Below are 72,089 nucleotides of genomic sequence, written 5' to 3' on the forward strand. Positions count from 1 at the left end.
TTAGTATTGGAGCAGTTCATGCTGCGATGCTCTCCTTGGCCCTGCGCTGAATCGTGCAGGGCAAAGGCATTTTGTGGAGTCCCGGTGACGTACCGGGCTCTCCTTCGGACTGCCAGGCGGAGGCTTCCGCCCAGCAGTGAGCCCCGTGACATCACCGGCACTGATGGGCGGGCTTTAGCGCTGCCCTAGCCTGTAAAATGGCTAGGGTAGCGTCCAAACCCGCCCATCAGAGCCGTTGACATCACCGAACACTCTGCTGGGCGGAAGCCTCCGCTCGGCAGTGTGTTATAGTAAATAAAAGAGCCCTTGCCCTGCGCGATCCTGCGCAGGGCAAGGGAGAGCATCAGAGCATGAACTGCTCAGATGCTCAAGTCAGGGGGGGATGACTGGGTGAAATTATGGCTATGTCCGGGTTCAGCTCTGAACCCAGACAACCCCTTTAAAGTCAGAGACTGAATACTGTACTGGACTATTATTATTATTATAATGCACTGTATCTCTGTAGGTAAAAGATGGCTGGGGTCAGGACAGGAGAGAGATTTGTGCTGGCTCTGTGCCCCTCTCCAGATCAAAGCCGTATGGACCATGATTATTATAATGCACTGTATCTCTGTAGGTAAGAGCTATCAGGCTGGGATTAGCACAGAAGAGTGGCTCTGTGCCCCTTTAAGACCTTTGGACCTCCAGATCTAAGCTCAGGATTTCCCATTCAGTGATGAGCGGCAAAGGCAATATTCGAATTCGCAATATTTTGCGAATATTCGTCATATATTCGCGAATTCGAGAATTTGTGACCTCCAGTCATTATTTTCTTGATTGCGAAAATCTACAATCCAAATATTCGCAATATAAATTCGCAATAGGAAAATTTGCGATCGACACTTCTCCTAAAGTCAAAGATATTGCAGCCTTCTCATTGGCTCACAAGCAAGAAGCAGTGACTGATTAAAAAAATCTAGAATATTCGCGATTACGAAGATATAGCACTATATTCTAGATATTTGCGAATTCTCGAAGTTCCAATATTCACGATAAATGGTCCAGTAATGCACAGCGTTTAGGGAAGTGCTGGAGTCTGCTCGATATAGAAGGTCACAGATATGATTGTCTGCTTTCCAGAGTCATAGAGGCAACATTTGCATCTCCTAATGGGACCCAGCCAACATGGGGTAGACACTGTTCACTATTAGGTGGAAAGAACCTCTGTTGGACACCCTCCTCCAGAGGAACTACATAGTTAAAAAGTAAGGGGTGGGGAATTGTCCCACCAGTCATGGAAAATGCATGGAGGGTCAAAACAAACACAAGGCCCTTCTGTCCAGGGTGGCAAAACCTGGCACCAACTGGTAACTGGCTCTACTTCATTACTGGATTGACCAATATGAGACAGATTTCTTCCATCTGTAGGAGAGCCAATTTGCAATCATGGGAAGTTTTTTCGGTACCCGGTTTTAAGAAGTGTGCTGGAGTAAGATAGGTCCAGGAATCTAGAATCTCTTCAGGCTAGAAGCCCAGGGGGGGTGTCCTTTCTGCTGCAGCTCCCTCCCTATCACAGCGGGTGTGTGGGGGGGTCCTTTCTGTTGCAGATCTCACCATCACAGCTGAGAAGGTATGTCACTTCTGCTGCAGCTCTCTCCCTATCACAGCTCAAGGGGCATATCCTTCTGCTGCAGCTCTCACCCTATCACATCTCAGAGGGTGTGTGCTTTCCGCAGCAGCTCTCTCTTATTACAGCACAGGGGGCTTGTCCTTTCTGCCACAGCTCTCTCCCTATCACAGCTCAGCAGATGTGTCCTTTCTGCTGCAGCTCTCTCTCTCTCTATGACAACTCAGGGAGCATATAATTTCTGCTGCAGCTCTCTCCCTATCACAGCTTAGGGGACACATCCTGTCTGCTGCAGCTCTCACTCTATCACAGCTCAGGGGGCATGTCCTGTCTGCTGCAGCTCTCCCTCTATCACAGCTCAGGGGGCATGTCCTGTCTGCTGCAGCTCTCACTCTATCACAGCTCAGGGGGCATGTCCTGTCTGCTGCAGCTCTCCCTCTATCACAGCTCAGGGGGCATGTCCTGTCTGCTGCAGCTCTCTCTCTATCACAGCTTAGGGGGCATGTCCTGTCTGCTGCAGCTCTCACTCTATCACAGCTCAGGGGGCATGTCCTGTCTGCTGCAGCTCTCACTCTATCACAGCTCAGGGGGCATGTCCTGTCTGCTGCAGCTCTCTCTCTATCACAGCTTGGGGGGTATTCTTTCTGCTGCAGCTCTCTTGCCATCACAACTCAGGGGGCATTTCCTTTATCATGCATCTTTCTCCTATCACAGTTTAAGGGGTGTGCCCTTTCCACTGCAGCTCTCTCTCTCTATCACAGCTCAGGTGGTGTGTCGTATCTTCTACAGCTCTCTCCCTGTAACTGCCACAGCTTCTAACAGTAGATACAGCTGGTGGCAGTTGAAAGATGGAACTGAGCATGTGCGACCACCTCAGTAGGTGGACCTGCACAGTACTATACAGATTAAACGCCAGGAGGATCCATTATAATGAAATAAAGAGAAAAACTGGAGCATTTTTGTTACAGAAAGCAAATGACGAAAGTAACTAGTTTAATAAACTACCTTTAATAAATATGGCACATCTGCTGGCAGTCCATGCTTCAGAATAGGAGCTAGTGTAGATTTGAGCTATAAATTACACTAGTAAATTTTTCAAAGCAAAACATTTTTTGTGAAATTAAATTTTGTGAAAAATGCTATTTTCTCCCATAATGCCTACAAAGTCTACATTTCCCAATACAAAGTAGTCAAAGTATTCAAAGTGTAACATTAAAGTTAGTATCCATTTAAACCAAAAAATTTCCAAAAATGACCAAATTTCCCAAGAAAGCTTCTCCTAAAGTCATTGACCTGAAATAATGTCTGTGTTTCGTGATTTTTTTTTTGTTGATCTGGATCATGGAACAGAAAGCTTCAGACCCCGGTGATGAAAATATGTCGCCGGCCTGACCTTTGATCATTGAACAAACAGATTCATTTGTAGAGCCTGGTGTCCATGCAAGAGCAATCAGCCCAATGCCAAGGTTCACCAGAAAGTATAAGCAGCTCTCACCCTATCCATTTAGAACGAGAAAGAGTGGAGTGAAGGCACCACTGCGTTCAATGCTTTATCCTCTGACAGTATCCATCTTTCCAAATTGATTTTTGATATCCATAGTGACCTGGAAGAGAGAGACAGCGATAACTCTGAGAAAGTGGAAAACAATGTAATTCTCACAAATATGAATTACTTGCTGGCAGGTTAAATCTACTGTGCAATGAATTATGTGACCCTGGAGCTTCTATAATTCTTTTGTATTTTATAGACTCGTGAATGGGCCCGTGAGCTTTGACAAGCACTTAACAGCCAAAAATCAGTCCTTAAACAACTCTCTTGGACATTAGATTTAGCCGTCCTAAGCATAACGTCTCCAGTCACTTTCACTTGTGAAGCCGAAGATGACGTTCCTTCATTCCAACCGCTGATTTTCCTCCTAATTTTTTATTTATTTATTTTTGGATTCTTTTTTTTTTTCAATTTTTTTCTATAGTGGTTTTAGTTAGGACTAACAACGTGACAGATGTATTTTTCTTTTACTTACTACTATAAATTCAATCCAAAAAACTAAATGTGTTTCCATTTCATGCCTCTTTCGTAAAGCCATTTTCTTCGAGAATCTTATTGAATCAGTTTGTGGATTTTCAATGCCAACGGAGATAAATTGAAGTGACCACTGGGTTTTCTTTTAAAGTCGTCTGCTTTACTCTCCGGTAGGTCATTTACTTTTATGACAAGTAACATAGAGGGAGTTTTAGAATTATTATTTTTTTCTCATTTCAGATATATATCGTGGAGGGAACGAGGACCAGATAATGCATCAAGAAAAGATGTCCAAAACAAGCCCGTCTGTAGGAACAAACCCAAAGTATCGTCCGTATGTTTTCATTTTAAGATCAGGAAACTTTTGAGATCCTAACAGCAGTCAAAAGTAAAGATGACAACTCCCTTCAGTTTAGGATTTTTACGGCAGTTTTTATGATGAAGAAAGACTACAGAAACCTGCTGACACGGCCTTTGGTGTGCGCTGTGACACTTATGCCACGCTTGCTGTTGCCTGTGGCAACGTGTTGCTGTTTCAGCATGCGGGGGCAGTGTCACGGCCTTTGTGGTGTGTGCCGTGACATGGTTGCCTTGCATGTTGTTGCCTGTGGCAACGTGTAGCTTTTTATGCTGGTGTGTGCACTTCCCCTGTCAGTTGTTTCCTCCTCTGTCCGGTGCTGGAGGGGTTACCCACCTTGTTGGGAGTGGTCACTAGGTGCTTCGTCTTACCTGTGGCTGGAGGCCAGGAGTCAGTGCTACTCCAGCCATGGTGTGTGTTGGAGTTATGCTCCTGGTCTTCATGTTCCATCCTAGTGGGACATCAAGGTCTCCGGCGATGTCTTCCCTCCCTTAAAAAAAGAAAAAAAAAGTTGCAGAATCAGTGTCAGTCCAAGCAAGTCTCCCCCAGACTGCTGCCAGCACCCTGGAACCACCAACTAGGAACCAGGAAACCAGCCAACGAACAGCCAGGAGGGACCGCACTGACCACTGCGCCCACACTCAGACACAGTTCAGACACCACAGCAGCCAGCAAACATCCCCGAACCAGCATACACCACAGCCAGTACCACAGGAATGCTGCCAGCCACCACAGAACAAGCGACTGAACCACTGAGAAAAGGACGAGGGGAGATACAAACACAAGTCACACCTACTGCAACCTCAGTTACAGAGAACCGCACTGTTAACAGGGTTCCCCTTTCATCCTCCCTCCGGAGGATAAGCATGTGCGCCAGAAAATGGCAGGTGACACATGCTGTGCCCTCTTCCGAAGGCACCGACAGAGGAAAAGGGCCTAGTGGGACATACTGTCACGGCGGGGAGTGGGGAAAACCCCCCACCGTACGATGACTGGGGGATAGTGAAAGCAACTAGGCCTGAACACAAGGATAAGGGAGCAGGTTAACTCCTAATGCATCCCTATACCTAGCCCTAACTCCTCACCGTATGAGCGGACCTGGATGGTAGGAAGGCTCATACCCTGGATACCTAAGGCCCTGAGTCGCCCTGAGAATCCCTCACAAAGGAGCTGAGGAGAGGCTCCCTGTTTTTCCAGGACACAGAAAAACAGGAGTCTCAAAAGGCCTAGAAGCAGGGAAAGGAAAAGACAATATGCAGCAAGAGAATCGGCAGGTAAGAAAACAAGACAACACACTTACCTGCCGCTGCCACCACGACTGGATCCCGTGAATATGTACCGAAGCCCTAACACCAAACAGGACACCGTACCAGCAACTCACACAGGTATCCAGCACACCAAACTCCGCCAGGACCCCCATGCCTCAAGGTGCATGGCAGACCCAGGTGGCACTGCATACAGGCTAGTGGTTCAATTACAACACACCAAATAATAACCTCACACCAAACATACAACACAAGTAAGGGAGGGAAGACATCGCCGGAGACCTCGATGTCCCACTAGGAGGCCCTCACTCTGGAAGATGGAACATGAAGACCAGGAGCATAACTCCAACACACACCATGGCTGGAGTACCACTGACTCCTGGCCTCCAGCCACAGGTAAGATGAAGCACCTAGTGACCACGCCCAACAAGGTGGTTAACCCCTCCAGCACCGGACAGAGGAGGAAACAACTGACAGGGGAAGTGCACACACCAGCATAAAAAGCTACACGTTGCCGCAGGCAACAACATGCAAGGCAACCATGTCACGGCACACACCACAAAGGCCGTGACACTGCCCCCGCATGCTGAAACAGCAACATGTTGTCACAGGCAACAGCAAGCGTGGCATAATTGTCACAGCGCACATCTAATCTTTTCAGCTGAGAACGAATTAACGTTTAAGTGAATTTTATAAAAATTAAATAAAATCTTTTCATAGGAAACTGCAGGGATGATAAAATCTCATAAGAACATGATACCGGGTATCAAAGTGTAGGCTGTTTAGGAATATAATGGGATGGAACAGGGTGTGAGATCTGGAGATGACCTTGGAAGGTTGACATCTTTGCCCACTGTGGTCAATATGTTAAATTTTTGTGAAATGTTCATGGTTTCTTTTGGACTTTCTGGCAGGTCACGTCTATAATTAGGTGCTAGAAATTGATATGGCATTTATACTGTTTGTAGGGAAGAAGCGGTGGCAGATTGCAAGTGTATTTAGGCGCTCCTCATAAATATGTTCTAACAACCTACCTAGTGTAATTGGTTCCCTTAAAAAGATTTAATCTCATTTAAACTGAAGAATGTCCCTTCTTTGTGTCCTCTGTAAGGAGCAATACAATTTTATTTCCTAATGGAACGGCGCTCTCTCTGGAAGTGATGAACTCGTGGGGAAAGAGAAGATATTTTTGGTGGGGGATTAGATTGGCTCTAGAAGGTGCACAAGGATCCTCACCCACATGCTGTTTTTGCAGCCAGTGATTAAGTAAAACACTTGTAATTCTGTCATAACCTCTGGAGAAGACTCAACATACATCAAGTGATACCGAAATATCTCCTTCATCTCCTACATACTGTACCTCAAATATTCCCATTGCCTACAGGAACCTATACAGTGTCCTACTAGACTTTTTTTTTTACAAGCCTAATGGGTGCTTGCAAATTTTACATTTTACCATTGTGGCATTTTTAGATCCTATTTTATTTCATAATATAACTTGGAGTTAAATATTAAAATCTTACCTGACTGTAGCCACCACCAGAGGGAGCTTAGAAGTTTACTGCATACTTTATTATTGAGTTCAGTAGATAAACAGTATGCATTAAACTCCTGGGCTCCCCCTGGTGGTGGCTCCAGCTAGACAGAATTTATGTGTTTATACCTATGCAAGGGATAACCTTGATGTATTTTAGTGCCCATCTATAAAATGTTTTCCAGAGCGCTGGACTTTATTAGATGGGGAAAAAACGCAAGAACAGTTGGTTAGAGACCCCATTGATGTCACATGGTAGGGTGATTTGAGCGACTGAAAGCTATGCCCTAAGTAAAAGTGCTAATAATGTCATAATGTGGCCTGAGATGTCATTTATGGTTCAATCAATTTTTATTAGACAGTGATACACATGTTTGTATCAATCAAGAAAGAAAGAAAATAGGAGAGGCATATACATTCCAAAGAAACATGCATAGTGTACAAGCAGTGTAATGCTATTCAATTTACCTCTGTATGAAATCGGGGAAACAAACTCACAGAGACAAAAAAAGGGAGGGGGGGACAGACAAGGGAACAATACAGGGATTGCCAGAGGGGGGGGAACATGCCCGAGAACAGTAGATGAGGAAGCTAAAGATGTTCCATACCACCAAGTAACCCAAGTATCACAGTTCAGGAGCTAGGGGACTCGATACTATCAGTAACTAACCAGTTTTCAAAACGGGATGAGTTCCGGAATTGGAACCATGGCTCCCAAGAGCGTGAGAAAATCTGTACCCAATTATGGGATTCTGACCCAAGTTCCTCCATACGAACAAGGATGTCCATGGCTGAGATGCAGGTTATTCTCTGCAAGCTGTCCGTGGATCTCCATCTGCAGGGGATAATTTGCCTCATGGCCTGTATAAAGATTCTAAGCGCTCCTCTTTTTATCTGTTGGGGGCGTCCCGGATAGATGGACAGTAGGGCAATCAATGATGAAGGTGTAACATTAGAATGATATAAAGCATTGTATAGGGCAAAAACGTCTGACCATATAGAAGAAACTCCTGGGCACTCCCACCAAATATGAAGCATGGTGCCCACCGCTGAGTTACATTGCCAGCACGTATCAGGGACCGATGGACAAAATCGGTGGACCTTCACTGGAGTTCTATACCATCTCATAAGTATCTTATAGTTAAATTCCTGTAGTTGACAAGACACAATGGACTTATGCGTGAACAGGAGTGCTCTGTTCCATTGATCATCAGTCAGTGAAGTATTCAATTCCTTCTCCCAATCAGGCGCAAACTTAGCGCTTGCGATTTGAGTCTTGAGTGGTCCATCCCCAATCTCCCCAGTGCCCAACAAGCCGTATACAAGAGAGATAGCATGCCCGGGACAAGAGTCCGCTAGGCAAAGCTTCTCAAAGTCAGTCAAGAGGGCCGATAACTGCAATCCGGGGGTCAGAGAGTGGAGGAAGTTGCGGAGTTGGAAGTAGAGAAACCATTGCCCTGGGATTCTTGGCAGTATGTGTGATAGGTCAGCCACTGGGCGTACACCATGGTCACCAATAAGGTCTCGTACCCTAATCGAGGGTGAGGATGTGGCCTGGAAGGGCGGTAGGCGCCTTATAGCCACTGGCAGATCAGGACAACCGTTAAGGACCGTTAAAAGGTCATAGGCCGTGACCAATTTGAGTTTGGATGCGAACTTACCCCAGGGTTTAGCGAGCATATGAAGAAGGGATGGGTTTTTGGGATCTAGTAATTGTCTCTGACGTGTTTGTGGTAACCAGAAAATACCGGTCGCTAGTGAAGGGTCTAGTTCGTGAAGCATCTCTACCCATAATTTATTTTCCCGTTTGTGGAAAAGATCTAGGACACAGTTTGCTACCGCCGCTCTATAGTAAGAACTAAAATTGGGCAAGCCTGCTCCTCCCATAGATTTGGGCCGAGATAAAATAGCATACCTAAGCCTGGCCTAATCCTCCCAAACCATGAGATATGGAGAGGGGACCACCTCTGCAGACTGGTTGTAATAGAGCTAATGATAGGTTTATAATTGAGTTTGTATAGGTGTGCTGTATTGGCCGGCAGGCAAATCCCTAGGTGTTTGATGGAGAGGGTAGCCCACCGAAATGAAAAGGTATCTCTGATGTGAACGGCCTCCTGCTGTGGCAGAGTAACATTCAGGATTTCAGATTTTTGCACGTTCACCTTGAAATTACTCAGGCGACTGAATGTTTCAAATTCACAAAGGACCGAGGGTAGAACCACTCTCGGGGAAGACAAGTACAGAGGAGGTCATCCATGAACAGAGACAGCCTGTGCTCAGTACGCCCCATATGTATGCCTTTGATGGACTGGTTAGATCGTAGGGAATTAGCCAGGGATTCCATACACAGAATGTACAGAAAGGGGGAGAGAGGGCAGCCCTGACGTGTCCCATTCCGTATCTCGAAGGGACTAGAGAGCATTCCGTTGACCCGTACCTGGGCCGAGGGGGAGGCATAGAGCGCCATAATCCTACCTATCATCTTAGATCCCAATCCTATGTGCTCTAATGTTCTTAAAAGAAACTGCCAAATCACCCTGTCAAATGCCTTCTCGGCATTGACTGAGAGAAGACACAGCAGGGTTTTAGATTGTCTGGCCTTGTAAATAATACCAATCGACTTCAGGGTGTTATCTCGTGCCTTCCTGCCGGGGACGAATCCGACTTGTTCCCTGTGAACACAGCTGGGAATATACGGGTGCAACCTCAGGGCCAGCAACTTTGCATATAGCTTCAGATCCACATTAAGTAGGGATATCGGGTGGTAATTGGCGCATAGGGAGGGGTCTTTTCCTGGCTTAGGGATCACCGTGATGTGGGCACTAAGGGTTTGGCGAGGAAAAGGATTAGAGTCGGAGATATGATTAAATGCCTGTAAAAGAACAGGGGACAGGACTTCACCCAGTATTTTATAAAAACGAGGGGTCAGGCCATCAGGCCCTGGACTTTTCCCTGTTTTGAGATCTTTGATAACACATAAAAGTTCGGAAGCCGCAAAATCATCTTTTAGGCCTGAGACAGCAGTGTCTGGGACACGTGCTGGGCCAAATTGCTGCAGGTACTGCCGCATGTCTGTTAAGCCGGAGTCTGACTCGCAGTCTCTCCCTGTATTCAGATTGTAAAGCTTCTCGTAAAAAGCCCTAAATTCGGAAGTGATATCCGACAGGGCGCGAACCAGGCCTCCGGCAGATGAGTTTATAGAAGACACATGGGTGAGGGGCATGTGGGGATGTAAGGCTCTTGCTAACCATTTTGCACATTTATCGCCATATTCAAAGAAACCGTATTTGATCCGGTCTCGCACACAAAGCGATTTTTGGTCGAGAATCCGCAGGATTTGTTGACGGGTCGAAGAGATATCAGCTTTAAGCTGATCCGAAGGGGACGTTTTGTTTAGTGCCTCTCTACTATCCAACTCCGCAAGAAGGGTGGAAAGTCGTTGCAAGCGCTCTTTTTTTAGTCTGGCTCCATGTGATATGAACACACCCCTAAGAACACACTTTAAGGCCTCCCACTGTATAGGTGGAGAGGTAGTATCTGATTGATGGATTTGAATGAAGTCCGTGATAGCGGAGCGGATGTCCGATAGACAGACCTGGTCGTTAAGCAAATTATCATTCAGTCTCCAGGTAAACGAGCGGCGTCCCAGTGGTGACAGTCTCAGAAGGCCTTACACGGGGGCGTGGTCAGACCACAGGAAGCCATCCATAGAGCAACGGGCCCAGAGTCTAACAACTGGTGTGAAATAAACAGGTAATCTAGCCTGCCGTAGCTATTATGAGCTTGAGAGTGGAAGCTGTAGTCTCTAACCCCCGGATGCAGTACCCTCCACAGATCGACCAAGCAGAGCGATGCCAGGTCAGCCTTAAACCTGTTGTGGGAGACTAGGGAGACTGAAGACTTACCGGTAGAGGAATCCAGGGAAGGGTCCAACACCATGTTAAAGTCACCTCCGAGTATGATAGGAGAGCCATCTGCGAAGCGTGATAAACGTCTGAGTACTGTCGTTCCAAAGGAAACCTGCCCCTGATTAGGAAAATAGACGTTAGCAACCGTATAAACTGAAAGATCCACGAACACATATCGCCCTTTGTGGTCAATATCAGAGGATAATACCACTGGCCGAAAGCTTTTATGAAAAGCAATGGATGCACCCCTGGATTTTTTTGTAGGATGAGGACTATGATACCAGGTGTTGTAGTAACCATGTGCACATTTGGGTATCGATTGGGCCTTAAAATGGGTTTCCTGAAACATTACTAACATGATGCGTTTGCGGTGGAAGCAGTATAGGATTTGATTTCTTTTCTCAGGTTTATTGAGGCCCCTAGCATTGTATGTACAGAAGGGAAGGTGGGACATTACGGGCAACAAAAATATGCCCAGACAACTAGGCGAGGTAGGCAGTAATTCAAAGATACGGGGGGGTCAGGGAGGATAGAAACACTAGGCTAACCAGAGGGAAGGTGAAGACACGAAAACAAGCTCCTATAGGAGCGAGCCTACTAAGGCTCAGTTAAACGAAGGGGTGACAAAGGTCAAAGACGACACTAAGTGCCGCAATCCCTATGTGGGAGGCGAAGAGGCCAAGGGCTAGCAAGCGGCCTTACTTATCTCCGGTCATAAAACAAGAATACATTATAAAAGTAAACAGAGCAAAATAAAGAATGAAGAACAGAAACAAAAAATGAAGCGTTGGAACGCAAAAAACAAGGGACATCAAGTTCAGCAAAGGATCGGTGGCCTCAGTCCGCGGGTTTCTGATGCCGTCTAGATGACCTCTGTGGCTTCGTGTCCGCCACCTGCCAAGCTTCTCGTCTCTGGATGGGAAGCACCGTTGGTGTACGGGGCCAGTCAGGTAAGTCCATCATTGGGAGGTCAAAGGTGGACAGGAACTTCGGTAGATCCGCAGGAGATCTAAAGACCGCTGATTTTCCCTCCTTTTTGGCGATAAGCTGAAACGGGAATCCCCATCTGTAGATGATAGCGTTATCTCGTAGGGTGTTCAGGAGAGGTTTCATGGCCTTCCGCAACATCAGGGTGCGCCGGGCAAGGTCCGGCACAATGATACAGTCAGAAGATGTGGTGGAGGATTTTTCTGCTATCCTGGCAGCTCTGAGAATGGCCTCTTTCTCTTTGTAAAAATGGATCAGACATATAATGTCCCGTGGTCGGGCAGGGTCCGACAGTTTCGGGCCTAGAGCTCTGTGTATGCGGTCTATTTCTATAGGCCTGCCGTCTCCCCTGTTCAGTAGTTTGCTAAAATAACTCTGAGCCCACGACTCTAGATCAGGCACATCAATTGCTTCAGGGACCCCTCTAATACGGAGGTTGTTTCTCCTGTTCCTGTTTTCTATATCTTCCAGGTGTGCTAGTACATCTTGTAACTGGGCTGCTTGGTCATTTATGGCTGTTTGGTGTGCATCCAGTGCTGCAAAGATGCATTCTTGAGTAACCTCGACCTCCTCCACTCTGTGTCCCACATGTTTGATATCCTGGTGAAGTATGGCTAAGTCCCGTTTATGGGAGGCCTCCATTCTGCTCAGGAGGGAATCAATTTCACTTTTGGTTGGAAGGGCCCTCAGGTGAGATTTCCAGTCCCACTCCTCTGTCTGATGGTGGGAGAGAGGCGACCCTCCTTGCTGGGGCGACATGGTGAGAGATGGAGTCTGGCCCGGTGAGGAACTAATGGACGCCCCAGTAGCTCTAGAAAGGGCAGGGGAAGAGGGTGCCACGGATCTGGGACTCACCGCTGCTGCATATGTAGCTGGTAGTTCCTTGTGCTTGCCATCGTACACTGACGTCTGGAGAGGGTGCCTGTTCCCTGCCAGTGTCTGGAGGTGTGCTGGGTTCCCGCTCTGCCGCCGCCATCTTAGGTTCGGCGGTCCCCGCTGCAGCTGCTCCTTGCTGGCTGGAGGAGCTGAAGTATACCGGTCAAGGGCTCCCGGATCACGCTCAGCTTGGGCTTGGGTGGAAGCAGGGCCTTTCTTGCGTCCCATGAGGTGAGCTGTGTTTGCGATTTCGCTCTGTATTGAAGGGAAAGCCGGAGATGTTCAGGAGCTCTGGCGCTGTGCTGCTCACTCCGCCATTGGCAAGCTCCCCCCCCCCGAGATGTCATTTATGACACAAATTTATTACATAGTCCAAACTGTGTACTTTATAAAAAAAAAAATGGGTTCACTAAGTTCAAAATGCGCAGAGGCCCAGCCACCCCACCACCACTTATGAGACCCATAGCTGTCATTAGGGCTGGGTTTCTTTTTTATTTCCAAATCCTTCTCTGACATCAATATACTTTATACCTTTACTCATTTTATTGAGCTGCAACCAATGGAATATCATTTAAATTTATATTCTTGTATAATATAAGACATATACCGGTACATTTTATGGGGTGAGAGGATATCCAAGTAAAAATCAAAATAGAGCCCATTTTTCTGACGCCTGTCATACGGCCATTTTCTTTTGCACTCTATGAGGTTATTCACATGGCCGTTTTTTTTATTGACCAGTGAATACCGGCCATCAAAAAATAGGACATGTCCTATTTTTGGCCATTTTCACGGCCAGATAGACCCCATTAAAATCAATAGGCCCGTTTTTAATGGCCGTGTAGACAGGAGTGCCCCCGTCTAACGGCCATTAAAAACGGGTTAAAATGTCTTTCAGGGGTTGGTTAGATAGATAGATAGATAGATAGATAGATAGATAGATAGATAGATAGATAGATAGATACAGTATATACTTACCTCATCCACTTAAATGCTCTGACACTCGCTCTGCACTGGAAGCACCTGACGCTCCCAGAGTCATGACATCACATATGACATCAAGATGCTGGGAGTGTCAGGTCCTTCCAGTGCAGAGCGAGTGTCAGAGCGTTCTAGTGGATGAGGTATTTTATTTTATTTATTACATTTTTTTGCAACCAGCAAACTTAGTGAATAATTTATACTGGGGGCATTTTCTATACAGGGGGGCACTATTGTTGGAGGGGGTTCATACATAGGGTGGCAATATTGGGGAGTATTTTATACTGGGGAACACTATTGGGGCACTATTGGGTGGATTTTATATACAGGGTGAAACTATACTGTGGCTACTATGGGGGACATTATAAAACCTAGGAACATTACAGGGGACCCATTTTAGATACTGGGGGCACTGTGGGGTGTACTGAGGACACTGCAGGGGTTGGGATGCTAAAAAAATTATACCAATGAAATTCATCCGTTCTTCATGGCAGTTTTTAATGGCCATGAAAAACGGATGCAAAACGGGAATTTAACAAACAGACAGAAAATGAATGCACAAATGGTTGAAAAATGGCCATGAAAAACTGACATGTCTTGTGCATGTAGTCTTATTCATTTTCACCAACTTAGGTGGTCAAACACATAGGACAATACTCAGCTGAACCCACTGATTTTGGTAGGACCCTCTGAACATCTTATTAGGTGTTCGCCCAACATTCACTTGGCATGTCAGGGGGAAAAGGTTCAGGCGTGTTAAATTTCAACATATCCAATTCATTATTCTCAAGAGAGATGTCCGGCAGATTTTCATTCTCACCTTAGCATTGAGAACATATGCACACTCGCCTAAACGTAGTCTACATACGTGCATTTGAGGCGTCCGGAGGAATAGCTTTTGCTTGAACGAACATTCAGCTGACAACTATTGAAGGAATATGGCCACTTTTACCCCTTAAGTGAGAAGTTTGGCACAACCAAGATTTTTTATGTTTGAGCAGCCAATAGAAACTGCAGGTACCACCCACGAGGAACAAGATGAGGCCAACCTGAGCTCAGCCAGGTCACCACTGGATCCACTGGAGCCAATGAGGACCATTGGATGTGCTTTGAGGTACATATGACTTTGATCACCTACAGAAACCAGATTCTAAAAATAATCTTTTTCTTGGCTATAAATTTTGGCGCTGGACACCCCACTAATGATTATGACCATCTTTTATGAGATGCCAGATTGAATATTAAAGCTTCATACATGGAGAGAGTAATGAAACTGTAAGTTGCCCATGGCAAGCAATCAAAGCTCAGCTTTTATTTTCAATTCTGCTATTAAAAATGAAAGCTGGGCAGTGATTGGTTTCAATAGGCAACAAAGACAGTTTTTGTTTTAGACAGTTTTCCAAAATTTTCCCCATAGGTGCTTTTCCTCAGATTTTTCTGTCTGTTCTATACACTGTACCGTTCACTACAAATGTGCAGAAAACTCAATGTAAATGTCACTTGATTTACATGACAAAGTGCAGCCATTATTTAAATATGACAGAATGCCTCCGAGAGCAATTTCCCAAAATTATTAAAACAATGTTGTGAGTTAAATGTCAACGTGCGGTAATTATGTTTGTGTTAATTGTTAATTAGCCCTATAATGGAGGCAGACTCAATTAATAATCGCTCTGTGCATCCTTGTGAGGATTTGCTGCAGATGCGCCACACACAAAAAGCCTCGCTTCGTGCTCTGCACGCTTTGTATATTGTTGGACAGATTGGCTCAATTCTATAAGTCTCCAAATTCACATAATTTCTATTATTTTTGTGAACCATTCTAGTAATTTTTATTTTCCCACAATGTCTGTTAGAGGTCATTTTAGAAAACATTTTAGAAATTTTTGAGTTTTTCATGGAGTGACCATTTTCTGGGGCCAAGAGGAGGTGCTGCTTTACTTCTGCCAGGAGTGGAAGCCAATGGAGCTCACCCATCCTGACCATCTAGAATAGGCGTTAAACTGTTGGACTGTGTATCATATCCTCAGATTGTTAGAGTACCATTTAGGTAAGATAAGCCAACCTTAGGACAACAGTAATATGGAGATATTTTAGGGTCCATATTTCAGCCACAAAACCAAGAGCTTCTAATAAACATAACTTAGATCATCATAGGGTTTGATGGTCATATTGGTTTGATTAAGTAGAAGCATTTGGTTAATATGGACCCTAAGGGTATGTTCAGGTGCTGAAAAATACATGGTGGAAAAATGCAACTTGCATTTGCAACGACTTCCATGGCAGAAATCCAAAGTTGACCCTTGGATTTCTGCCATGGATTTGTAGTGTGGACACAGTTTTGCGGAAAAACCTTGACAAAAAGGGACATGTCCCTCAGGACATGCACTCCACAGATAAGATGGAATTATCTGTCCATAGCACTGCTATAAGCCACACAGTCCACAGAGGAGATGGAAGGATCTGTCCATAGGACCACTATAAGCCATACACTCCACAAAGGAGATGGGAGGATCTGTCCATAGGACCACTATAAATTGTACATTTCCCAAAGATGATGGAAGTATCTGTCCATACGACCACTATAAGCCGTACACTCTACAGAGAAGATGGAAGGATCTGCCCACAGAACAACTATAAGCTGTATACCCCACAGAGAAGATGGAAGTATCTGTCTATAGGATCACTATACCGGACATTCCACAGAGGAGATGGAAGGAAGTGTCCATAAGACCAATACAAGTCGCACATTTCACAGAGCAAATGGGAGTATCCGTCCATAGGACCACTATAAGCCGCACACTTCACAGAGGAGATAGAAGTATCTTTTCAAAGGACCACTTTAAGCTGTACACTCCTCAGCAGAGATGGAAGTATCTGTCCATAGGACCACTATAAGGCTTACACTCCACAGCAGAGATGGAAGTATCTGTCTATAGGACCACTATAAGCTGTATACTTCACATAGGAGATGGAAGTATCTGTCAATAGGACCACTAGAAGGCATACACTCCACAAAGGGGATCTTTATGGAAGAGAGATTAGAAAAAAGCCACTGCTTAAAGAAAAACATGACAAAACATGTGTTCACCAAACACACCTCCCAAACACATCGACGAAGGTTCTCTGGTAAGAGAAGACTAAAAAGTGAACTGTTTGAAAAGAAACACTTCAATGTTTCGGAATGGTCTAGTCCAGGCATGCTCAACCTGCGGCCCTCCAGCTGTTGCAAAACTACAACTCTCAGCATGCCCAAACAGCCTACAGCAGGGAATTGTGGGAGTTGTAGTTTTACAACAGCTGGAGCGTCGCAAGTTGAGCATGCCTGGTCTAGTCAAAGCCTAGAGCTCAATCCAATGAAGAATCTGTGGCATGACCTGAAGTCTGCTGGACACCAACACAACCATCTAACTTAATAGAGTTTTGCCTGGATGAATGGGTAAAAATCCCAGTGTCTAGACATGCTAAGCTAAGTGAGGATTAGTGAGGACAGGGCTACATGTGAGTTTTTAAGTAGTGTGACACAGTCAGGGGTTGTGTCTGGAGAGGCAGGTATTTTCCTCCCAGCATGTGCAGCTGGGCTGGTTTCCAGCCAGGTGAGGTTTTGGCAGCACCTGGCTGTCCTTAAATAGGCAGCTGGGCTCAACAGAGATGTCTCTGTTTTTGGGATCTAAGGCTTTGTGCCGTGCTGGAGGGCTGAGAGCCGCACACTTGGAAAAACAGGCCCCCTAAAGCCTGCTGTGGACTACTAGAGGCAGAACTGCCAGCAAGGTGACTTGTGTTATATGAACTTTCCATTGTGTGTGAATTAACACCAAGACTGCAAAGTTACGTGCTGTTTTGTGCAGTTGCCTTCAAGAACTTGTATTTTGCCTCTGTACTGTGCCCACTTACCCCATCTACCAGAGCGAAACCCCACAGTAGGTAGGGATCTAACACTTAGTTGCCATGAGATGATGGGAAAGATGACAGCAGCAGGAGAGGAGTGTGCTGATATTGCAGGAGACAGTGCCCTGTGCATTCATATGATTCTGCAGTGACCTGATGGTTCACTGCTAAAGAGTTATTGTTGTAATGTACTGTGGTTCACTGCTAAAAGGGTTAATGTACTCTTATTGCTTTATTTGTGATTTTAAGAGCTGTATATGCAAGAAATGATTAATTTTCCTTGCCCTTGGACTCTTGGAGTTGCGTGGAGTGGGCTGGTTTTACCCCCTCTGAGCGAGGAGCTGTAGTGTAGAGTGTACAGCTAGCACCCGGAGAGTGAACCGCTAGTTTTTGCAGCTGGTGCCAGAGAGAAGCACCATACAGGGTTAAACCTAAGCTAAGCGATACTAGGTAAAATTACTGGAAACCTGTGTCAACTAGGGATTAACGAATTTCATATTTTGAAATTCGTTTTCAGTTCGTGTTGTGGTATTTACTGAATTGCGCTATGGATTCCGTTACCATGGACCATAACGCAATTCCATGACGGAATGCATAACGGAATTCCTCTAGAGGCCTTCCGTTATTCATTCCGTCATAATAGAAGTCTATGGCCTGCATAACGGATCCGAAAATACCACAACACGAACCGAAAACGGATTTCAAAATATGAAATTCACTCATCCCTAGTGTCAACCTCTGATAGAAAGAAGTATTGAATTTTGCAGGAGGTTGAGGTCCATTATAAAGGGACAGAGCATGGACAAATAGCCAGTGAAAGGTAACGCACGTTTATGGCTGTAGACTTCACTGCATGTGGATTGGGTTATATTGCTTCTGGCGCTTGCCACTATGCTGAGACGGACTGGCCATCCATTGAAGGATTGCATCCCACAGTTGGGCATTGCAGGGCTAGAAGGCACTTATTGTATGGCCTATATCCCCATATACAGCCTGGTGAAATCTGTGTATGTAACCTGGAAAGACTGAACTTAATTTTTCAACTGCCTGTGTGTGACATGCTCAAAGTGCCTCACTAAAGTATAGTGGACTTGCAACCCCCAAACGGGACTCCTTATTGCCTTGCATCACCTACCTGCACTGTCACATCATTGCCCTCTCTGTTGCTACCTCATGGGAGTCTTGCCTTGCACCCCTGCTTTTTATCAGACACCAAGGCACCCCAGCCACCACAAACCAAGAGCCCCACATCCAGGGTGTGTCCTCAGGAGAAGAAGGAGCACTGGAGCAGGGATTATCCACCATGAGGACTACAATCACCCTTACTACTACCACCACCACCACTCCTATCAGCCTCACCAGCCCCACACACCTCCCTCTGTGGGTCAGTGCTCTGCTAATGCATTAGTGAGGACACTGGTGCATCTAACGGGGTTTTTAAGAAGTAGGTAGGGAAATAATACTTAGTTGCCCATGAGAATATGGGAAAGATGACAGCGGCAGGAGAGGAGTATGCTGATTATGTGGGAGACAGTGACCTGTCCCCTTATGTGATTACATTAATGAAGTTGCCTAATTATTTCATTCTTCATATTCTAAGATAACAAACATGAAAATCTGATACCTACTGTCTAAGGTTAAATGAAGCATCAGAAAGGAACCCTGTGAAAGAAGGGCATTAATAATAATCCTGTTTTTCTATCCTGCAGCTTCCCGTAGGCTAAGATTGGGAACACAGGAGCCAGCTGGAAGTTATTTCACATGAAGGATGGTCAAGTCAGCAGCAGTGTACACACTTTCAGTGGCCTGTATTTTTCACTAACGTGACAGGAGCTCAAATGAACTGAGCTGAATTCAGTGCGACCATAAAAACAGGCCCAGGTTCCCCTTACAGCTGTTTTATTTCTTCTATCAGCAATAAAAGGTGTGTTTATCGAACTCCATCCTTCAGCTTCACCGCTCTTCTCTCACCAAAGCAAACGACTCATTCTTGTCACAGATGGTCCTAGAAGGAACCTTATCAATTCTTATCACTAACTACTACTACATGGAATGACAGGGTCCAGAAAAGGTACAACATCAATTACAATATCCCTGGTGGTCCGGGTGGCTTGGGGTTTAATGCAATTTTAGCATTGGTGATATATGTTGTGTGAAGGTGTTATGCTAATAACCCTGGTGGTCTAGGTTAGGTAAGGGGTCACTAGTAGTAACCCATGTGGTCTAGTGTTCCTTAGGCTGGGTTCACACGGGCGTTGCGGGAAAATGTGCGGGTGCGTTGCGGGAACACCCGCGATTTTTCCGCACGAGTGCAAAACATTGTAATGCGTTTTGCACTCGCGTGAGAAAAATCGTGCATGTTTGGTACCCAAACCCGAACTTCTTCACAGAAGTTCGGGCTTTGGTTAGGTGTTCTGTAGATTGTATTATTTCCCCTTATAACATAGTTATAAGGGAAAATAATAGAATTCTGAATACAGAATGCATAGTAAACTAGCGCTGGAGGGGTTAAAAAAAATGAAAAATAATTTATCTCACCTTAGTCCACTTGATCGCGTAGCCCGGCATCTCCTTCTGTCTCCTTTGCTGAACAGGACCTGTGGTGAGCATTAATTACAGGTAAACGTCTTTGGTGACGTCACTCCGGTCATCACATGATCCATCACCATGGTAAAAGATCATGTAATGGAATCATTATTTTTTTTTACCCCTCCAGCGCTAGTTTACTATGCATTCTGTATTCAGAATGCTATTATTTTCCCTTATAACCATGTTATAAGGGAAAATAATACTATCTACAGAACACCGATACCAAACATGCGCGATTTTTCTCACGCGAGTGCAAAACGCATTACAATGTTTTGCACTCGCGCGGAAAAATCGCGGGTGTTCCCGCAACTCACCCGCACATTTTCCCGCAACGCCCACGTGAAAGAGGCCTAAGGGTTAATGCATTTTTATTTCTGGTGGTTTATTGGATATGAAAAGGGAAATGGAAATAATCCTGGTAGTCTAGGTTAGATAAAGCGGTAATAACCTGTGTGGTCCAGTGTTAGTTAGGAATTAATCCATTTTTATTTCAGGTGGTTTATTGGATATGAAAGGACTAATGGTAATAATCCTGGTGGTCTAGGTCTGATTAGGGGTTAATAATAATAACCTGTGTGGTCTAGTGTTACTCAGGGGTTACCATATTGTAACTCTCAGTGGCCTATTGGATGTGAAAGGATTGGTGGTAATACTCCAGGTGGTCCAGGGTAGTTAAAGGGTCAATGAAAATGGGTCTGTTGGTCTAGGGTTAATAAAGGGGTTTAATGGAATCATTCCTGGTGCTCTAGGGAAGGAGACCGGTTCTTAAATAGCTCATTTCCAATAGGTCACTTCTTCTTCCTTAGGGTCCCCCACGTTTTGACAGAAGTGTGATTGGCTAACTAAGCTTCCTCGTCCTACCCTGACCAAGGGGTAGAAATGATCATGTGACTGTGATTTAGCCTATGATTAGGCAGGGGAAGTGGGTGGACTGGACCCTCAGACATGCGCCCACTCCAGCCCTTTTTTGGGTGGCCCTACCAAGGAAGACTGGCCATAGACCTTAAAGGAAAATTTCTTATTGGGCCGATGATCAAAGGGCCACCTGAGCTCTACTCTCTGCTGCGGGGGGCATCATTTACTTATGTACCTGACCAGTGGCCGCAGGTCCCGCTCCTGAATTTAACTGCATTGGAGTCCTCAGGATACTGCAGAAGGGCATGGGAGCCCCTGACTCCCTGCCCTGTTATTACCCTTCATAGGCCACAGGGCACTATCTTAAGGCGGGTTTACACGTACTAATGTAACAGCCGATTGTCGGAAAGGAAGCATACCTTCCCGATAGTTGGCTGCGCGTTCAGTGGATCTCCTCCACAGTATGAAGATGAGGGATCAGTATTGTGATCGCTCATCCCCATACAGCTGCACTGTTTCTGGGCAGCAGATCGTTGTTTAGACAGCACAATCTGCCACCCAGAAACGATTCTTGGTGTGCCTGCACGAACGACAGGATCACACAATGAACGAGCATTTCACTCGTTCATCGGGTGATTGGCGGCACACTTACATGGGCAGATTGCAGGAATATTCATTCCCGATAATCTTCCCAAATATCACGCCGTCTAAATTCACCTGTAGTCAGTGGCACAGGAACACAGGCCTGGTCATTACTAAAGGAAGTCTAGGCAGCGTGCTGAAGGTAGGGCTGGCTTAGTGCTGTGGCCCACATCTCACCTCCCCTGCTCCATATCTTCATTAGAGACAACTGGAGGTGAAAGACAGAACATGAAAGCTTTTGAGGGCCACCACAGATGGACAACTTCTGGGGTAGTATTTTCTGCTGCCCTGTGGAATTGCTGACCGCACCTACTTGTGTTGGGCCCATCTACATGTGTTGGTCCTACCTGCTTGTGTTGAACTCATCTACTTTTGTTGCCCTACCGGGTCAATTTGGATTTGCTTGAAAAATGGGGACCACTTTTACTTGTTTTTCCAGGGCCACTTTAAATTCCCAGTCCCCCCCTGGGCCCTACAACCACAAAGCAAAAATGCATGATCCCAATGTGAGCATAACAAGTGTTTGTTTAGGCTACTTAAAAGGGTTCTCCGGCTTCAGGACTGAACCTGGATAGAAGCTCTTCTTTATTCATTGACTACATATGAGTGGAGCATAAGAGCATTTCCTTGCTCCGATGCTTCCACTTGCAATGCTGCATTGCGCAGGTTTTGTGCCGCTGATGTACCGGGCTTCGTAGCGCTATGCTAAGCGGAGACTTCTGCGTAGCAGTGAGTCTGGTGACGTCACCGGCACAGATGGCTGTTCTCTAGCGCTGCCGGAGGCTGTTTTGGAGGCGGTTATTATGCAAAGTAGCCTCCGTCAATGCTAGAGAACAGCCATCTGCGCCGGTGACGTCACCAGACTCACTGCTACGCAGAAGTCTCCGCTTAGCATAGTAATGCGAAGCCCGGTACATCAGTGGCACAAAACCAGCATTGCAAGTGGGAGCATCGGAGCAAAGAAATGCTTTTATGCTCCACTCATATGTAGTCAATGAATTACGAAGAGCTTCTATCCAGGGTCAGTCCTGAAGCCGGAGAACCCCTTTAACACATTTGTTCCCTCAGTCAACACCTCCAGGTCCACACTGTATGTAGCGGTGTATACGCAGCAATATATATTGAGTTCTACATATACAGTGCAACATATACAGCCTGCGCAGGGAGGGCCTCAGCAGGGCCAGTTTCAGGATGGGCAAACTTTGCAATCACATTTCCTACATGGACCCCTAGAATGGTAATTCGAGGCTTAACCTAAAGGCTGTATTACACAACAGGCGCTCCCTCCCACCAATCGCCTGCTCGCTACCGGAGGAGACCGATGCTTATTACATGCAGCGATCTTCTCCGCAGCTACGCCATCGCTCATCCCCATGCTGTATAGTCATTTGTCGGCAGCGGATCGTTATTAGACACCGCGATCTGCCACCTGCAAATCGTGATCTTTCAGCATGCTCATTCATCAGGTAATCGGCAGTAGTATTACACTGCCAGATCATCGCTAACAAGCGTCACTACGAAGGTTCATTAGCGATCATCTGGCCGAAAATCTGCCTGTGTGATACAGGCTTAAGAGAGGAGCTACAGGACAGTCCATTTTGAATGAATGAATTGCCTGGGCACAACGTGGTATTATTTCTATTTGGATACTGTGTGGCGGTATTATTTGTGCATTTATTGGTATTATTGTTTGGGATAGATGATGGTAAATAGATACTGTAGATAGATAGATAGATAGATAGATAGATAGATAGATAGATAGATAGATAGATAGATACAGTAGACATAGACATATAGATAGATACCTAGACAGATAGATTTATAGATATTGTGTACAAATATATATTTCTCTTTATTACATATATATTACAGTTTATATATTATTTTTGGGTGTGTTCAAAATAAATAAATATATATATATATATATATACACACACACACTGATGGACGTATAAATGGGGCTATATGTATCTAAAGTCACCGGTGTTTCATGGATTTTAGCCTCTAGATTAGATTTCTCCTTTCTCATTACCAACCTTAATAGACCCTTCAGACCTCATTCCAGCCTTAGATACTATCTGACCCGTATAATTAATTAATTATAGCCCAAATATTATAGATTATTAAAAATAGCATAACTAATAGTGTAATATCTCAAGCTGTCCACTTTAATAGTCAACATTGTCTTGGTGGGTCTTATCAGCCTGGGACACCCGGTGAGAATATTGATTTCTGGTAATTTTAACCATCATCTGCCATCCTGATGTGTAATTGTCAGATTTTCACCAGAGTCAGAGCTCATTTGAAATCGTTAAACCGTCTGCGGTCCTCTCAGCAGCTTCGCCCCCCCTCCCTGGAACGTCTCAGACGAGAATAAATGGAAGGAACACAAAGATGAGGGGCTTTACTAGTACAACATTTGGCTCGGCTGATTTATTTTATTTTTTTCTTATATTGTTGAAAAGAGTCTATGGATTAAGAGATTTTTGAAGGAGCCTAAGGGAACGTTTCCCCTTGAAGGTTTATTGGAAGAGCGCGAAGGAAGCACACCGGCCTTTGTGGTCGTCGACCAGGAGAACCATCCCCGAGATGTCCTTTAGGGGAGCATCACCTTGGCCCTATCTAAAGAAGATGCCTCAAGGGGCTGTTCAAATTGGGTTTATCTACCGCCTCATAATGGGGATCTTTAAGGAAATTCTCTTTGTTTCTCATTTTCTAATTAAGATTACCCCGGCCACTTGTTTTCTGCTTACTGAGGAGATGTTACCCTTGATAGCGTTAATTGATTCTCTCCGTGTGTACGGAATAAACTCTGGGAGAGATTTTATGCAGAATCCACATATTCCGCCATTCTGCTCCTAGGAAAAAATTTGTGATTCGGATGATATGACTAGTATAGCAGAAAAACAGTATCAATACTGAAATTAAAAAAAAAGAGTAAAGATATAGCAGACATATAGCGAAATCTAGTATAGCGTTGCTCATGCATTGCGCGAACCCTCTGAATGATGGTAATTTAGTGGTTTTGCTTGCAGTCCTATGTAAAACTACAAATAATTCATCTAGATATTTACATGAGAGCAGCCAAATGACAAACTCCACCCTGCTGCATCGGGGGGCATATGAGTTGATAGTAAAATTACAAAGTACAGTATGTCCCAGACATATGGAATTCTATGCCTATTGCTTATTTACACACAAAAAAAAAACACATAAAAAAACCGCTGCAAAACATAGCTTACAGAAATAGCTTCAGTTTTTGGTGCAGGATTTGTTAAAATTGTCATCTATAGGTGGATAAAACCCCCACACCTAGAGGTTGCCTGCAGTCACCACTAGAGGTAGCCCAGTTCAGTGCATAAATGTATGCAGTAAGCCCCTAAGCTCCCTCTAGAGGTGGCTGCTCGTAGCCAGAATATTATAATTTAAAGAGCATCTATCAGCAGGAACAATCTTTGACAGTTCCTTCATTTACTCAATCCATTAGCCCCCTTTTCCCTTGTTTCTTCCAGGACCCTTTGCACCCATCAGAGCCCAGTCTATTGAATTTTGTCTCATCACTCCAAATCACCAGTTTCCAATCCGCGGTTTATACTTTTTTGCAAACTCGCGCCAACGCTTTTTATGACGATATTGAAGTTGAGGCTTCTTCACCTTTTTTCGAGCCACCATTCCAAACTTGTGTAGTGTGTGTCACACTGTGCTTGCATGGACGTCTGTGATATTATGAAGCATACGAGCCACCTCCACTGCCATGTTTGTCGCGCCAGAACTGATAGACCTTGTGATGAGCTGACTTGTTGATTCTGATATTTTGCCTGGACGTCCACCTCTTGGCTTTGGAATGGATGGACGGACTTCATTTCGTGTTCTCCCAGCTCACATGAGGCAGTTTGGCAATTTTCTTGGCCAAGATACTGCATGAGCTGGATGATGCTGTTTCTCTTTTCTTGGGAAATGTTCCTCATGTTGTACAGGTTGTAATTTGTAGTATACAAGAAGAAAAATATTGTTCCACCACCAGGCGCAAAACAGTCACAATGCAGTTACACGCCAAGAATCTGCATAACTAATCATATGCTGAATAGTTGCAAGTCCAATTTATGTAGGAGATAGACAAGATGAGTATCTATAAAATGATGGTAGTCTCACATTGGAAGCTGTAGTGGATGGTGAGATATGGAGCCTGAAAGTCAAAAGTTCAAAACATTGTTACCCTTTTGCTCATCAGTGTATCCCTGGTGTAGCCCAGGCAGCAGAATGAATACATCTATTGTACGCCTGACTCAACATTGGAATTTCATGAAATACTGGTGCCTCTTATTTATTCATCCACAGAGATGTAGGTAGATTGTCATTGCTGACTGTCCCCATTGGGCCTCACAATCTAGGTTCCAACCAAATGACCCAGTATGTTTTTGGAAGGAAACCAATGGAGAACATACAAACTCTATGCAGATGTTGTTCTTGACTGGATTCAGTGCCACCCATTGAGCCACCATGCTGCCCCTACCCACTGAACCATCATATAACCCATGCCTATCTTATAGACAACAACAGGAGCATATGGCTGAAAAACTAGCTTGCCCAATCACTGTATCTCAGTAGACCTTAAGGGGCATAGATCCTATAGAATCATCAGTTACCAGTACATGGTAAATACTAACTACATGGGGCCCGACCATTGGAACCTCCAATGATCAATGTCTATTAGGTGCTGAATTCCTCCTCCCTACCAGGACTTTGTATGGAACAACGGTCAAGAATGCATGCTATCACTCTATGGAAGTTAGACCCAGTTCCCATATATCTGGTCAACCGAAATACTTTACCTCTGTCATGCCCCTGGGGAGTGGGGAGCGTAGCAGTTTATAAATACTTGAAAAAATAAACATGCTCCACCTTATCAATTGAGGAACTGGGGGAGAACATGGGTGGATTTATCATAAATAAGAATGGTAGGGATTGGTGAGGGCAATTCAATAGTGATGGTTTATCCAACAACTATGGTGCTAAGATGAAACCCTAGCTTGGTGCACCACGAGAGTTTGTTCCACCCCTGCTTACTGCACTGCCCCCAAAGGCCCTGACCTGTCTGTGGATCAAATTTGGCAAGAGTGATTCTTTAAGTAAATGCATCAGTAGACTGACTACTTAAACTCCTTCCACTACTGAGCAGATATTACTGGTAGCACAAGTAGGGATTACACCTCATCCCTCCCCTAAATCTCAGGCAATGTAGTCCCTAGGTAGAAAACATTTGGAGGCACCCTCAATTAAGGGTCAGTCTGTCTAAAACTACACACCTCTGTCTTAGGCCTCATGCACACGACCGTTTTTTTTTTGCGGTCCGCAAAAACAGGGTCCGTAGGTCCGTGATCCGTGTCCGTTTTTTCTTCCGTGGGTCTTCCTTGATTTTTGGAGGATCCACGGACATGAAGAAAAAAGTCGTTTGGGTGTCCGCCTGGCCGTGCGGAGCCAAACGGATCCGTCCTGATTTACAATGCAAGTCAATGGGGACGGATCCGTTTGACGTTGACACAATATGGTGCAATTGCAAACGGATCCGTCCCCCATTGACTTTCAATGTAAAGGAGTCCCTATTATACCATGGGAACGCCTCTATGTTAGAATATACCATCGGATTTTAGTTAGATCGTGAAAACTCATATCCGACAGTATATTCTAACACAGAGGCGTTCCCATATTGATGGGGACGCTTCAAGTTAGAATATACTACGAACTGTGTACATGACTGCCCCCTGCTGCCTGGCAGCACCCGATCTTTTACAGGGGGCTGTGATCCGCACAATTAACCCCTCAGGTGCCGCACCTAAGGGGTTAATTGTGCATATCATAGCCCCCTGTAAGAGATCAGGTGCTGCCAGGCAGGAGGGGGCACACCCTCCTCCCTCCCCAGTTTTAAATTCATTGGTGGCCAGTGTGCACCCCCTCCCTCCCCTGTATTACATTCATTGGTGGCCAGTGCGGCCTCCCCTCCCTCCCCTGTATTACTGTACATTCATTGGTGGCCAGTGGGGCCCCCTCCCTCCCCTGTATTACTGTACATTCATTGGTGGCTGGTGTGCCCCCCCTCCCTCCCTCATATTACATTCATTGGTGGCCAGTACGGCCCCCCCTCCCTCCCCTGTATTACTGTACATTCATTGGTGGCCAGTGGACCCCGCCTCCCTCCCCTGTATTACTGTACATTCATTGGTGTCCAGTGGGCCCCGCCTCCCTCCCCTGTATTACTGTACATTCATTGGTGTCCAGTGGGCCCCCCCTCCCTCCCCTGCATTACTGTACATTCATTAGGCCAGTGGGCCACCCTCCCTCCCCTGTATTACTGTACATTCATTGGTGGCCAGTGGGCCCCCCCTCCCTACCCCTCCTAATTAAAATTCCTCCTCCCCCCCATCATTGGTGGCAGCGGAGAGTTCTGATCGGAGTCCCAGTTTAATCGCTGGGACTTCGATCGGTAACCATGGCAACCAGGACGCTACTGCAGTCCTGGTTGCCATGGTTACTTAGCAATTTTAGAAGCATTATACTTACCTTCGCTGTCTGTGAGCGGCCGGGCTCTCCTCCTACTGGTAAGTGAAAGGTCTGTGCGGCGCATTGCTTATAGCACATACCTGTCACTTACCAGTAGGAGGAGCGCCCGGCCGGTCACAGACATCGCAGGTAAGTATAATGCTTCTAAAAATTGCTAAGTAACCATGGCAACCAGGACTGCAGTAGCGTCCTGGTTGCCATGGTTACCGATCGGAGCCCCAGCGATTAAACTGGGACTCCGATCGGAACTCTCCGCTGCCACCAATGATAGGGGGGGTTTTAATTAGGAGGGGGAGGGAGGGGGGGCCGCACTGGCCACCAATGAATGTAATACAGGGGAGGGAGGGAGGGGGGGCACACTGGCCACCAATGAATTTAAAACTGGGGAGGGAGGGGGGTGTGCCCCCTCCTGCCTGGCAGCACCTGATCTCTTACAGGGGGCTTTGATACACACAATTAACCCCTTAGGTGCGGCACCTGAGGGGTTAATTGTGCGGATCACAGCCCCCTGTAAGAGATCGGGTGCTGCCAGGCAGCAGGGGGCAGTCATGTACACAGTTCTTAGTATATTCTAACTTGAAGCGTCCCCATCACTATGGGAACGCCTCTGTGTTAGAATATACTGTCGGATCTGAGTTTTCACGAAAAAGCTCTGAAAAAGCTTTTATGCAGACGGATCTGCGATCCGTCTGTGTGAAAGTAGCCTACGGCCACGGATCACGGACGCGGATGCCAATCTTGTGTGCATCCGTGTTTTTTCACGGACCCATTGACTTGAATGGGTCCGTGAACCGTTGTCCGTCAAAAAAATAAGACAGGTCACGGCCGCGGATGAACAACGGTGCATTTTCCGAGTTTTCAACGGACCCATTGAAAGTCAATGGGTCCGCAGAAAATCACGGAAAACGGAACAACGGCCACGGATGCACACAACGGTCGTGTGCATGAGGCCTTAGGTGGAGTTACACTTTAATTGAATCTTCTATACATTTTGGACTAGGATGAGTCTGTTTAACTAACTAGAATCCTTTATTGGCAACCAACCAGTTTAATTGGCCCTTTAAGGATGGGGCCCAAGAAGCTAATTTGGGCTTGTAATTATAATTCACATGTGTGATAAATTTAATAATTTAAAGGTCTCCTGGAGCATTAGCAGCAATTAAACTCATTACAATCCTAACCTGGATTCCCAGGGGCCTTTAAATCTTTCGGCATTGTGTATACCCATAGCCAGGGATAACCTCCTCATCATCTTTTTTTTTTTTTCTTTCACATTTAACCCTCAGTGGTGGAGTTAATTAATTTTCGGAGTGCTCCCAGTTACCACTTTAAAACATTATAATGCGTGACAGCTTTGTTTCGGCTTAGGAGAGATAAAGCGCGGCGGCGGCGAGGCTCGTCCACTCCAGACATAAATTAAACGGATGCTGCAGTGTCTATGGACATTCAGTGGATTTTCTCTAATGAATAGCCGATCGATACGGAAAGCTCTTCCCATACAGAAACACAGATGGCACATCGCCCCGCTCATCACGAAGGAATGTATGAATTACCGGCCCTGGATGGAAATGGCGGAAAATGAGATTTTAACTGCGTCTATAGCCTGAAAAAAAAGAGAAAAATTCTTCATTTGGTAAACTGTACATTGAACTTTTCGTCATTGGAAGCCATATTAAAGGGGGTATTCTCCTAAATAAAAGGCCGCCTGGTGACCAGCTGATCGGAGCCGCTCTGACTTTTCAAACCCTCACATTTGACTACTGTATGTATCAGCTTTAGATCAGGCCAACCATTCAGGATGATGGCCAACCATGTAATGCCAGGTCCACCTGAGCAGGAGACTTAGCAGAGGACTACCCTCTGTGATGCCCGTATACCCTAATAGGGCACCTGAATGGGGGGTTTAAGAGGCAACCGCTTGCATATAATACAGTGATGATATTAGTAGATGACAGAAGGACAAGTAATAAGGACACAGTGACATTTAGTTAATCCGGAAGCCAGTGGTGCAGGAATTATCTGATAGTCTGGCAGGGTAAGAGCAGGTCAGAGGCTGAGTAGCAGGGATAGGTCAGTAAACTGCATGTTTAGATTAGTGGATATGTGACCAGTGTCCATCTGCAGCAAGTCCCTGAGAGCAGGGCAGAGAATGGGAGTGGTAGTGGCCTTGATGAGATGTTGTGTCACGGTGTACTCCCTTAGGCTGTTGCTCCCTGGGAATCAGTGCAGTGGAAAGGTAGACATCCAAGAGTGCAATTTCTATCCCCAGATGATGAGGTATGGTGGCCGGATAAGTGGCAGATAATGGCACCTCTGGTATGTTCTCTCGCAGATGTCATTCTTCTAAACTTCCATCTTTACAGCTTTGTGTTGGAAGCCTACTGTGTAATGTAGGCTTTGAGCTGGGTCTAGGTGTTATCTAGGTTATGGGTATCTGAGCCGTAGTCCCTCACCTGCAGCAGTGTCTGCAAAGCTGTGGTTTGCTGGTCAGTCTGCTGACTGCAAACACTGTAGCTTTTCTGATGTCTGGTTTTCATATTCTTGCAGTCTTTCTGAAGTAATGGTGTCACGGGAGAGTTGGATCAAGAAATGGTCCCTAAGATCCTAGGAGTAGGATCTTAAGCATGTCCTTCTACACTCGGTATTAGTCTTAGTAGAACTCCCCCTCCTGACAGGAAGTAGGACCAGACCACTCCTAATAAGGGGGAGGAATAGTATGATTAGGCCCATTCCTATTGCCAACCATACGCCATCTGCTGGTGTACAGTGAATACATGAGCATGTTAGCATATAAATCTATCCATTCATTATCACTGTAGCTCTATCTATCTATTTATTTATCTATCTAGTTGTCTATTATATATGTATCCATCCATTATATATCAGTGTATTCTTTATCTATCTATCTCTATTTATCTATCAAGCTATCTATCGCAGATCTATTTCTCTATTATTCATCTTTGAATTTACTGCAGGAAAACAATTAAGTAGAGGGGTATTGTTACGGACGTACCGAAACATACGGACGTCCCGGCGACAGTGAGTGGCAGGAGATCTGTGAGACTGGCAACACGTGGTTTGATCTGAAAGGTTTTCCTTGTGAACACTAGGTGTCTGTGTTGTTTCTGGTAATGGCCACAACCCTTGCCTCAGGTGTTGTTTATGTGGTCATTTAACCTTCCTTATTTATAGTTGCCTCTCCCACTATGCTGTGCGGTTTATAGCTTCTGTGCCTGTGGATTGTTTGTGGTTGGATCTCGGCTGAGTTCCTCTTTGAAGTTAAGCCTCCCCTTTCCCTTTTGTATTTTGTTTGGGTTCTGTGTGTTTCATTTCCCTATTGTTTGTATTAGGCCTGAAGGAGACTCCTGTTCGTCCTTCCTTTTGGAGGCACAGGTAGTCTCGCCTCTGCCATTAGTATCAGGGTCCTATAGGGTTTGATAGGACTCTATGTATTCCTGCGTATGAACTCACCTACCTTAGGGGTCTGTTCATACTGGTAGTCAGTCAGGATTTTGGTTAGGGTTTTCACTAGGAGGTGTCCATCTTCCTTGCCTAGTTCTCAGGCCTGATTCCCTGTTTCCCCTCTTCCCTCCTATGCTCAGTTTGGTGTTTCCCTCCCGCATCGAAGCGTGACATTTTAAACTGCCTTAACCGTCATTTTTTGTTTGTTTGTGTGCAGCCATGGATCCTGTTGCTGCACTGGCAGGTCAGCTGCAAGCCATCTTTGGAGGTAGCTGACCTCCGCACAACTCTCGCAGATGCAGAGATCATAGTCTGTTGGTCCTGTTGGTAGTGGTGGAGACCAGGCTTATCTGGAGCCTAAAGTTGCTTTCCCAGACAGATTCTCTGGGGGACGTTATAATTACATTATGTTAAGGGAGGCGTGCAAACTGTATTTTAGGCCCACACTCATCTGGGGATGAGAAATAGCGAGTCAGTGTGGTTATTTTCTTGCTTAAGAGGGATGCACAGTCGTGGTCTTTTTCTCTGCCGACCGGATGGCAGTCTCTCCGGTCGGTGGATGAATTTTTTGAAGCTTTGGGTCTTATCTACGATGATCCGGATCAAACCTCTCTATCTAAAACCAACCTGCGCTGCCTTCGTCAGGATGATCGTTCCACTGAGATTTATTGCTCTGAGGAGGTGGGCTATAGATACGGAGTGGAATGATCCTGCCCTCCGTAGCCAGTTTTGTCAAGGGTTATCAGAGAGGCTGAAGGACGCTTTGGCCTTTCATGAAACCCCTGGAGGTTGCTGTGTCTCTGGCTATACGCATTGATAGACGCCTGAGAGAGAGATCTAGGGGCCCCCACTCTCAGGACGTACTATCACATGTTGTATCGTCCTCCTCTGACACTTTGGGTGAAGCTACTCCTGGGTTTATGTCTGGGGACGAACCCATGCAATTAGGGGGGCTACTCTTGGAAAGAAAAAAGAGGGAGATTTAATTCCCATCTGACTCTTGGAGGGGTGAGAGGACAGTCAGAAAATGTTCATTTGTCTTTGACTGGTAGTATCGATTTCTCCTGACTGCTGACGTGGCGCTAGAGTAAAAAACCGCGGGAATTGAGATGTTCATCGACAGCGGGGCTGGGGTGAACTTTATTGATGCTCAGTATGTCCGTATGCACGGGTTGTCACCGAGTGCATTAGAAAAAAACATTTCCATTTTTGCTATTGATTCTGCACCTCTAACTCAGAAGTGTTTATCTCAAGTGGTGCATGATATCAGATTAACAGTGGGTGACTTTCATCAAGAATTTATCTCGTGTTTTGTGTTGGAGGGTCTTCCTACTCCGTTGGTTCTGGGTTTACCATGGTTAAGCAAGCACAATCCAACCATCGATTGGCAAGCTAGACAGATTTTGGATTGGGGTGATTATTGCATTGACAATTGTCTGAATACATCTTTTTCTGTTTTAACTACTAAGACATATCTGATTTTGCTGATATATTTTCTGAGAGTAGATGCCAGGATTTACCTCCACATCGGGAATATGATTGTCCTATAAACCTTATTCCCGGAGCTAAGTTGCCAAAATCTAGATTATATAACCTTTCTGGACCTGAAAGACAGACTATGAGAGAGTATATTGCCGAGAATTTGGCTAATGGACACATAAGACCTTCCAAATCTCCAGTGGCAGCAGGGTTCTTTTTTGTTAATAAAAAGAATGGAGGTCTTTGGTCATGTCTGGATTTCCGTTAACTCAATCGGATTACTGTCCATCATCCTTACCATCTTCCTTTGATTCCCAATTTGTTTAACCAGATTGTTGATGCCAAGGTGTTCTCCAAGATGGACTTAAGGGGGGCATATAAGGGGGATGAATGGAAGATGGCTTTTAATACTCCTGAGGGGCACTTTGAGAACCTGGTCATGCCTTTTGGGTTGACCAATGCTCCTGCGGTTTTCCAGCATTTTGTGAATGAAATTTTTCATCACTTTGTGGGGAGGTTTGTAGTCGTGTATTTGGATGACATTCTAATTTATTCTCCAGACGTGGAGATAAATCAGGATCACGTTAGACAGGTGTTATAGATCCTAAGAGATAATAAATTGTACGCAAAATTAGTGAAGTGTGTTTTTGCTGTATACGAGGTGCAGTTTTTGGGTTACCTGCTGTCATCTTTGGGTTTTCGAATGGATCCAGAGAAAGTCCGTGCTGTATTGGACTGGGATCAACCCGAAAATCTGAAGGCTCTTATGCAGTTTTTGGGGTTCACCAACTATTACCGAAAATTTATTCAGAACTATTCGACAATAGTAAAAACCTTAACTGACATGACTAAGAAAGGCACAGATGTCTCAGTGTGGTCTGATTCGGCGTTGCAAGCCTTTTCTGCGATTAGGAATGCTTCTCTTCTGCCCCTATATTGGTGCAGCCGGATGTATCACAACCTTTCATTGTGGAAGTGGGCGCATCCGAGGTGGGGGTAGGAGCAGTTTTATCAAAGGGCCTGTCACCTGGTAAATGGCGTCCATGTGCCCTTTTCTCTAAAAAACACTCTTCCGCAGAGAAAGTATGATGTAGGTAACAGAGAGTTACTGGCCATTAAGTTGGATTTTGAGGAATGGCATCATTGTTTGGAAGGGGCGATTCATCCGATCACGGTGTTCACAGATCACAAAAACCTGGCTTACCTGGAGTCGGCTAAACGACTGAACCCGAGACAGGCCAGATGGTTTTTGTTTTTGTCACGGAACCATGAACCAGACGTACAACAAGAGATAAGAGAAAATAAGAAGGCTTTATTGAAAATAAAGCTGTAAAGCAAAAGTCCAAACGGATGGTGAAACCGAGCAGAGTCTTTGCGAAGCCAGGGGTCAGGAACCAGAGGGGTAGTCAGACGAAGCCAGGATCAGGAACCAGCAGGGTAGTCAGACGAAGCCAGGATCAGGAACCAGCAGGGTAGTCAGACGAAGCCAGGATCAGGAACCAGAAGGGTAGTCAGACGAAGCCAGGATCAGGAACCAGAAGCAGCAGCAGTCTTAGAAGCATGTGAACACAAGAGGACCAAGCAAGGAACTGAAGCCACAGACCTCCTATATATATGAGCTAGGCATCCAGCTCCTCCCAGTGGGAAGGAGGAGCCGCAGGGTGGAAGGCTACAAGAAACCCAGAAACCAAGATGGCCGCCAGCACATGTCAAACGAAGGAGAACAGCAAGAAGGTAAGACCATGACAGTTTTTCACCAGATTCAATTTCAATGTCACCTATCGTCCTGGGGTTAAGAACGTCAAGCCAGATGCCTTGTCACGTAGTTTTCCTGGAGTTGGTGATTTTGAAAATCCAAGTCCTATACTGTCGGAAGGGGTGGTGATATCTGCTCTTTACCCTGACCTAGAGGTGAAGGTGTTAGAGGCACAAGGAGACGCACCGGATTCTTGTCCCTCTGGACAACTGTTTGTGCTATCAGAATTGCGTCACAAGGTGTTTGAGGAACATCATTCTTACAGGACACCCTGGGAGCAGATACACTGCCGACCTTATCTCTTGTAGGTTTTGGTGGCCAGGGTTGTGTAAGTGTGTTGAGGACTATGTGTCAGCCTATAGTACCTGTGCACACGCTAATGTGACACATACTCGGCCTTCCGGATCTCTACTTTCATTGCCCATCCTGTCCAGACCATGGACTCACTTATTCATTCATGGATTTTATCACTGATCTACCTAATTCTTCAGGAAAGACAGTTATTCTGGTGGTAGTTGATCGCTTTAGTAAAATGGTGCACTTTATAGCGTTGCTGGGCCTACCTAATGCTAAAACACTTGCACAAGTGTTTGTTGACAACATTGTGAAACTTCATGGCATTCCCTCTGACATGGTTTCAGATCATGGGACTCAGTTTGTTTCCAGCTTCTGGAAGGCGTTCTGTACTCGACTGGGGGTACAACTGTCCTTTTCTTCCGCTTTTCATCCTCGGTCACCGTTTTTTGGGGCATATGGGTTTCACCCGCAGTTTGGCACATTTTCTGGTTCAGATACTTCTGGTACCCCTGAGGAGGAACATTTTTCGTTATCATTGTCATCTATATGGTGGAAAATTCAAGATATCTTGATGAATATGGGCAACAAGTATAAACGTGTGGCTGACAAGAAACGTCTGAATGGTCCGGACCTTAGAGTGGGTGATTCTGTCCACAACAAACATTAAGTTGAAGGTATCTTCTTGGAAGTTGGGTCCAAGGTTTATTGGTCCATATAAGATCACTGCCATTATTAATCCTGTAGCTTTTCGTCTTGAACTTCCTCAGGCCATAAATCTTTGTTAAAGAGATATGTTGAACCTTTGAAGCCATCTTCCTTGCAACCCACTCCTGTCATGGTGGACGGTAGTTTGGAGTTTCAGATTGCCAAGATAATTGACTCTCGAGTTCTCCGTAGATCTCTTCAGTATCTTGTTCACTGTAAGGGTTATGGACCAGAGGAGAGGATGTGGGTACCGGCATCTGACGTGAATGCCAGTCATTTGGTGAAAGCTTTTCACAGGTCTCACCCGGATAAGGTCAGCCCTGGGTGTCCAGAGGTCACCCGTAGAATGGGGGGTACTGTCACAGAAGTACCAAGACATACGGACGTCCCGGCGACAGTGAAGGCAGGAGATCTGTGAGACTGTCAACACGTGGTTTGATCTAACAGGTTTTACTTGTGGATCAATAGGGGTCTGTGTTGTTTCTGGCAATGGCCACACCCCTTGCCTCCAGGTGTTGCTTATATGGTAATTTAACCTTCCTTATTTATAGTTGCTTCTCCCACTATGCTGTGCGGTTTATAGCTTCTGTGCCTATGGATTGTTTGTGGTTGGATCTTGGCTGAGTTCCTGGTGCTTCCATAGCCTCTTTGAAGTTAAGCCTTTCCTTTCCCTTTTGTATTTTGTTTGGGTTCTGTGTGTTGCATTTCCCTATTGTTTGTATTAGGCCTGAAATAGACTTCTATTCGTCCTTCCTTTTTTAGGAACAGGTAGTCTCTTCCCTGCCATTAATACCAGGGTCCTATAGAGCAAGATAGGACTCTAGGTATTCCTGCGTATGAACTCACCTACCTTTGGGGTCTGTTCATACTGGTAGTCAGTCAGGATTTTGGTTAGGGTTTTCACTAGGAGGTGTCCATCTTCCTTCCCTAGTTCTCAGGCTTGATTCCCTGTTTCCCCCTTCCCTCCTATGCTCGGCGTGGTGTTTCCCTCCCACAACAAAGCATGACAGGTATTTCCATAGCATTTATGGCTTATTCACAGGATATTTGATAAATGAGACCAGTATCTATCTCCAGAACACAGGAGCTTACCGTGTGCATTTTTATCCTTTCATTGCTGTGGTAGTCACAGAAGCAGTCAAGCACACTTTATCCGTATATGGAGTGAGGAGTGATATGACATGAATGTCTTAAAGGAGTTCTCCTTGAATGATTTAAAATGGCTGCCAACTACCTGTCCTAGAATGTGAGCAGGACTGGTTGCCACCATCTGCGGAGCTGCTGAGGGGGAGAAAGGGCAATGCCTTACAACACTGGCTACAACAGATGGTAATGGATCGATCCGGCCTACAATATGTCGTCATGGCAGAGCAGCCTGACAGGAACACTCACCAATATGTAGTATACGCAAGTGCTAGAGAGTAGTGTGTAGTGAGGCCCTACCCCTCTCGCCCCTAGGAAGCTCTAGAAGGCGAGGTAATCAGTCCTGTTCATATTCTAGGACAGGTTGCTGGCAGCTATTTTATTAGAATTATTTGTTCTGCCTCTGCACAAGGGGTTTATTACCATAGAAGCAGTCTATGTGGCTGCTGTGGGCCCCTTGGGGATATGGGGCCCTTGTCTGGTTGGCTACAACCTGTAAAGAACATGTCCAAGGATGCAGCTGTAGTACCAAAGAGCAGGCACTACCATTCCTACAACCTATTGTCTTAAATGCCAAACCAATGTGTGGCAACACCATGCCTTCTGTTTCCAGGTCTGTTCATTAGGTGCTATGTAACTGTTATGTATTGAATTACATGTAATGTGCCTGGTTGTCCAGCAGGTGGCAGTGTATCTGGCATAGACCTTTAGATAGGATGGAACTTACCATTCCATTCTCCCCCCTCTTGGGCAGGAGTGGGCTATTCCCGCTTCCTACCAAGGGAAGAGTTTCAGGAAGCTGTAGTTGGTAGATAGTTGGAAAGACACCAGACAAGGTGCAGTAAGGCAGTGTTTACCTCTCACTGCTGCAGGAGCCCAGGGAAGCAGCTGGTAAAGCACCCCAACTCCTTGCAGTTTATAGACTGAGTATTACGAGGGGGTCAAAGGCCAAAGGCACCCACTCAATGGTACCAGAACCTCTATAAAGTCAAGTAACCAGACAGAAAATTTGAAGGTGATATTAGAGTCAGGTGTTTTCAATTAATAGGATGATAATCGGGTATGAGTGGACGACCCATGGAATCAAATTCCACCGGACCATAAGATGCACCTAGGATATGTAACATCCCAGAGTATGTCACTAAAACTCTGTCACCCAGCTTCTGGATGTTAGGGTGTGAATGTGTTAATATCCTATGTAATCTGACATTGTATTTACCTGTATTGAATATATTTGATGAAATTCCAAATGTACACCAGCAGGTGGCAGCAATATGCAGATAGTCTGTAGGAAAGTTAGTATACCTAGACTGGAATAGACCATTCCAGGCTAGCTTCCCCTATCTGAGGAGGAGTGGAATGTCCCCAGATCTTACTTCAGAGGGAGGACAGAAAGTTCTAGGCAGTGTACCAGCCACCCCCTGTTGGGGTAGGCTGTGTGAATAGGAGCTCCCAGAAACAGGGACCCCAACCAAGGACTCAGGCCTAACCTGAGGCCCAAAGCAACATTCCCAGCCTGAGTTCCTTACCTCAGCTGGATGACAAAGAAAGCAGCCATCTTCAGAACTTCTAGATCTCCAGGAAGAAACCACCATTCCCTGCGAGCAGTCCTGTAAGTACAGATTCCAAATACAAGGAGAAGATAAGTGCCTCCATAGCTAGTCAGGCCCAAACCAAGCAGAACCCAAGACAGAGCAGAAGACAGATACCTGCCAGATCTATAGGCTTATGTACTAGATGCAGAATATATATATATAATTCCTACCACATATTGCCAACACCTGCTGGGACCTAAAGACTATTGCTGTAAATTGTATGGATCTAAAACTGCATATAACATACCACCAAGTAAAGACAAGTTGGACCCTATTATCTGTGTGGAATTCCCTCATTCCTCCATTACTCCTATTTACAACACTCAATTTGTTGCATGTGAGCCAGGATACAGGAGTCCGGCCGTACTAAGGTAGGAGACACTGTTGACACAATACAGAGACAATATCCCCCTCTGGCATTCCTCACCTAGTACGTGTGCTCATACCATCTTAAAGGGCCCTTTTACAGTACCTGCGCAAGCTGCAACTGGCGTCACGAACTTAGTTACACCTAAATCTGACCCACTGCATAGCAGCCCCAATGACCCAGTGTCCTGCTCATTGCAGATATAGAGGGGAAAATAAGAATAAAATATCAGATCAGTCCCCTAATTTCTATCAGATCTCTATATCAGACCCCCAATCCTCCTTAGACCTCAGATCAGACCCCCAAGCTCCATCAGAACTCAAATCAGACCCCCATTAGACCCCCATTCCTCCTCAGACCTCAGGTCAGACCTCCATTCCTCTTTAAACTTCAGATTAGACCCCCATTGTACCCCAAGCTCCATCAGACCTCAGATCAGACCCTCATTAGACTCCCAAAGTCCATCATACCTCTGTATCAGAACCTCGTTCTTCCACAGACCTCAGATCACCCTTAACATACTCCCATTCCTCCTCAGTTCTTCAAACCTCAGATCAGACCCCCAAGCTCCCTCAGAACTCAAATCAGACCCCCATTAGACCCCCATTCCTCCTCAGACCTCAGGTCAGACCTCCATTCCTCTTTAGACCTCAGATCAGACCCCCATTGTACCCCAAGCTCCATCAGACCTCAGATCAGACCCTCATTAGACTTCCAAAGTCCATCATACCTCTTTATCAGAACCTCATTCTTCCACAGACCTCAGATCACCCTTAACATACTCCCATTCCTCCTCAGACCTTAGATCAGAGCCCACCAGTCTGCTCAGTGCACAGCCAGTGCAGCTCTACATTCAGCTCTGCTGTCGCCTTCTGCTTACTGATGAAGTGGTCATTAGCATTCAGTCCATAAGATGCACTGCCATTTCACCCCACCTTGGTATATCATTGTACGAACAAAGGAGAATTCTGATGACCAAAGAAGAAGAGTTGTTGATGCTCATCAGGCTGAAAAAGGTCTGTGAGGTCACCAAGGAACCCAATGTAACCTCTAAGCAATAAAAGGCCTTTCTCACATTAGAGATGTTAATGTTCATTAGTCCATCATCAGGAGGACACTGAACAGCAATGGTGTGCATGGCAGGATTACAAAAAAAAAAAAGCCACTGCTCTCCAAAAATAACATTGCTGCCTGTCTGAAGTTTGCTAAAGATCACCTGGACAAGCCAAAATGCTACTAGAACAATGTTTAGTGGATAGATGAGACCAAAATAGAACTTTTTGGTTTAAATCAAAAGCATTATGTTTAGAGAAAGGATAACACTGCTTTCCAGTATAAAAACCCCATCCCTTGTGTGAAACATGGTGGTGGTGGTATTCTGGTTTGGGCCTGTTTTGCTGCATCTAGGCCAGCACAGCTTGCTATCATTGATGGAACCATAAATTCTGAATTATACCTGCATCTGTCCGTGAGCTGAATATCAAGGGAACTCGGGTCATGCAGCAAGACAATGACAACACGTTGCTCTACCAAAGAATAATTAAAAAAGAATAAAGTTAAAGTTTTGGAATGACCAACTCAAAGTCCTGACCTTAATCAAATAGAAATGTTGTGGAAGGACCTAAAGCAATCAATTTATGGAAGGAAACCCACCAACATAACAGAACTGTAGTTGTTTTGCATGGTGGAATGAGCCAAAATTCCTCCAAGGCAATGTTCAGAACTAATCAACAATTATCAGAAATGTTTAGCTGCAGTTATTGCTGCATATGACGGTCACACTAGATACTGAAAGCAAAGGGTCACATTCTTTTGCCACTAACAGACATGTAATATTCGATAATTTTGCTCAAATATAAATGACCAAGTCAAATTTTTTTACTCATTTGTATCATTATCTTTATCTATTTTTAGGACTGTGAGAAACTGATGTACATTTATGGACAAAAAAAAATGCACCAAACTGTACAATTGAAAGAAGGCGCTAGGACTCTGTTGGGCCACCTCTAACCTGGATTCGTTGAGAAGCAGCTGGGCATGGATGCATACAGGTTCCATATGGTATACTGCACACTTGCAAATTCCTGGAAAACCCTTGCTATGTGTGGGAAAGCACTATTCCTGAAAAATTCCAAATGGTAGCTCTGCCATGAGAGGCAAGACATGGCTGTCCTGCACATATTGTTGTGCTCTTAGTGACCCTCCTATTACTACTAGAGGAGATCAGCTGTCGTATGCGATCATCACATCAGCAGTTGGGGCAGTATGTCGCTCCACAGCAAAGGCAGGATTGAAGAGCTCACCACGAGGCCTCCATACTCTCACCAAACCTTTGCTGAATCCTAAACAGAACCTGGATTCATCACTAAAGATGATATGGTTCCAGTCCATAGTAGTCCGGGTTTCTTGTTCACAACACCAGACAGCGGTGGCTTGCGGTCAATGGCAGGAGATGTAAAGGGTGCTGTAACACCAAATTTCCTTCTGCTAAGCACCTGGAAATTATCTGGGCAAAGACAGGGTGTAATGAAGGTGCCACCTGTATCTGGATGGTGGATAACGAAACTGTGGAAGCTGCTTGTGCTTGTCGGCGGATCAAACAATCCTCTCTACTGGTGGTCTGTCTGGGCCATCCGAAGCCTTTTCGCATTGTGTGGGTGCCCTCAAGGACCCACTTCTCCCAACACCTCCTAACAATTAGGTCAGAACAGCTTAGATGGTGGGCAATTCATTGAAATCACCATCCTGCTTCTCTCCGTCAACTGAGCAAAATGTCTTCAAATGGGTCATAGAGTCAACGATCTCTCACCAAGAGGTAGACTACCCAAAAGTAGCCTCTGAGAGCCTTTTTATAGGGCTGCAGGGGAAGTAACTTTACAAGTAACTTGTGGCAAGACCCAGAGTCTAATCAGACAACACCTGTAATCATATCTGCCTGAGACATAACTACATTAGGGTGTTTCACTGATTTTCATATGACTTACGCCCCCAAGTCTCAGCGATGTAAAAGATATATATGCCAAATTTCAAGAAGATTGGATAATATTTAGGGGTTGCACATATTGATCACTTTTATCTCAAACTAGTGAATTTTCTAATATTGAAGTGCTTTGTACTAATCGGCTTCTCATGTATTTCTTTCATCTTTTGCAGGTAATTGAACTTTAAAATGGGAACCAAAAGAGGAATTTGGCTGCTAGAAAAGGTGCCTAATGGTTAATTTTTAGGAGCTCGACTCCCTTCAAAGGAACAAGTACTGTTAGTTTTTATTTACCATCCCAAGGAAATGAAAGAAACACTTTCGGATGTTGCTAAATCTACCAGTACTAGACTAGAGGAAGTGTGGAGACGGAGGAGAATATCCGTGCTGGTATACAGAAGCTGTAGAAAGAATACCAAAATCTGGGTAAAGAGAAATCGAGAAACACGGATAAAGCAAATGTGAAACGGCAGATTTGGAAAGGGGATCTCGTCGAGTTATTTGACATTTCCCGGAAAAATGTGATGGACATGACTAGTGTACCACAAGAAGATAAAGAATTTCTTAGGTCACAAAGAGAAGATCGTATGAGTTCGTCAATGAGTGGAGTAGACAAGGTTTTCGCCTCCAAAATAAGAACTAAGTGTACAAAAGAAGAAAAAAATTACTCATATAAGAATAAACATTAGAAAGCTATCGCTGAAATCAATAAGACAGTTATACTGGAAGACTCATCTCCATCATCATCAGCACCTAGTGACGAAGAGGCCGAGTTTTTGCCTCCAGCAACCAAAAAATTAGGTTCAAGTCCTACATTAAAACCTCTTGATCAGACTCTCACGTCTACTTGGGATCGAGAACAGCTCTATATTCGACAAGCAAGTATTTCATTCATAGCAACTGCAAAGAGCCTTGGCCACAATGTTTTAAAAATTTCCGTATCTCCATCTACCGTTTACCGAGCTCGGGCGATTAATAGAAGTAAAATGGCAAAGAAAATCGAAGAGTCACTCTTTGAAAATCCTCCTTGTTTGGTCTTGCATTGGGATAGTAAACTGTTGCCCTCAGTTGCCCATGGGAGTGTCAAAACTTTGGAAGATAGAGTTGCAGTTCTAGTGACTGGCGAAGATTTTGAGAATTTGCTTGGCGTACCTGTTGCCCTGAAAGGCACTGGTGAGCAGATGGCTGAAGTAGTTATTCGGGAAGTGGACCGATTTGGGCTACGTGACAATATCATCGGTATATCTTTTGATACTACAGCCTCTAATACAGGACTGATCCTAAGGGCATGTACCAGAATTGAAAGGGAATTCAGACAAACATTGTTGTGGTTGGCTTGCCGTCATCACACCCATGACCTACTATTGAAAGGAGTGTTTGAGGAGTGTTGTGGTATACCATCAAGTGGTCCTGACATCCATATTTTTCGGAAGTTCAAAAGTCTGTGGGCTTCACTTGATAAGAAGTCATACACGACAATGCTGGATGAAGAAAATCCCGTTCAAGGCTTTCTAGAAGAACAACGAGTGAAAATGGTTAACTACATCCAAAATGTCCTAAAAGACGGAAGTCATCCAAGAGAAGACTACAAAGAGTTATTACATGGTGGATGGCAAAGGCGATACATGCACTTAAATAGCACTCAAACAGTTCCTCCCTCTCTAAATAATAGTCGCTGTCGGAGCGGAAAATCCTCCGTGTGGTGATACCTGCACGAATTTCTCATGGCTCTGTCTGAACCCATCACAGCCCCTCTGATTCAAACTAATTGAATTAGTGCCATCAATAGCCATCAATAATATTCAGCCCTTCAGCGGCTCCAACAAATTGGATGAATGTGTTTTCGGATTGTAGGATTTTAGGCCATTGATCGCAGGGCTGATAATACCGGAGCCTCTTTAGATCTGCTCTAATTGACAGGCAGACATTGACGGATTTCGTTAGAATGTATCCATAAGGTAATCCCGTTCTGGAAGAGGATCAATCAATGGACTGGGATGGGACGGGACATGAGAGATGTTCTTGTGGGCCTGGGTCTATAGTAACTGTATTACTGAGAGGGTCCTGAATGTCCCTTGTCTAATATGAATATATGGACCAGAACTCGAAGAGAGTCATGTAATACAGTCACTGTAGGGCTACATGCAGCATGATGGGGCCATATTCTTCAGGGTAGGAAGCAGGGGCATAGCTAAAGGCTCATGGGCAGGCTTGGACTGGCCCACAGGGGTAAAGGGGAATCCCCCGGTGGGCCGCTGAGCAAAGTGGGCCCCTAGTCTCCCACCCCCTGCACAAGTGGCACATAACACAGTAGACTTACTGCACTACATACATATATTCAATGTACAGCACCTCAGCCAGCCTGTGTTCATGTAAAAAACTTGTTAGATTATTTATTATATTTGAATGTATCCGTACAGTGGCCTCCAAAATAAACTTTACTGGTGGGCCCTAGGTACCCCAGTCTGACACTGCTCATTGGCCCTGGTGAAAGAGTTCAGTTTCCCCCCCCCCCCCCCCCCCCCCCCCCCCCCCCTCCTCCCGCTTCCTTCAGAGATGGTGCACTTAGCTTTTCTGCTGCCAGAGGCAAAAATTGAAATGCCCCCCCCCCCATGCCTAATTCTCTACTTAACCCCTTCCCTCCAGTCCTATTGTTAAATGGGTTGTCCTCTTTTTACTACTGATGACCTATTCTCAGGATAGGTCCTCAATATCAGATCGGCGGCGGTCCGACACTCGGCACCCCCGCCGATCAGCTGTTTGAAGAGAGGGCAGCGCTTGCATGAGAGCTGCTTTCTCTGCTCTGTTTACCTGCTCGCCGCAGCATTTGCAGTGATGAAGAGAAGGCAGCGCTCGTACGGAGAAAAAAAGCAGACAAAGCCTTTAAAGACATACTTGGAAAACATTACATAATGAACATACAGGGTCACACAGCCCCACATATGTACCTCTTACATCCAGTGACTTCTCTTCTCTGATGTAGATATTCTCTTTCGTCTTCTTCTCCTGTTAGACCAGACCACCATGGTGATTTCCTCAGATGTGCCTCGTCTCTGCAGAGTTTAACAAACAGAGATCTTACTTTCCTACTTTTCCATCATCCTCCTCACCTTCTCAACACCCCATCCTGCCACCCCCAATCCTGTGCCCACTGTGCTCCCCAATACTTTCCTGCAGAAACAGTCCACCTGAAAATACTGGTACCACACACAGTGCGTCAGTACAAAAACACACCTTTATATTGTGCGCTAGTACAAAAAAATCCCACCTTCCTTTCAGATCAGACCCCCATATAAAACCAGACCCCTATATAAAACCCTAAATGAGACCCGCCATCTCAGACCAGACCCCCTTTAGACCTCTATGTCAGACCCCATCTAAGACCCCAGTTTTAGACTCTAGATAAGACCCCCATTGGACCTCCATGTCAGACCCCGACCCAATATCAGACCCCATATAAGACCCCCATTAGATCTCCAGACCCCCATATAAGACCTCCATACCAGACCTCCAGAGCCCCAGTACACCTCAGACCAGACCTCCAGACCCTCATTAGACCCCAAACTCCCACTACACCTGCAAACCCCCATATCTGACCCCAATTAGACCTCCAGACCCACAGTCAGTCCCCCATTAGACCTCCAGACCCCCATATCAGACCTCAGACCAGACCTCCAGACCCCCATTAGACCTCCAGACCCCCACTACACCTCCAAACCCCCATATTTGACGTCAATTAGACCTCCAGACCCCCATATAAGACCCCCATTAGACCTTCAGACACCCATATCAGACCTCCAGACCCCTATATCAGACCTCAGACCAGACCTTCAGAGCCCCATTACACTTCAGACCAGACCTCCATACTCCCACTACACACCCAATCAGACCGCCATTAGACCTCCAGACCCCCAATCAAACCCCTATTAGACCTCCAGATCCCAAATCAGACCTCAATTAGACCTCCAGACCCCCAATCAGACCTCCATACGACCATTAGACCTCTCCAGACCCCCAGTCAGACCTCCAGACCCCATTAGACCTCCAGACCCCCCCCCATTAGACCTCTCCAGAACCTGTCAGACCTCCCGACCCCCAGTCAGACCTCCAAGCCTCCCATTAGACTACTCCAGACCCCCATTAGACCTCTCCAGACCCCTAATCAGACCTCCAGACCCACATTCAGACCTCCAAACCCCCCATTAGACCTCTCCAGACCCCCAGTCAGACCTCTAGACCCCCCATTAGACCTCTCCAGACCCACAGTCAGACCTCCAGACCCCCCCCCCCCCCATAAGACCCTTCAGACCCCCATATCAGACCTCAGATCAGATTGTAAAATAATAAAGTAACTTACCTCTCCTGCCGCCACTCTCCCTGTCCTGGCTCTCTTCTCTTCTCGAAGCCCGTACTGCACAGTCACCGGACCTCCTGCAGCGTCAGGTCAGAGTTCGCTCTGTACGTCCTTACGCTACAGGCAGCCAGGACACAGCAGCGCGGGCCCTGAGAAGAGCGAGCAGGAGGGGGGGTAAGAACAGCACTCACAGCACTTCTCTCCCCGCGTCCTGCATACTAGTGAGCGCTTCCATGGAAGCACTCACTCGTATTCCCTTTATAAGATGCACTACATCTTATAAAGGGAAAAGTACAGTATCACTGGAAAGGGGGGCCCTCAGGACCCCCCTGGTTTAGGGGCCCGGTTGCAACTGCGACCGCTGCAACCCCTATAGTTACGCCAGTGGTAGGGAGCCTTCAACAGCTGTAAGGCCAGGGGAGCACCAACAATGAGGCGAGGTGAGGCAGTTGCCTCAGGCAGCACCGGGTAGGGACAAGAGGGGGGCAGCGGAAGGGGGATTATCTGTTTCTGCAGTATAGTATTAGGAAGCAGTGGGCACAGTATGTGGCGCTGTATTACCATGCATGTTTTCTAGCGCTGTATGTAATGTTTTCCAAGTATGTCTTTAACAGTAGGGCTGGAGGGAAGGGGTTAGGTTAGGAAATTGGCATTGGGGAATTGGGGCGCCATATCAGTTTTTGCCTCAGGCAGCAGAAAGGCTAGGTGCACCCCTGTGTAAGGCAGATCATTTTATTGTCCATGCATGGTCCATAAATATTTGATAAGTGGGGGTCCAACTCCCAGCACCCCTTGCAAGGAGAGGAATAGCATCAATGGCAGCTACGAGGTGGATAGCCTTGGGGTGTACCAACATGCCACTTTGCTATGGTTCAGGGACAAGTCAGTGAACTGAGCTTTTTGAAGGAAAGCCCATCTACACCTCTGAAGGCCCATCACCGGCTCCTCGAACAAGCAGGTTAGCGTTGTTCGGACTACTTTCTATGGATCCATACGCCACACACCAGGCGATCGGTAGAGGCACCCGAGCCTCACCCATCAAAACCTCTGACGTGTCACTATGTTTTCTGGCACCCCAGCCCATTAGAGGATCTTCGTTGTGGAGGTCTCATTCTGTTTGAATGGTACAGGAGGTGGATACAACCCCCATCATAATATGGGATATGAAAAACACAAGATCTTATGGTCTAAATGTAAAAAAACAAAAACACCAAAGAAAATAAAAGATGTAAATTGACGGCAGGAAAGGGACCAGATCAGGCGATTTAACCCCATTCTGCACCAGACCCTGACAATGAGATGTGTGGCGGGCCCCCGGGCTACGCCAGGTCCTTAAACCTTCATTTCCATGTAATACTGACACATGGGGTCATTTCCAGCCCTTGTTAAAGCCACATGTCTGCTCTGCTCACATAATATTACCGCAGACCCCAGCGTGACCATTACCACCTGTGCCCATACTGAAGTCATGGCTCATACACGGAATTTGGGGAGGGGGCTCTACATTCATTTGTCTTAAGCCACATGCACACAACCGTGTCCGCAAACCACGGATTTGCAAAATACGGATGTCGTCCGCATTTTATTTGGACATGAGTGTTACCAGTTGTGTGTATGTCCCTGCACAGTCTGACGCTGGCATCACTGAAGGGATAATCTCAGACTGTGCAGGGACACACTGCCAACTGGTAACATCCATCTGGACCTTAACTGCAAACTGCTGGCAATTTATTCATACGTTCTTGTAGGAATAACAGAGTAATGGCACAGATAGATAGAGAGATAGATAGATAGATAGATAGATAGATAGATAGATAGATAGATAGATAGATAATAGATAGATAGATAGATAGATAGATAATAGATAGATAGATAGATAGATAGATAGATAGATAGATAGATAGATAGATAGATAATAGATAGATAGATATTAGATAGATAGAGAGATAGATAGATAATAGATAGATAATAGATAGATAGATAGATAGATAGATAGATAGATAGATAGATAGATAGATAGATAGATAATAGATAGATAATAGATAGATAGATAGATAATAGATAGATAGATAATAGATAGATAGATAGATAGATAGATAGATAGATAGATAGATAGATAGATAGATAGATAGATAATAGATAGATAGATAGATATGAGATAGATAGATAGATAATAGATAGATAGATAGATAGATAGATAGATAGATAGATAATAGATAGATAGATAGATAGATAGATAATAGATAGATAGATAGATAGATAGATAGATAGATAGATAGATAGATAGATAGATAGATAATAGATAGATAGATATGAGATAGATAATAGATAGATAGATAGATAGATAGATAGATAGATAGATAGATAGATAGATAATAGATAGATAGATAGATAGATAATAGATAGATAGATAGATAGATAGATAGATAGATAATAGATAGATAGATAGATAGATAGATAGATAGATAGATAATAGATAGATAGATAATAGATAGATAGATAGATAGATAGATAGATAGATAGATAGATAGATAGATAGATAGATAGATAGATAGATAGATATGGAATAGATAGATAATAGATAGATATGAGATATATAGATAGATAGATAGATAGATAGATAGATAGATAGATAATAGATAGATAGATAGATAGATAGATAGATAGATAGATATGAGATATATAGATAGATAGATAGATAATAGATAGATAGATAGATAGATAGATAGATAGATAGATAGATAGATAATAGACAGACAGACAATGTGATGTCACACAGATGACAGGTCCTGGGCCCCACTTACTCTGATTACTGTCAGTCTTCTTTATACTTTATCTTTTTCAAGTCTTTTTAGACCATTTTACAGAAAATCTGTTTTTTTCCAATCAATATAAAAGAAACCAAAAATGTAGATTTCCCAAGTTAAAGGAATCCCGCGGAGACGTCCTTTGTGTGGATGAGAGAGATATTAGCTGTCAGAAGCCATCGGACGCGGGGCCCTCACCGCCTGGCCCCTGCTGCACACATAACAGGAGATGGCAGATGGATTGAGATGCAGCAAATGAGCCTTTAATTGACAATCAATTGTGATTAGAAGCCATAGAACATCTTTATATCTGCGGGGTCCAGACCGAGAGCTGAGGCCACATCATGTCTACTGTCACCCAGGATGATAACTGCATGGGGCCCCTGATCAGAGCACCAAGGGAATGTACCTGTGAGCTAGAGCCAACATTACAGGGTTAATAGCTGAGAAATGAGGAGGATTACAAACTCATCTCTGCAAGTCTGTAGTCTGGTGCTTGGTACATGTTATATGTGTGTGTGTATGGTACCAGATGTGCTGAGATTGTAGATCCATCTGTTATCTGTTTATATTGTGTATCTACCGATCTTTACTCCCCCCAATTTCATATATAACTGTAACATAGCAATCTATTTATCTAATAGACAGACAGACAGCTGGATAGGAAGAAAGATAGATAGATAGATAAATAGATAGATAGATAGATAGATAATAGATATATAGATAGATAGATAATAGATAGATGATAGATAGATAGATAGATAGATAGATAGATAGATATGTAGATAGATAGATATATAGATAGATAGATAGATAGATAGATAGATAGATAGATAATAGATAGAAGGATAGATAGATAATAGATAGATAGATAGATAGATAATAGATAATAGATAGAAGGATAGATAGATAATAGATAGATAGATAGATAGATAGATAGATAGATAGATAGATAGATAAATAGATAGATAGATAGATAGATAATAGATAGATAGATAGATAATAGATAGATAAATAGATAGATAGATAATAGATAGATAGATAGATAGATAAATAGATAGATAGATAATAGATAGATAGATAGATAGATAATAGATAATAGATAGATAATAGATAGATAGATAATAGATAGATAGATAGATAGATAGATAGATAGATAGATAGATATTAGATAACAGACCACTAACAAAGGGAAGGACATCACAGGGACAGGTCCTTCCTCTTCTGCTCCTGATAAGTGATGTATAATGCGCAGATAATACCGCACGGTTGGACGCACGGTGTGGAGGGGGGCGAGGATTGTAATCAGCCGGTGCAGCTGCAGGACCGGAGCAGAGAGGTCCCCAGAGGGGGTCTTCGTGTCCCACCTTAAACTGCTTGTCTCATTGTTTTAGCCCATTATCCCTAGAACTTTTAATTTCTGCTTTCTACAGGATCATTGCCTCTGATAATTACACAGAGCCGCCCTGGTGTCAGGGGAGCTTCTCCAGGACACAGATATAGCAGAGCTGTGTGTGTCATCAGCCTGATACTGAGTAATGCACAATGCCTACATAATAGAGAGATAACAGCAGCAGGAGCTGGCCGATAGTCCATGGAGTGCCCCATGACACAGTCAGCTCTGCAGTGCACACCAGCTGAGCTCTGCCACATGGTCTGTGCCCATGCACACGATACTCCTCAATGACACGTTACCTTCATGTTTTCATGTATTTGTGGAAAAACAAATACATAATATTTGTGTGTGAATGTGCACGGTGTAGCAGAGATGAGTGAGTGTGGAGGTGCTGTCTGTACAATGTACTTGTAATGAATGTTATATGTGTATGAGATCAGGGACCTCTCCTACTCCGACCGACACTCCGAACTGCCCATCGGTTATGTTTCGATATTCTTTCTTTCTTTCTATCTTTCATCCTTTCCTTTCTTTTTCTGTCTTTCTTTTCTATTCTTTCATCTATTGATCATCTCCCATCTATTTCTCATATATATCCAATATCTACATATCTATTATCTATCTATCTATATTGTATCTATCTCATATCTATTGTCTATCTATCATCTATCTTATATATATCCAATATCTATCTATTATCGATCTATCTAATATATATTATCTATCTATTTATCTATCTTGTTTATATTGTGTATCCCTCTATCTACATATCTCTACTTTACCTATTTCATATATAACTGTAACATATCTATCTATATATTATCTATCTCATATCTATCTATCTATCTATCTATTATCTATCTATTTATTATCTATCTATTATCTATCTATCTCATATCTATCTATCTATTATCTATCTATCTATTATCTATCTATCTATTATATATCTATCTATTATCTATCTATCTATTATCTATCTATATATTATCTATCTATTATATATCTATCTATCTATCTATCTATATCTATTATATATCTATCTATTATCTATCTATTATATATCTTTTTTATCTATCCGTCTATCTATCTATAGATTATCTTCCATCTATTTCTCATATATTTAATCTATTTTTCAAGATCTGTATGTGATTGATATACAGATCAACAGACAGATAGAAAGAAAGATAGATACAGGTTAGAGAGATATCTGAAACAGGTAAGATAGATAGATATGACATAGATAAGTCGATTTATAGATAGATTTTCATATTTTAGATAGACAGATGATAGATAGATAGATAGATAGATAGATAGATAGAGAGATAGATAGATAGATAATAGATAGATAGATATGAGATAGATAGATAGATAATACATAGATAGATAGATAGATAGATAATAGATAGATAGATAGATAGATAGATAGATAGATACATAAATAGATTAGATAGACAGATAGATAGATAATAGATAGATAGATATGAGATAGATAGATAGATAGATAGATAGATAGATAGATAGATAGATAGATAATAGATAATAGATAATAGATAGAAGGATAGATAGATAATAGATAGATAGATAGATAGATAGATAGATAGATAGATAGATAGATATGAGATAGATATTAATTAGATAGATAGATAGATAGATAGATAGATAATAGATAGATAATAGATAGATAGATAGATAGATAGATAGATAGATAGATAGATAGATCGATAGATAATAGATAGATAGATATGAGATAGATAGATAGATAGATAGATAGATAGATAGATAGATAATTAGATACATTAGTGATAGATAAATAGATTTGTAGATGTTTCATACACATTGCTCTTTTATGGCTCTAGGTCCCTGTGGGCTCCTCCGGGGTCTCCTGGATGACTATCACACCCTGGTTCCTCTCTTCTACATTGGGATGTCTCCAGTCATATTTTACCTTGTGGCATTCTGCAGAAGTAACTATTATAACCCATTAGTCCGGGATCCTGCTCGGCCTATCTGATCTGCTGCTCTCCTTGTGTAGAGAAGTTCCTGCTATTATTGATCCTGGCAATTATTTAAGAAGAAGTCCCATCACCTCCCACTTCTCCAAATAAGGCTATTTAGATGCTGCCCAGATGAATGGAGGATGGAGCTGCTGAGCCAGCCATAGGGTATCACTCAGCATCACACCTCACACTCCACCATCTGCTCCTGAGGAGGACACACTGCAGCCTCTCACTGCTCCAAGTCCATTTCTGGGAACGGTCTTCAATGGCTCCTTTTAAAAAAAATGAGATTTTGAGAAGAAGCACCATAGCTCCATAACCTGCTCATTGATAGTGATCCATCTGCTGGATGAAGAAAGGTGGAGGAGGATCACTAAACTAAGGGAAGGAGTCCATAAAAGAGAGACCTGCCACAGAGATAAGGAGACCTCGACGCAGAGTTTCCAAGACTTGAAGGTCCAAAGTCAGAGAGAAGTCCATCAGTGTTGTCAGAACCCCACAAGGTTGAGAGTTCCACAAAAAAGTTCTTCAAAGGAATCATTCGAAGCACAACCGTTAGTTTCCCAAGGTGAAAGATAGCTCACGCCTGAAACTTGGAACTTACTAAGCTCATTGACCCAAAAGGCTAAAAAGACAACAGAAGAGTCCTTAGAAGGTGCCACAAGGTGTGGAGGAACCTGACCAAATATTGGGTTCAACAGAGTTGAGAGTTTCACAAGATCAAAGGGGCCTCCAGTGTCCTAAACAGGTCCAGAAATCCCAGAACTAGGTGTTGAGGAATCCAATGCTGAGAAGTCCAGTAATCCACTAACCCTGCAAGGCTCAAGTGACCTCCATACTGCCTCACATCCTGAACCTGCTCTCAGATACCCGGTGCTATGATTCACTTGTGGTTCTCCAAGATTTAAGCTGGAGGACTAAAAGTTTGCAAGGCAAGGAGCAACAGCTTACCTCCAGAGACCTGCGACCGAGCAATGAATGTTAGTAGAGACAAAGCTCAGGTAGATATCTCAATGCCCCAAGCACAGGCAGCAGTGGTAGTAGAAGCAGTCTCCTGCACCCTGCACACTGGGGAGATCATGGACAGCCACGGAGAGCAGAGACTGGCAGCAAACGACCACCCAGTATATGGCTGCCCCAGGGACAGGCAAGGGGACAGTCAGAGTGGCAATACTCCAGGACAAGAGGGCTTGGTGCCAGCTCCACCAGCGGTTCACAGAACCACCTCTTTTTCGGTCCTGGATATCCTGGACCCTAATAAATTTAACAGCAAGCAGAGGCACTGCACCCTGGTGTACAGCAAGCCCAGTGACTATATCCTGAGGGCAGAGGACAAGCCAGAGGAGGCTGCCATAGATAAACCAAACCAGAAACCTTTCTTAGAAGACTTCGACAACTGCAAGAAGTCCCCAGAGGTTCTAAGTAAGTAACTCTATCTATCATCTATCTATCTATCTATCTATCTATCTATCTATCTATCTATCTATTATCTATCTATCTATTATCTATCTATCTATTTATCTATCTATTATCTATCTATTTATCTATCTATCTAATATATATATATATATATATATATATATATATATCATATCTATTTATCTCATATCTATCTATCTGTTGGTCTGTCTATATTTTATATGTATCTATGGTCTATAAATTCCATATATTTCTATATATTTCATATTTTCTTTCTCTCTGGTCTATCCAACATCTATCTGTCTATTATATATCTTTCTATCTATCTTACATATTTCTGTATGGTCTATCCATTTCCTATTTCTCTCTGTATGTTCTATCGAGTTATCTATCTATCTATCTATTTATCTACCTGTGTTATCTCTCTGTTGGTCTGTCTATATTTCATATTTTCTTTCTCTCTGGTCTATCCAATATCTATTATCTATCTATCTATCTCCTATCTATCTATCTATCTATCTATCTATCTATCTATCTATCTATCTATATCCATCTTTCTATCTCTGTCCATGGTACTTTCATTGGGTTATCACCCTGGGTAGAACCACATGTCGCAGCATGGCTTCCTGATGCGGGTTCCCACCTGTTGTGGCTCATACATCACTGCCAGAGATGATGGGAGTGATTTGTAATCCTCTGGCTCTCAGCCCCGGTTCTATATAATGTATGACAGACAGAAATAGGGATTAGTGTTTCTTTCTGTCATTTTCTGACACTTACACTTGCCTGGCACATACAGTCCAAGTTCTACATAGAGATGACATGCTGAGAGTTGTAGTACCACAGTATGTAGGGGGGTTTTATGATTCATATCCCGCACAGAGTCTTGGCCCAGGCGACATGTTGCGATTTGTAGTAGTACAATCTGTAAAAAGCCGCAGGTCAGGAGGGGGTCCGGCTTTTTAGCAGGGGCTCTAGATATGGTTTGGGGGTAGTGAGAGGGGATTACATTTTCTTGGGGGGGGGGGGGGAGGGTTAGGAAAAATCAGAATAATTGCGACAAAATGTCGCTTAGCTGTAAGAAAACAATTAAATTCCTTCGATTTAATCGTTGGGAGATTGTGTTGAGCAGCATGAGTGGGGGGGATAATGGGGGCCCCTGGTGCCAGCAGAGCTCGCCCGATCGATATCCTATTATCGAATGCTGCCTATCTCTTACCAGCAGCCACCACTCCCCCCAACATCTAAATTATAGGCTCACAATCAGGATAATGACTCGATTACAATCCATTACACTTATAATCGCCCACCATTCTCTGGGAAATCTTCCCTTCATCCATGGGGGCAAAATCCTATGTATCCTTGTACATTCTGCAAATATCTACTAATTGTTTACATTTTATATTTATTTTTAGAAAATATTTACAGAAATATTATATTCGTTTATTTTTTCGTTGTACTAAAAAAAATAGAAAGTAATTATAATGAATAAATCTAGAAGATAAAATAAAATAAACTAGAAATTCGTCCTTCCATATTGTAGTAGGAATATGAATTATGATATAAAGCTGCAGACACCAGGTCAGTGTCAGAAGATAATAAGCGGTAACAGGGGCGTCCAGCTGGGGGTGGGTTACTATCTGCAGCATCCTGGTCATCTTCTCCGAGACGGACACACTCCTAAAATACAGCAGAGAGTCAAAGAAAATTCTCATGTGAAGGACAAAAGCTCATTTTCAGCGACAGTTACTTTTGTTTTATTTTTCACTAATTAATTTCATTTTTTTAGCGCATTCAGCAGAATTACACCTGGAAAATCATGGGATGGGGGAGAGCAACTTTTGTGATAGGCATCCTTCCAAAAATGATTCTTTTTGGCGATTTTCCGAGGAAATAGAATTTAAGAAATATATATATATATATATATAAATACTGCTGATAGTATTACTTGATTACTTTTTAATTTTATTAGATCATGTTATTAGTAATCAGTTCTGTACTTTTACATTTTTTTACTGCAAATGCAACACATAATAACCTACATTTATTTTGTCACATGAATACAATGTAATTAAACCATTAAACCAATATCTATCTATATCTCTATCTATCTATTCATCTCATTATCTATCTATCTTATATTTATCTATGCTATACATGATACATTTTCAAGTTAATCTATTAATCCATCTCATATCTATCCATAATCTATCTATCTATCTATTATCTATCTATCTATTATCTATCTATTATCTATCTATCTATCTAATATCTATCTATCTCTAATATCTATCTATTATCTATCTATCTATCTATCTATCTCTATCTATCTATCTATCTATCTATCTATCTATCTATCTATCTATCTATTATCTATCTATTATATATCTATTATCTATCTATCTATCTATCTATCTATCTATCTATCTATCTATCTATCTATCTATCTATCTATCATCTATTTATTATCTATCTATCTATCTATCTCCTATCTATCTATCTATCTATCTATCTATCTATTATGATTTTTCCATCTCATACCTATCTACACACATTTCTATTGTCTGTCCATGGACTTGCAGTGGCTCCCCGGCTGGTTGGCAGCAGTGTGTGGTGGAGCAGAGCTGGCTGCAGGCAGTACACGTGTTCTCGGTGCTGTGCAGTCATGCAGGACTAGTGATTGCCTCCTGGCTGCACAGTAACACCATGTAATGTATATGGAGTTATATGGACTGAGGAGACCTGCACAATCCATGGACCAGAGGCAGAAATGTGGTCCCTGACTGTATACATACCGCTGGTATCTGGTTCTCAGTAGAGGGAATGTAAAATTACATATAGATAGATAATAGATAGATAATAGATAGATAATAGATAGATAGATAATAGATAGATAGATAGATAGATAGATAATAGATAGATAATAAATAGATAGATAGATAATAGATAGATAGATAGATAGATAGATAGATAGATAAATAGATAATAGATAGATAAATAGATAATAGATAGATATGAGATAGATAGATAGATAGATAGATATAGATATAGATATGAGATAGATAGATAGATAGATAGATAGATAGATAGATAGATAGATAGATAGATAGATGATAGATAGATAGATAATAGATAGATAATAGATAGATAGATAGATAGATAGATAGATAGATAGATAGATAGATAGATAGATAGATAGATATGAGATAGATATTAGATAATAGATAGATAATAGATAGATAGATAGATAGATAGATAGATAGATAGGAGATAGATAGATAGATAGATAGATAGATAGATAGATAATAGATAGATAGATAGATAGATAATAGATAGATAGATAGATAGATAGATAGATAGATAGATAGATAGATATGAGATAGATATTAGATAATAGATAGATAATAGATAGATAGATAGATAGGAGATAGATAGATAGATAGATAGATAGATAATAGATAGATAGATAGATAGATAGATAGATAGATAGATAGATAGATAGATAGATACTGCAGATAGGAGAAAAGCTCCTCTTCATCTTCTAGGTCCATACATTTAGTAGACATTAGAGATGATTTGTCAGGTCTCTGATCCTGTGCAGCAGATAGTCATCTCAGCCATCAGTCAGTGGAGGAGAGCTCCTGCTGTCAGTGCACTGTGTGTATGGACCTGGCCACTGGAGGTGTGCAGAACTCTGCCCAGGTGGACATTGGCAGGTGTATAAACCCTCCCTGTATATAGCTGCTCATGGCAGCAGGACTGTACTCCACTATGTGCACTTTCTTGGAATTGAATTTTGGTGTGTGTATATAGATATATATATATATTTCTTGCATCAATAAATATTATTTCAGTATAGAATTATCTGCCCCCCAAAATACTCTAAATCTCTATGGCATGTCCTGGGCATTGATGACCCCATGATAATGACTAATGCCTCTATGGCCTGTGATACTGCTGTATGAGGACTCTGATGTCACCTCTAGCTGATCCTCCTCTATGGCTCTATCTTATGGTCTATAAGCCATGTTCTCTAATCAAACTTCTGTCTTTGCAGAGGACGGAGAGCTGTACCAACAGGCTGGAGAAGATTGTCCAAACCAAGACTACAGCCCCAGTCCTGGCAGTGAGCTGGAGGAAGAGGAGGATGAGGAAGATGAAGAGATTTGCAGTGAGGAGAGCAGCACCTCCACTCTTGGGACAGTGGACAGGGAGTCTGGTGGTGGTGGGTCCTCCCAGGCTGAGGATGGCCAAGCAAGTCATGGTAGCACCCCTAGCTCACAGCAAGGCAATGCCAAGAACCAGACCCAGCAGAACCAGCATGGCAAACCCAAGAGGAAGAGAACAGGCTCTGACTCCAAGTCTGGCAAACCCAGGAGAGCTCGAACAGCTTTTACCTATGAGCAGCTGGTGGCTCTGGAGAACAAGTTCAAGTCTACCAGATACCTCTCAGTTTGTGAAAGACTCAACCTGGCGTTATCGCTAAGTCTGACCGAGACTCAAGTCAAGATCTGGTTCCAAAATAGACGCACAAAGTGGAAGAAGCAGAATCCTGGAGCAGACACAAGTGCCCCTACTGGAGGCTCCAATCATGGGGGAGGGGGAAATGGAGGTATGGGGGGGCTCAGCCCTCTAAGTCATTCCCCCCCTATGGGTAACCCACTAGGCATGCATCATGGACACCCAGGTTACCCAACCCATGCACCTGGTGGGCTGATGTGCACAGCACAGTTACCCTTCCTCCCAGGCCCTGCTGCAGTTCTCTCACCCTTTGTCCTGGGGTCCCAGGCTTATGGAGCCCCAGCATTTTATGCCCCTCACTTATGAAGGTGCATTCACTGACTGTACAGACTTCAGCTAAGCACAAGTCTTCCTAGACTGAGCAATGGACCCTGAATTCAGTAACACATACCCCAGGAGGACAAATGCATTAGAACATGGGGGACCCAAGAGCTGGCAATCTAAAAAAAAAAATATTCCTAGCAGCACTTGTGTCATATGCATTTACCTCCCTTTCCTGCAGCACATTGACTTATGCTATGTACTAGAAGCACAGCACCTTTGTATCTGACCAGAAGCCCACCTATCTACTGATCTCACATGGGGAGCACTTTAAAAGGACTGTCCACCCTTCTATGTATACAACAACATTTAATGGGGAGCTCACTGATCAAAAGAATGGCATATTGAAATGTCCCTGTAAATTGTAAAAATACATTTTAAAAAGTTTATTATTATTTTTTTTGTCACCAAACTAGTCAAAGTCACTAACTTTCCTCGTAGAGGCCATATTCTGTTCATAAAAGCCAAGGCTGCTGTCCTAGAAATAGCTGGGAAGCCACATCCAATGCCCAATACTTCCCAGTAGGAAATCACTGCAGATTGTTTTCAATATGAACTGGTGTGTAAATAATGTTTATTTATTTTTGTTTTTTGGGTTTTTTACATGAGGAGGGGGGCTTGATTTCATAAAAAAAAAAAAGTAAATTAAATAAAAATAAAAAAGAATAATAGAAAAAATGACATTTATATTCTGTGTCAGTTTTCCTCTCAGGGTAAATAGGAGTTTAGGAAGTGGCTGTCTGGAATAATCTGCATTGTTGAAATATACAATGGACCTTCTGTTCGTGATATCACGATATACAGTATATATAGAATTTATGCATTAAAGAAAATTTTAATGAAAAATAAAAAAAAAATCCCTTTCTAGAATTTCTGTATGGATTATTCTTCTGCAGATTTTCTGGTTTCAGATGTAAATATTAATCCAGTCTAACTGCTGTTATTTTATTGTAGTTTTACATTTGGTTTCTTTGTGTAAATATTTGTTGATGATATTTAATTTTTTTTATATTTAATTGTATGACTATAGGGCGTTACTATATAGAGAATATTTCAAGCACTTTGCTGAGACCTTTAAACATTGAACAATAAACTGTAATATAAAGAGATCTATTTCTTGGTGTTTCTTTATTATTATTATTATTATTATTATTAATAATTTTGTTTAATTCCTTTTCTTCTTTTTATTATTATTATTATTATTATTATTACAATTACAATCTCATTGTTGTTGTTTTTTTTTTCATTTTAACTACTTTTCTGATAACTATCACTTTTATTATTACTAATATTATTATTATTATTGCAATTATTATATAATTTTTATATTTATATTAATATTTGGAGTTTTTAATTACTTTTTTATTATTATTATTATTATTAATATTATCATCATCATAATCATTATTATAAATATAGTTTTTTAATTACTTTTCTTCTTATTATTATTATTATTATTACAATATCATTGCTGTTTTTATTTTTATTACTATCTGATTACTATCATTTTTATTATTACTATTATTATTATTTTTATTATCATTACAATTACCGTATCATTTTTATATTTATACTAATATTTCATTCATTTTTAATTATTTATTATCATTCTTCTTATTGTTGTTGTTATTATTATTATCATTATAAATATTTTAGTTTTTTAATTACTTTTCTTCTTCTGATTATTTTTATATTATATTATATAATTATCATGCCTTATGATATATTATTATACATATTCAGATTATAATTATTATAATTATATCAAATGATGTATTATTAAAAATAATCATTTTTATTTAATAATTACTATTATTATAATTGTATTCTATTTTGATGATTATAATAATAATAATAATAAAACAATTTAGAACACACAAATATAAAAAAGTTACAAAAATGTGAACAACTTAAAATAAGTACATCGAGTATTTAAATAGCATTAATATTAATATATAGCATAATATTGTCTTGTTATCACAGTATTTTTTTTAATAAAGTGGAGAATTATTCTGACAGCACATATGTTTCTAGACGTGTCATATATGAAATAACGACATAGATATTAAGACCATAATTTATTTTCCAATATAGTTCTAAAAAAAATTGAAATAATAAATAAAAATCAGACTTTTTAAAATTCCCTGTGCAGAACGCATGCAAAACCAGGGGCGGGCGGCGTCTGAAAGGTGCGACCACATCGTGTGTGAGAGAACTGCAGAGCCCGATCTAATGGCTGCAGACCAAATCGCTCAGAACATCGGTTAGCGATCTGATACTTTATATTCTCCAGGTAATTTGCTCACAGTTTCAAGAATTGGACAGAAACATAGGTTGCAATTTTGGGAGATCGTTACTTTGTATCTGTCAGATCAGTCGGCTGTTACCGGCAGTGATGTGGTTACTAGTACTACTAATCTACATGTACAGAACACATACAGACATGTGGTTACTAGTACTACTAGTCTACCTGTACAGAGCACTCATTGGCTTACTAGTATTACTACTCTACCTGTACAGAGCACACAAGCAGATATTTGGTTACTAGTATTACTACTTTACATGTACAGAGCATACTAGCAGATATTTGGTTACTAGTATTACTACTTTACATGTACAGAACATACTAGCAGATATTTGGTTACTAGTATTACTACTCTACCTGTACAGTTCACACAAGCAGATATGGTTGCTACTACTAGTCTACATAAGCAGTTGATGTGGTCACTACTCTCACCAGTCTACATGAGCAGTTCATACTCCTTGTATTACTAGTCTGGATGTATAATTATCACACCAGCAGGGATATGGTTACTAGTGGTATTACTAGTGGAGATAGGCAATGTCTTAATCTGCAGGTATATGGTTACTAGAAGTATTACTAGTGAAGAAAGGCTATGTCCTCACCTGCAAGGATATCTTTACTTTTAGTATTACTAGTCTTGAGAAGAAATGTCCTCACCAGCAGGGATATGGTTACTAGAAGTATTACTAGTCTAGCTGAGTTCACCCCATCAGATATATGGTTATTATTTCTACTATTACTAGTTATGAGGAGCAATGTTCACACCAGCAGGGATATGGTTACAAGAAGTATTACTAGTTTAGCTGAGTTTACCCCAACAGATATATGGATACTTCTAGTATTGCTATTCTAGATGGGCAATATTCTACCCAGCAGAGTTCTAGGTACCGCTAGTATTACTTGAGGAGCAATGTCCTCACCAGCAGAGTTCTAGGTACCTCTAGTATTACTTGAGGAGCAATGTCCTCACCAGCAGAGCTCCAGGTACCTCTAGTATTTCTTGAGGAGCAATGTCCTCACCAGCAGAGTTCTAGGTACCTCTAGTATTACTTGAGGAGCAATGTCCTCACCAGCAGAGTTCCAGGTACCTCTAGTATTACTTGAGGAGCAACGTCCTCACCAGCAGAGTTCTAGGTACCTCTAGTATTACTTGAGGAGCAATGTCCTCACCAGCAGAGTTCCAGGTACCTCTAGTATTACTTGAGGAGCAATGTCCTCACCAGCAGAGTTCTAGGTACCTCTAGTATTACTTGAGGAGCAATGTCCTCACCAGCAGAGTTCCAGGTACCTCTAGTATTACTTGAGGAGCAATGTCCTCACCAGCAGGGCTCTGGTCAGGATCCACACTGATTTCCACCAGAGGTCCTGCAGATATTGGGTAATGCCAGGGACTTGGGCAGAGCACATCTTGATGTTGCAGGTCTATAATAATGCCAGCATTATGCCCAGCAGAGCACCAGTGTGACCCCGCACCCCCTGTAGTAGTGCAATGCAGCGCAGGGATCAGCATCTCAGGGGTTAACCGTGGGATGCTACTTAGCGCCCCCAGCCTGGCAGCAGTTTACCCTGCACTCCAGCATCCGGGTGACAGTATTAAATGATATCTCTCTAATCCCATTAGCTCCTTCCTCTTGTTGGCTTCCTTGAGTGAGCATTTTTGACAACCTTTGCTGCGGCTGCTGACACTTGAAGCGTGAGCAAGTTATAATTTCTGACAGGGAAATTACATCTTTCCAGAGACATTGATGTCTTGCAATGTAAATGGCAGCAGAGATCTGGGGAGGATAGAGCAGAAACCGCAGCAGAGAGCAGAGTGCTATTCGGGCAGTGGCCGGCAGGTGGCGCCATAGAGACTCCAGTATAAGGACAGTCACTGGTGATTATAGGGCAGCTGAATCCCAGCAAATAAAGTGGATTTATGTGTCCTGAGTGTTGTCCAGGTCTCTGGTCACCCATGCCACCCTTTTTTTGGTTTTCTGTTCCTGCCATTTAAAAAAAATATATATTATTTAGCTTTTTTTGCATAACACTTTTGCATTTTTTTTCTTTTTCCTGTAAGATCTTCTGTACAAGTCTTTTACAAGGCAAAATCTATTCTGTCCTGTTCTTTAGTTTTGGCAGACGACCCATGTTTGGCTTGTGGGTCAGATCCCAGGACATGCAACCTTTACATCAGATTGCTATACAGCATGTGTTCATTTATTGATGGTTTGCTTTAAAAAAAAAAAAAAAGCATTTCGGAGGCTTTTTTGCCCATATAGTGCGTTTCAGCGCCTGATGTTTTGAATGCATAGCTTTTTTTTAGACTAACGCATGCCCCCCCCCCCCCCCCAGGAGGTCTGTGGGAGAAAATGGCAGACCTACCAGATGTAGAGCATGCTGTAATGGAAAACAAAAAATGCCACTGACCTAAAAAAACACATGCTTTAAAGGTAAAAAAAAAAAAAAGTTCACCCCTACAAAAATTGACTGTTTATCCCGCATTTAATATTTCCCATAGACTTCCATGTAAATTCTCTAGCTGTTAGTTTTTTCCTAAAAAGAGGTAAACTGCAAAACCCTCCATAAAATAAATAAATAAATAAAAATAATAAATAAAAAAACAACAACTTATGTGTGACCCTTAAAAAAGGGCTTTCCGGTACTTAGATATTGATTACCAATCCTCAGGATCAATATCAGACTGTCGGATGACACCCAGCACCCCCGCCCCTCAGCTGTTTCGGACACTATACAGTGGGCTCCATCCACCGTGTAGTCTTCGGCAGCGGTTCTGCACCACACTGCTGCATCAGGCTCCATGCCCTTTATAGTAGAGGGGGCCTGCGGCTGATTGCCGGGGGTCTGAATCCCATTGATCTGATATTGATGACCCATCCTGAGGATATGTAGATCCCTTAAAGCAAAAATATTCTCTAAACCGTTTACAGCTCCTCTGTGATCCCACCTGCCTCTATTTTACACAATCAATACAGGCGGACCCTCAATGTAGTGGTGGTGCAGACATCTCTATGGGGGAAAGCAGCATCTAACAGGGAGGATTTAGTTCTGTATGATACTGCTATCTATCTATCTATCTATCTATCTATCTATCTATCTATCTATCTATCTCTCTATCTATCTATTATCTATCTATCTATTATCTATCTATCTATTATCTATCTATCTATCTATCTATCTATCTATCTCTCTATCTATCTATTATCTATCTATCTATTATCTATCTATCTCCTATCTATCTATTATCTATCTATCTATCTATCTATCTATCTATCTATCTATTATCTATCTATCTATCTATTATCTATCTATTATCTATCTATCTATCTATCTATCTATCTATCTATCTATTATCTATCATCTATCTATCTATCTATCTATCTATCTATCTATCTATCTATCTATCTATCTATCTATTATCTATTATCTATCTATCTATCTATTATCTATCTATCTATCTATCTATCTATTTATCTATCTATCTATTATCTCTATTATCTATCTATCTATTATCTATCTATCTATCTATCTATCTATCTATCTATCTATCTATCTATCTATCTATCTATATATCTATCATCTATTTATTATCTATCTATCTATCTATCTATCTATCTATCTATCTATCTATCTATTATCTATTATCTATCATCTATCTATCTTTCTATCTATCTATCTATCTATCTATCTATCTATCTATCTATTATCTATCATCTATCTATCTTTCTATCTATCTAGTAGTATAGGTACAGTACAGACCAAAAGTTTGGACACACCTTCTCATTCAAAGAGTTTTCTTTATTTTCATGACTATGAAAGCATCAAAACTATGAATTAACACATGTGGAATTATATACATAACAAACAAGTGTGAAACAACTGAAAATATGTCATATTCTAGGTTCTTCAAAGTAGCCACCTTTTGCTTCGATTACTGCTTTGCACACTCTTGGCATTCTCTTGATGAGCTTCAAGAGGTAGTCCCCTGAAATGGTCGTCCAACAGTCTTGAAGGAGTTCCCAGAGATGCTTAGCACTTGTTGGCCCTTTTGCCTTCACTCTGCGGTCCAGCTCACCCCAAACCATCTCGATTGGGTTCAGGTCCGGTGACTGTGGAGGCCAGGTCATCTGGCGCAGCACCCCATCACTCTCCTTCATGGTCAAATAGCCCTTACTTTCAAAGTTTTGCCAATTTTTCGGCTGACTGACTGACCTTCATTTCTTAAAGTAATGATGGCCACTCGTTTTTCTTTACTTAGCTGCTTTTTTCTTGCCATAATACAAATTCTAACAGTCTATTCAGTAGGACTATCAGCTGTGTATCCACCTGACTTCTCCTCAATGCAACTGATGGTCCCAACCCTATTTATAAGGCAAGAAATCCCACTTATTAAACCTGACAGGGCACACCTGTGAAGTGAAAACCATTTCAGGGGACTACCTCTTGAAGCTCATCAAGAGAATGCCAAGAGTGTGCAAAGCAGTAATCAAAGCAAAAGGTGGCTACTTTGAAGAACCTAGAATATGACATATTTTCAGTTGTTTCACACTTGTTTGTTATGTATATAATTCCACATGTGTTAATTCATAGTTTTGATGCTTTCATAGTTATGAAAATAAAGAAAACTCTTTGAATGAGAAGGTGTGTCCACACTTTTGGTCTGTACTGTATATATAGTATAGGAAGCTCATACTGCATGGGAACATCACATTTCAGCACCAAGGACAGCGCTGGGTTAGGCTACTTTCACATCGTCATGAATCACCAAAAACTCTTACACTAGGGGTACTTTCACACTAGCGTTATTCTTTTCCGGCATAGAGTTCCGTCCTAGGGGCTTTATACCGGAAAATAACTGATCAGTTTTATCCTAATGCATTCTGAATGGAGAGAAATCCGTTCAGGATGCATCAGGATGTCTTCAGTTCAGTCCCTTTTACGTTTTGCATGGGCAGACCTTTAAAAATGCAAAAAATAATAATTAATTCCGGATCTGTTTTTCCGGATGACACCAGAGAGACGAATCCGGTATTTCAATGCATTTGTCAGACGGATCCGGATCCGTCTGACAAATGCCATCAGTTTGCGTCCGGATTGCCGGAATCCTCTGCCGCAAGTGTGAAAGTGCCCTTACTGATAATACAACCATCTGCATCCGTTATGCACGGATCCGTTTGTATTATCTGTAACATGGACAAGACGGATCCGTCGTGAACTTCCTTGAAAGTCAATGGAGGACGGATCCGTTTTCTATTGTGTCAGAGAAAACGGATCCGTCCCCATTGACTTGCATTGAGGGTCATGCCGGATCCGTCTTGCTGCGCATCCCAGGACGGAAAGCAAACTGCAGCATGCTGCTCTCTGGTATGAGTACGGAACGAAATGCATTTTGGAGCCCTCCGTTCTGTTGACAATGAATGGGGACAAAACGGAAGCGTTTTTTTTTCCGGTATTGAGACCCTAAGGCGGATCTCAATACCGGAAAATATTAGCCATGTATTTTAGGAAGCACTACTCCCATCATACTGTTTTGCCTGTGGGCAGCATACCTGCAGTTTACACTTCTATAGACATAAACTGTAATTAAAGGGGTTTTTCATTTATTATGCAGAGAAAGTTTCCATGGTTACGACCACCCTGCAGCCCAGTAGTGGTGGTCGTGCTTGCACACTATAGAAAAAAGCACCAGCCTAGGTGCGCTCCCACAATCCCCGCCACCAGAGAGGCTGACATTTTTCCTTATAGTGTGCAAGCACGGCCACCACTGATGGATTGCAGGGTGGTCTGTAACCATGGAAACAAGCAGTGTATAACATGATGGAAAAATGAATCCAGCCAGCAAAGGAGGCAATATGGACAATCACAATACATTAGTAAGTGTCTTGTATTAACTTTCTCTACATGATAAATGCCACCTCTCCGGGGCTGCAGGGTGGTCGTAACCATGGAAACTTTCTCTGCATAATAAATGCTATTTGCTTAAGTGGCAAAACCCCTTTAAGTCACTACACTAATGATCTCCAATCTCCAACCATTGGAAAACCATAACTCCCAACAAGCCCCAGTAACCGTGTGCTGGGAATGGTAGTTTTGCAACAGCCGGAGGGAGAGCCATCACATTGCGCTGGTGAAAAGTATGTGACCTCCTTTCTTCTAATCAGTGTCCATGTTTACCAGGTGTGTAAAGTGATGCGGTCAGCCCAGCAATCTGTACCGCCATAGGACACTTGTGCAGCTCCCTACCCTGCTGTAACGACACTTCAGCTGTGAAGCAGCCAGCCATGTCAGCCCTTAGGACGAGATCAGCTGCACCACCGGGGTTTTCTCTCCTAGGCCCTATTCACACACGGCAGCATGGTGTCCATATTCAGGAGAAAGTGTATAAAAGACAAGTGGAACTCCGCATTTTTCGATTCAATCCTGGTTTTGTCTGACAATAAATCATGCAAAAACTGCAAAAGTGTGTGAACAAGCCCTAAGGAATACAAACTGTCTCCATTAAACATGCACTTAGTTTTTGGTGTAAAAAAAATGTCATTTTGTGACTTAAAAAAAAAATGCCAATCACAAGACATGCATAAATATATTTAAACATACCGTGTTTTAAGGAAGTAATGTGTGTTTGTTGGTGGCATAGAGGAGACTGGCGGTAGGACGCCAGTTATATAGTGTCTGCCTCGTGTGTTCCGGCGTCTGACGTCACTAATATGCGTCTAGTTGTCTGTGAGACGCAAGCTACCGGAGAAGGAAGGAAAGCTGCGCATGCGCGCAGACTATGCGCATAGCGTGTGTTACGCCAGTTATCAATTCTCACCGCATCTCAATGCCAACATAGGCATAGCTTTATTTTAACAACATACTCCTATGAGTATCCGGTCATATGATCGGAACGGCATCCCTGGGGTGCGTGCGCTTTAGCTATGCCTATGTTGGCATTGAGATGCGGTGAGAATTGATAACTGGCGTAACACACGCTATGCGCATAGTCTGCGCGCATGCGCAGCTTTCCTTCCTTCTCCAGTAGCTTGCGTCTCACAGACAACTAGACGCATATTAGTGACGTCAGACGCCGGAACACACGAGGCAGACACTATATAACTGGCGTCCTACCGCCAGTCTCCTCTATGCCACCAACGAACACACATTACTTCCTTAAAACACGGTATGTTTAAATATATTTATGCATGTTTTAACAATTGGAATAATATCCAAGGTACTTAATTATGCCTCCATGTTCCTCTGCCGCTGTATCGTTACTTATACTGTATATGTATATAGATCCTATGTATAGCATACCACCTGTATGAAGTTCCTGTAACATGATTGATAGATTGACAGATATTTCTTTTTACCACTTACAATAATATATACTGGCTCTAAGTTTTGATTGAGTTTCGTACACATAGATTTACTAGTTTATATGAATATCTGAAGGACTGATTCTGTCTAATGTGATTGGTACTAGATATACTGACTGCTATCAGACATATTATTTTGTTCTAATTCTCTATTCTTTTATTTTTTATTATGAATCAATATTTTGCTTATACCATATATTTATATATATTATTATAGGCCGTGATCAAGGTCCCGGGTGGACCGAAACGTTGTCCCTGAATTCATGCATTGACTGAGTTATAAAGTTGGTGTTGGCAAACAATAATTAAACATATACTATTGTGCAAATTTTATGAGTGTGCCGTGGATATCATTTTTCTTATATAGTGGCTTGACGACCCTTCACCGAGCACCTCTATTTGGATTCAATTTCTCTTTGGCGGTTGTGCCATTCAATGTAGATTCATTGGTCTTTGATATATGACCCCCTTCCTACTGCTACTATGTCTCAGTATAGGTCATCTATATCTGATTAGTGGGGGTCCCAATCCCGGCATCCCCTTCGATCAGCTGTTTGGAGAGGCCATGGAGCTCTGGTGAGTGCTACGGCCCCTTCCTAGACCAATGACTTCACACTCATCGGTCACATGACCTAGGTGCAGCTCAACCCTATTCACATGGATGGGCCTGGGCTGCAATACCAAGCACAGCCACTACACAAAGGATGGCACTGTATTTGGTTTGCTGAGAGGAGGCCGCAACGCTCACCGGAGCTTCGGGAGTCGGAACCCCACCAATCAGATATTGACGACCTATACTAAGGATAGGCCATCAATATTATACTCCGGGAAACCCCTTTAAGGTGTTCCCTATGTTAATGGAGTTATCCCATGAAAAGTATTTATCACATATCCACAGGATAGGCTATAAATAGATGACAAGGGTGTGACCGCTGGGACCCCTAGAGATGTCCAAGAACAAGGGATCCCAAATCCCTCTTTGAATGGAACGGTAGTGCATATGTTGGGCCACTGCTCCATTGACTTCTATGAGGCTGGCGGTGAATGGAGCAATGGACCGACGTGTGCACTACCGCTCCATTGACTTCTATGAGGCTGGCGGTGAATGGAGCAATGGACCGACGTGGTGCACTACCGCTCCATTGACTTCTATGAGGCTGGCGGTGAATGGAGCAATGGACCGACGTGGTGCACTACCGCTCCATTGACTTCTATGAGGCTGGCGGTGAATGGAGCAATGGACCGACGTGTGCACTACCGCTCCATTGACTTCTATGAGGCTGGCGGTGACTGGAGCAATGGACCGATGTGGTGCACTACCGCTCCATTGACTTCTATGAAGCTGGCGGTGAATGGAGCAATGGACCGACGTGGTGCACTACCGCTCTATTGACTTCTATGAGGCTGGCGGTGACTGGAGCAATGGACCGACGTGTGCACTACCGCTCCATTGACTTCTATGAGGCTGGCGGAGAATGGAGCAATGGACCGACGTGGTGCACTACCGCTCCATTGACTTCTATGAGGCTGGCGGAGAATGGAGCAATGGACCGACGTGGTGCACTACCGCTCCATTGACTTCTATGAGGCTGGCGGTGAATGGAGCAATGGACCGACGTGTGCACTACCGCTCTATTCACTTCTATGAGGCTGGTGGTGACTGGAGCAATGGACCGACGTGGTGCACTACCGCTCCATTGACTTCTATGAGGCTGGCGGTGACTGGAGCAATGGACCGATGTGGTGCACTACCGCTCCATTGACTTCTATGAGGCTGGCGGTGAATGGAGCAATGGACCGACGTGGTGCACTACCGCTCCATTGACTTCTATGAGGCTGGCGGTGAATGGAGCAATGGACCGACGTGGTGCACTACCGCTCCATTGACTTCTATGAGGCTGGCGGTGACTGGAGCAATGGACCGATGTGGTGCACTACCATTCAGAGAGGGGACTCTGAGGACCCCTTGTTGGTGGGATTACTAATTGTCCCAGTGGTCAGAATCCCCCATGATCCGATATTGGATAGGTGACAACTTTTGTAGGATAACCCCTTTAATGGACAAAACTGCTTGTCTGTGACTGATCCCTAGATAGGTTCCCAGGGAAGCGAGGGCTGGGGGCCCCGAAGGTCAGTGCTTAGAGAGGGACGTGTCGGTCACATATAAACAAAAGGCCTCATTTATATAACCTCTCTGTTGCCAATAGCAACCAATCAGAGCTCAGCTTTTATGTTCCCAGAGCAGTTTAAGAAATGAAAGCTGAGCTCTGATTGGTTGCTATGGGCAACACAGACAGTTTTGACAAATGAAGCCCAATGTTCCTCCGGGAGTCAAAATGTCTCAGCCATGCTCCATATGCAAGGAAATGTCTCACACTGTGCAAGGCATACGTCCCTCAGGATGATACTAATGTCTCCCATTTTTGCGTACTTGAATATGGATTTTTGGTGCAGAAAACTGCCAAATATGACCGAAGAGCTGCATATTCCCACCAACTTCCAGCTTTCCCCAGAAGCTGACATATTATGAGGTGGATTGTCAAGGCCCTTGCACTGCAGATATGATGTGAAAAAAGTAAAGTAAAAATTAGCAATTTCTTAGAAATGTCAGTAATGTAAATGTTCTTTCTTGGTGAGCTTGTTTAGAAAGCTGCCAGAAAATGCAGAGTTGCAGTGTAAAGCATGAGGGTGACAGAGCAGCAATCTGAACCTCTGATGAGACAGGAGGTAGATTACAGACAAGCCCATACAATCCCTTTAAATGGTTTGTCCCATACCTTTTTACACCGGTCACTAAGGGGCCTTAGGTTGGGCCACCGCTTTTTCACTGCGGCCCAGTCTAAGCGCTGCACGAGTCCCCCTCTCCTGATCTAACAGCCCAGACCGGCAGGATGCTTTATATGCTTCCTCTGTCTCCCATCGGCACCCCACAAATGCGATCGTGGGGTGCCGATGTGTGTAAAGACTTGCTGGCTGGGGTCTGGTATAGGCCCCAAGCCAGCCTTGAGTATTTTCCAGCAGGCTACGCCTCTCTGGTCAATGTCAGTATAGCACTGACATAAAAATGCAATGTACTATACGGATAGTGCATTGTATTTTAAAAGCAATCAAAATGTTGTCTGTTATAGTCCCCTTGTGGGACTATCAAGTGGTAAAAATAAAAGTAAAAAAAAAAAACACATTTATTGTAAAAAATTACGCTTTTTTCCATTGAAAATTCGCTTTCAATGAAAAAAATTTCAAAACAAAATCTCCCCCATATGTTTGGTATCACCGCATCCATAATGACCCGCACTACATAAATATCATGTAAATTATCCCCGACGGTGAACGCCGTAAAAAAAAAAGAAAAAAAAAGAATTGCGCATTTATTCTTAGCTGCCACCGAGAAAAACTTAATAACAAGAGATCAAAAAGCATAATTTACTCCAAAATGATACCAATGAAAACTACAAGTTGTCTTGCAAAAATCAAGCCCTCACACAACTCCATAGAAAGAAAAATAAAAAAGTTATGGGTCTTGGGATGCGGCGATGCGAAAAGATTTTCTTCCTTAAAAAAAGGGGTTTTATTGCACAAAAGTAGTAAAACATAAAAAAAAAACTTTATGTATTTGGTATCGCTGTAATCATACCGAAAAATGATAAATTTATAAAAATTTATAATGTAAAAACTCAGTGGCAGTATTGCTGTTTCTGGCATCTCCCTTCCAGAAAGAGTTAATAAAAATGAATCAGAAAGTTATGTGCACCCCAAA

General features: G+C 43.2%; 1 protein-coding gene across 1 annotated transcript; it reads left to right on the plus strand.

Moving 5' to 3' along the window:
• Positions 1-53,382: 53,382 nt before the first annotated feature.
• Positions 53,383-58,654, plus strand: NKX1-1 (NK1 homeobox 1). Its single transcript, XM_040420585.1, has 2 exons — positions 53,383-53,830; positions 57,885-58,654. The coding sequence occupies exons 1-2, from the start codon at positions 53,383-53,385 to the stop codon at positions 58,652-58,654; spliced, it is 1,218 nt and encodes a 405-aa protein (XP_040276519.1).
• The last annotated feature ends 13,435 nt before the right edge of the window (positions 58,655-72,089 follow it).

Source organism: Bufo bufo, chromosome 2, assembly GCF_905171765.1.
Source record: "Bufo bufo chromosome 2, aBufBuf1.1, whole genome shotgun sequence".
NCBI classification, from domain to species: Eukaryota; Metazoa; Chordata; class Amphibia; order Anura; family Bufonidae; genus Bufo; species Bufo bufo.

Excerpts from the sequence above, each read along its gene's own strand:
- NKX1-1 (XM_040420585.1), top strand. The coding sequence starts at position 53,383 with ATGAATGTTAGTAGAGACAAAGCTCAGGTAGATATCTCAATGCCCCAA. Across the intron at positions 53,831-57,884 it reads GAAGTCCCCAGAGGTTCTAA|AGGACGGAGAGCTGTACCAA; the intron begins GTAAGTAACTCT and ends CTGTCTTTGCAG.